Below are 72,089 nucleotides of genomic sequence, written 5' to 3' on the forward strand. Positions count from 1 at the left end.
ACTCAAAGGGCAAGTGGTTTGGGTGGCACTCCACCAATTGTTTGTGGGTATACCAATTCTTTTCTATTTATTTAATTAATCCTTCATAAATAATAATAATAATAATAATTACTGTCCAAAATATATAGCCCACCAATTGTTTGTGGGCTTATGATCTTCTAGAACCACCCCCCACACAAAAATAATACAATTATAAAAACAGGATGATCATAAGCCCCTGCCTGTTCTGATCAATTAATTCTCCCCATTGGATAACATTAATTTAAATTTAAAAAAAAAAAAAAAAAAAAGACAGTCCCGGCACTACTCATTACAATTAATTAATTAATTAATTAATTAAGGCCTAGGTTAGTCGCATTCGTAGAACTGCGCCGGTCCCTTTCAACTTTTTGGAACAGCATGAAAGTGAGAATATAGTTTGGTAACAAGGGATTATCAAGATTTGTCCGTAATGGAGTAATTCAAATCCGGAACAGAACGCTGTCCTTTCCATCTTTTAATTTAGATTTATGCCTTTATTTTTCCTAATCCATGTGATCAGAGTGAGTCCCAGCTAGCTAGCAGCTACCTAAATACTACCCTAGCTAGGGTTGAACGCATAACAAAAAAATAATTGAGACCAAATTGCATGGTGCAGCCCTGTTTGGTGGGGCAGAGCAGAGGCAGGGGGCCGCCAGAGGCAGGGGCAGAACAGAGCATCCCCTGTTTTTCATTCTATAATTGAAGAACATGCACGTATATTATATGCGTCTCTCCCGAGCCACCTACTCCCTCTGTTTTTAATTTTCGCAACTCTGATTCTAACTGGGTTGGAGCTGCAGCACTCTCTCAGTGCCCACAGATTTGGTTCCTACACTGCGCAGTGGTTTTAGGGTTTCCAAATTTTCCTGCAAAGTCAATTTAATATTTGGAACATGAAAGAAGAGTAGCAGAGGATGAGACCAGAAAAAAGTTGAAATGGGTAAAATGAACCTATAGCCCATTGCCCTTTCATGTGTTTGGTCCTGTTTTAATTTGTTTATATAAAAATTTTAATCAGTGCTCATTTTGAATGTAAGTTTTGTTTTTTTTTTTTAAATTTTTCAAAATAAAAATTATAAAAATGTTACATTGTTTTTTGGTTTTTCAAGATTTGCATATAAAAATTGAAAATGACTTTTTATTCTTTCTCAAATGTTTAATAGTAAGGTCAAAGTCACCTTCAAAAAATATTTGAAACAAATGAGGCTGTGGTCTATAGATATTGATTGAGGAGAGATTTTAGGGATTTGAGCTGATAATTTCATTTGAAATTGGGCTTTAGATGATTTGATGTGACCTAATTTTTTCACCAATTTTTGACACAAAGTTTAGACAAGTTGTCTACATAACTAGGCTGGTCCGTATTAAAATAAACTTTTAGACTTTGAGTCGGGGTATAATAATTCGGTTCCAGAACTTATAAATTTAAATAAAAATAAGCCCAAATTATTTTTTCTCGTTTAAAATCCAAAAATAAGATATTTTAAAAATACAAAAAAAGTATAATTTTTTTCCATATTCAGTTATAAATAAAAACATATATAAAAGTTATAGAGAATATGATCAATAAAATCACTAACAACTAATTTTCTATACTTTTAATCATATCAGAATAAATTTTTACTTTAAATAATATTCAATATAAATAAAAAAATTTTGAAAAAAAAAAAAAGAATTTATTGATCTTGAACTTGATATATTTGACAAGTCAAAATTCCCCACACTGTAACCAGAAATGGGGGCAGCCATGTTATGTATTTCTACAAGTATTTTTGAAAGTTGGGAATTGCAATTTGAAGGGAGTGAAGTGTCTATATCGCAGAAAACTATATGTGTATTCTAATCATTGTGAGGGTCAAATTGTTTGATATGTGATTTTGAGTGTGACTTCCACTCACTCTTAATGGACTTTGAAAATGAGGGCAAATATATTTTTAATAATGATGGGAAAATTTGTTAATAATTGTTATTAATAATTATTTTAATAATAATTAAGTCTATATCACTAAAATATTTTTTTATTTTTAATCTTATAAAAATATTTTAAAAATACTTTTTTTTTTAGCTTTCTAACATTTAAATTGAGTGTTGAAAAAAAAAAATATCAGTTTAACGTCGAGCAAAATTAAAAGATGAGACATTATAAAAATGAGACATTATTTTTATAATTATTTTGAATGTGCTCGAATAATTATTCGATATTATTTTTGTTTTGGAAAACTAAAACAAATATTTTATAAGCATATAACCACGAGACAAACTACTTATTGGCCTCATAATTTAATAATTATGAGTCACTAAAGTTACGTTTAAAATATTCTATATTGTATTTTTATTGAAAGTTAAATAACTTAAATTTAAACTTTAAATTTCAAAGTCTTAGATATAGAATAAAAATTGATATACGATTCTTTTTCAATTTTAATTCACCAACTGATAAATTTATAAATCAAATTTATGGGATCAAACTTCTACATCTACATATGTAAGAGTGAAGTTAATGAGAATACAATTTTGAACGTAATCTAGCTCCCCCATCCATTTGCGGACTCTCCTTTAAGGAATCAAATCTTGTTACGAGGGGAGTAGGTTAAATTATAATTTAACTACTTCCTTATTAATAGCCGAAACTCTAGTAAGGATACAATTCAAAAGAAGGATAATACGAACACCCTACATTTACTCTCTATAATCTTTTCCCACCAATACTTTTTATGTTTGTCGCTTAAGAAATATTTTAGTTCTTAGTTGTCAAATGATTATGTTAGAGGTCTTAGCCTTAGTTTCGCCCCTTTTGATTTAAAAGGACTTTTTACCTTTTATATATATAAAAAAAGGTTAGTAAAATAGAAATTACTTATGTTATTTAAAAATATTAGTCATTTTGTGAAAAGAATAATTGTTAGAAAGAAATAACTGACTTCTAAGTATTGGGTAAAAAAGTAATAAGATACCTAAAAATATCTAAAATGCCTAATATATATATATATATATATATATATGAATTTTTAGAAAATATAACAATGTATTGGTAGTTTTATAATATTATAAAAAATTTTAAAAAAAATAATAAAATTGAATAATTTGTTGTAAAAAAGTTGATTTTTAATTTTTTGAAATTTACCGAAAAAGTTTTAAAATAATTTTTTAAACGTTGAAAAATGATTTACTGAGCACGTTGCACTCAACTTTTTTTCTTTTTTAAAAGAAAAAGTATAGGTAAAAAAGAACCCTCCAACTTCCAATCCAGAGACGAAAAAGAAAAAAAAACAAAAGCAAGAGAGTGAAGGGACATAACTTTGGCATTAGAATGAGGAAAAATGAAAAGTTTAGAAGAGGGATTATATGTATTAGTTAACCGTAATCATAGGGAAGAGGTAGTGTATGTTTGATGAAACCATTATATGAGCTATTCTAATTTGTATTATATTAATTATAAAAGGAAAGAAAGGAGAAAAGCCAGCTTGAAACCGCATCTTGGACTTTCGATGACTTAGCTTTAGCTTATGGCTGCCTCACTCTCTCCCGCCCCTGTCCTCTGCAGAGGAGTTCGGCTGCAGCCGCTTTCCCAGACCCACCCCTGCCCTCCATGAACATGACCTCCAAATCTTTCTTTCCCAGTTCCCCCAAAGTCAAAATTTCCCCTTCACGCACCAAACTATTAATATAATTTATATTATATCCTTCCCCCAAAAAATATTCATAAACAAAGGATGACCCAAGTCAAAAAAGCGATGGCGAATTATTTCCACGTTCAACGCGCAGCGACCGAGGAATTAGCAGCCAGTGATCACATGGGCCTGTTGCTCGCCACTCTTTCCCTCTCTCTCTCTCGGATTTTGGTCGCCGGTCGGACATTGTTTACCACCCGCATTCCCCTGCGGTCTGTACTTCCACAGTGCATATTCCCTGTTTGTTTAATTTCCCAAGAGAGAGTGAGAGAGAGTTCCAGTTTTGCATGTGTACCATGCAACCTCTTTTATGCCACAAATGGGTCTACGCCTTTTGATTCTTTTATTCTAATCAGTGCGGGAAACCCCTCTTTTAGTCAGTTTGATTCATCATTGCCGTTTGCCTTTTCTTCTTTCTTAACCTCAAGCAGGATGTTAATGGCGCTAACCTAACCTGTCTCCCATTAAACTTCTCAAACCATTCCTCAGATTTGACCCACTAAAAAAAAAGGGGGCCAATTGGGGTCATGTGGCTAATGTCAAAACTCAGAAGGGATAAACTCAAACCATTAACAAGTGCTTTCTCAAACACCAGCCTGCCTAATTGCAATCTTCGAGCTTCCCAATGTGCCTAACTTTACCACTTTTACATATGTTCATTCATTGACTTAAATCAACTTCAGACCTAATGCCTCTCTTTGTTTTCTTTTTTGGTTAATAAACTACGCCATGGTATGACTTCTAGGAGGAACCCCAAGCCGCCCCTATATGTCAAGAGCATAAAATGAAAGAAACAAACTCTGCCTCGAGGCTGTAAATCTAATCCCCCCTTCTCCAAGTTTTGTACCAGCACGACTGTACTAACATCACTAAACTATTGGGGTGATCATCCCCCCCAAGCACACCAATTTTACCTAGGGAAAAAGGATGAGTTCGGGTATCTCCAATCCGGGCATGCTCCCATTTTTTTAACCTTCTATAATTCAACTTTATATTTAACTAAATACCCGTGACAAAATTGTCATCGTTAGGTGTTTAATTATAATCAAATTCTTTCGCTTTTGGCGTTAATGACCGATAATAATAATAATAATAATAATAATAATAATAATAATAATAGTTTATTTAAGTAGGACTAAATTGTCAAAGAGTGCAAAATTAAAAAAGGGAGCTAAGCTAAGGGGAGAGGCAGCTAGAATTATATATATAGTACGTACATGATCTCACTTTATACAAGCCAGACGGAGGCAGAGTCTGCTGAATGAACAGTGGGCGATGTTGGAAGGCGCTTGGCCTTGGGGGTTGCTGAGTGAGGCGGTGCTTCCCAGTCCTAATTTTTATTATTATTTATTTTAATTTAATTAATGTTTTGACGAGAATGCCCTTCCGATTGCCCCATGAAAGGTTAAATTGGAGATGCTTAGGGCAGGGTTAATTGTGTCAGGCGCCCCTGATTGGTGATGATGCGCCAGAGATATTTATGACGCTATCTGCTATCTGATGAAATATCTTGGGAAAGATATTCTCCTCCACATTAAGAATAGTGCAGGCTGCGGCGGGACCACGCCTCTGATCTCATCTTCCCCTGTGCTTCCCCGCACCCAACCCCAGCCCCGGACATCAAAAATTAAATTTTTTTTAAAAAAAGGATTTATAAATTTACATTAATTTTTTTTTATAAACTTTTTTGTTGAAAGATTAGTTCAGAAAATGAGTATAATAAGCTTTTTAATGTTCAAATATTAAATGTTATTTTTACAAACTTCATGAAAATTTTGCAACTCCTTGTTAAATTTTAAGAAATATCAATTTTTAAAATTTTAAAAAATATTAAAATAAATTATTTAAAATGCAATAAATAAAGGGGCTGGTTTGCTCGAGCAATAAATTCAATAGGGTAAAATGGAAAAAGTGAAAAATGAGAGCGAGTAAGGAGAAAAAGAAATTAGGTGACCAAAATTGTTTAGACTTTTTCTAAAGTTTAGTATAAAAATTTGAACTCTGTTAACAAATTTCTTATGTATGTGCCATGTGGTGTGTATACAAGAAATAAGATGACGAGGTGGTAGTGCGGATTGCGGGAGTATCTTTCACGAGATCAGGTGTTCAAATCCTCTCGGGTTCGTTTTCACCCCTAAATTCCTGAAATTTACCTCCCTTTAGAGTTATGACGTCGGCTTCAAGGGGTGCGAAATTAGTCACGTGGACTGTAAAAACGAACATGTGGATACTCGGTGCGTAATCCAAAAAAAAGAAAAAAAATAAGATGACAAAAAAAGGTATATATAGGCCCATTTAATTGTGGAAAATAGCTTTTATTTTATTCTTTCTAAAAAAACATAAATAATTAAATGATTTTTCATTTACACAACATTGGTATCAAATAAATAAATTACATTAAACAATTTTAGCATCATTTATTTGTGGAAATAATTTATATTTTATATCTAATTTTTAAATGATTATAACAATATCCCCTTATTTTTTAATTCTTCAAACTTGTATATAAAAAAAAGAAAATATTTTTTTTTTCTAAATTTATAATTTTTATTTTACCTATGAGAGCATCGAATTCAAATTTTAAACTTTAATTTGTATGGATTATGTATAAAGTTTATTTTAAATTGAAAATTTAAATCTCAAAATTCATAATCTCAAACAATACCTTGTTAACTTTTTTTTTTTTTTTAAAAGGTCATTTTTTATAATTATTTTTAAATCTAAAAATGCAAAATTAAAAATTGTTTGAATCATTTAAACAAATTCATTATTTTTTACCTTCTTATTACAAATTTAAAAAAATAGACAAAAACTAAATAATTCTTTAAAAAAATGAAAAAAAAAAAAAAAAGAATGTTTTTTTCAACAATAAACAGGCGCATGGTATTTTTAAAATGTTTTTGAAAAAAGTCTGTCATTTTTTTGTCAAATCTTAACCGAGCACTACAAAATATAGAAACTAGGGCTGGCTTAGCCAAGCCAAAAAGGAAGCCGCCAGTTTAAAAGGACAAAACCGTAAAAGTGAAAAATGATAGGGGCAGAAAGGAAAATAGAAAAAGGTGACGGAAGAAGAGTAACGGCGAGCGTTGTCTGTTAGCATGTGGGGCTGGCGTGGGACCCCTAGTTCTGACAAGGAATCTTTTTATGTACGATGGGGATGAGGAGAGCAGGAGACCCACGAGAGAGGAAACACGCACGCTTCATTATTACTCCCTCACCGCGCCCCGGCCCCACGGGGGAGCTGCCGTTCCTCGTGTCGCCGTACACGTGGCGAGATCAGACGGCTGTGCGGTGGGCGCCCAGCGCGAGGAACAGGTGGAGTTGCGGGGGTGCACTCTTGTCGGTTCGGCCGTGAAAGGTGGGGGTGCTGGCAGCCGTCGCGGTGGTCACGACGGCGCAAGTTGAATGAGAGGAGAGGGGAAGGGAAGGTGTGAAAAGAAATGGTAAACAGCTTTCAGCATTGGCCTTATTAGAGTCAGCTGCCTGTCTGGCTAGGTTAGCTGTCCAACTGATACAGCTATCTTCAAGCTCAATTTTTGGCTTTTCCATTTATTTATGTATTTATTGTAAAAAAAGTATGCAAATCTGTTGGGTTTAGGATCCCATTTCAATTTTTTTATATTTTAAAATAAAAAAGCAGTACTTTCAAATTTTAGATTTTTTTTTTTAAATAAAACAAAAATTTAAGTGTTATTTTGCATCGATATCAAAAATTATGAAAATAGAATTTATACATAAAAATTAAAATAATAATTACAAATTAAAAATTAAAATCATCAATTATTTGATTAATAATTGTAAAGCTAATACAAACTAAAAGTTTAACCAAATAAATGCTCATTTTTTTAAATAAAATAACAGTAAAAAAATTATTATTCAAAGTATAAAATATAAAAATTGAAAATTCAAAGCAGTACGATAAAAAAATATAAATTATTATTGTAGTGCCCCAAACCTGGTAGGCCCTGGAGTGCTATTTCCCATACATATATCTCTGATACTATAATTATCACGACCCGTACCCAAACATGGGGTCCCGGGTGCCCTTCATAAACTCAATTTAAACATGCAGCAAAAGATATTTAAACCTCAAACACATTACCAGAGTTCTAACCATCCCAAAAATTCATGTGTCTCCATGTTATATATTACATGTTAAAATAAACCAAAACATGATAAATAAGTGTCTCGCTTATACTTACAATAACTATAAAATCTAAACCTAGTCTCATAGCACGCTAAGCTCGATTCTCTGTAGATCCTGAAAAGTAAATTGGATATTGGGGTGAGACACTTCTCAATAAGACGGATTAGATTATCATTAGTGTGTGGCTAACATGAGTTTTTGTATGATCATAATGCATTCATATATTTAACTGTAGGTGAAATTGCATTTAAAAACTGTATTCACACCTATATCATTGAAAATACATAATTTCCCTAATAACAAATTTTTGGCTCATTATAACCCATTTTTCATTAATTACATATATAACTGGAGAATCTTCCTTATTGGGTCATCATATAACATCATGAATAACTCTATGATCGGGTTGTGTGATCTGAAAACTGGACTTAGTCATGACTTGTAAGGATCCAAACCCAAATGGGTTCCTAAATATAAATTTTCAGTGGAAGCAAATAAATTTAAAATTATTTTTATTACCTGAACACTAATTGATTCCATTACATCAATATCTTCAATATCAACAAAAAAAAAATATTTAAAACTTAACCATTTAATATTACACCAATATTTATTCTAACAACTCTTTCTAATCCCCGTTCATGCATTTTGTAACGACCCAAAAATAGGTATACTTAATTAGGGTTATGATCCTAAAAAAAATTATAATTATAATTAAATAATTAAATAATAATTATTATTAAATATATAATATAATATAATATAATATAATATATTAATATATTAATATAATATTATATATGTATAATAATATATATGTTAAAGGTTCTGGATACTTGAAGCATCCAAATTCAATTTCATTAGAAATTGGATTTAGGCACCCCCCCGGGTGAACGTCTCTCTCTGTCTCTGTCTCTCTCTCATCTCTCTCTCCTCAATTTCTTTAGTGAATCCTGCGCCAATTGAAGAATGAGAAATATCCTTAGGTTTCAAATTCGACCACTAATATTTTAACTAAAGTGGATTTGTCATTTAGGAATTTTAGGCACCACTCTAAGATTAAGGGAAGGAGAATAAATTAGGTCAACCCATTTTTGAAATTTAACCGATTAAATTTGAGTATATGATTTTGAAAATATTTTGGAATTAAGTTAAACTATAGGAATTTGATTAAATTCGACTTTTGAAAATATTTTGAAATTAAGTTAAACTGCAGGGTTTTAATTAAATTATACTTTTGGGAATATTTTAGAATTAAGTTAAACTGCAGAGATTTGATTAAATTAAATTTTTAGAAATATTTTAAAATTAAGTTAAACTGCAAGGATATGATTAAATTAGATTTTTGGGAATATTTTAAAATTACGTTAAACTGTAGAGAATTGATAAAATTAAACCTTTGGGAATATTTTGGAATTAAGTTAAACTGTCGAGAATTGAGAAAATTAAACCTTTGGGAATATTTTGGAATTAAGTTAAACTACGGGGATTTAATTAAATTAGACTTTTGGGAATATTTTGGAATTAAGTTAATCTGCAGGAAATTGATTATATCAGAATTTTTAAGATATAATGGAATTTAATTAATAGGTGAATAAAATATGTTCTTCTCAGGCAGAATATTATATCGTGAAGTACCCATATTATGTGGCAATGATATTAACACAGAATATAAAGATGATAGTGCATAAATTATAATATGAATAATCAACTATTTTTTGTGGCATGAGAAATAACTGTGTTACTACATAAGTAAACCTGTTAGGTCATTTTATGATGATATAAAACAAAATATGTTTTATATTGAACTCAGGGAACGTATGGAGTATGGTAGATATGGTAGCTTGATATGATATGACAGTGTTTAATGCAAAATAATGATATGATCGTATTTTTTTATACAGAGTTATAAAATGATAATGTTTAATATAGAATAATGATTTGACAATGTTTAATACAGTATAATGATGTGACAATGTTGGATGTAAAATAATGATTTGATAGTGTTTAATACAAAATAGTTGTATGACAGAGTTACGACATGATATTATTCTATACAAAACTATGGAATGGCAGTAGTTTACACAGAGTTAAAATATGATAGTATGTTGTATTCATGTGAATGATTGGACACTATATCATTACCACTTATGAATACATTTAGAAACCCTCACCTTTATACGCAAATTATATAACATAAATCAGACAAATTATAAAACATGAAACATATAATCTTAAACCATGAAACATATATTTAATAATAATGATAACACACAAATTATACTTAGGATAACCGAAACTTGCGAATAAAACCACATGACGAAAACATTCACGAAAACATATTGGTGTTTGTTAAAGTGATGGTATGAATGGGTGGTTTGAGGGACGGCGGTACGAAACGCCTCAAACTCAGCGAGGGTATAGTATGAATAGCTGATTGAGGGACGGCGGTACGAAACACCTTAATCATGGTAAATAAATGTATGAATAGTTGGTTGAGGGACGGCGACACGAAACGCCTCAATCATGCAGTAAATGTTAATATGTGTAGATTATGTAACTTGTGGTTTTACTACCTCAAACTCGAACTCTCGTCGGCGAATATCAACATAACTCTTTTGTCGACTTTGAGCTGTTTTAATTCTATCATTGATGAGTTTGATTTTATCAGAAGTCTACTGTATAATTTCTGGCCCCAAAATTTAGCGTTCACCAACCTCATCCCAATTCAATGGAGATCGGCACCTCCAACCATATAATGCCTCATACGGTGCCATCTCAATCCTGGCTTGATAGTTATTATTGTAGGAGAACTCAACTAGTGGCAAATGCTGAATACAACTACCTCCGAAATCTAGCACACAAGCTCACAACATATCCTCTAATATCTTAATCGTTCTCTCCAATTGTCCATCAGTTTACGAGTGAAACGTTGGGCTAAAGGTCAGTTGAGACCCCAAAGCTTTCTACAAACTCTTCCAAAACTGGAAGGTGAACCGTGGGTTCTGGTCTAAAATGATGGACACAAGTACGTCATGTAGTCTAACTATCTTCTGAACATACAACTTTTTCAGTCTATTCATGGAGTAGTTAACTTTAATCAGAACAAAATGGGAAGTCTTTGTCAATTGGTCAACAACTACCTAGATGGCGTTTTGTCCATGAAGTGTCAGTGGTAACCTCATGACGAAGTCCATGGAAATGTGCTCCCACTTCCACTCGGGAATGTGAAGTGGTTACAATGGTCCTGCTGGTCTCTAATGCTCAGCCTTTACTTGCTGACATGTTAGGCACTGTTCCATGAATCAGGCAATTTATCTCTTCATATTGTTCCACTAGAAAGATTCTCATAAATCCATGTACATCTTGGTGCTCCCTGGATGTACGAAATAAAGATAGCGATGTGCCTCTTCCAGAAGGGTTCTTTTAATCTCAGCATCATCGGGTACATATAGTTGGGTGTAAAACCTCAAAACCCCATCGTTTGAGATGTTAAAATCCGCCCTCAACCCACTCTATACTTTATCCACAATCTTCACCAGCTCTGCATCTTTCATCTGAGTGACTTTAGTCCTTTCCAGTAAGGTTAGTTGGACTTCTAGACTAGCAATGAATGTTTGGTGATTTCCTTCCATTATTTCAGCACCAAATCTTTCCAGGTCCATCCTGATTTGATGTTGAGTTATAATTGTTGATACTAATGCACTAACTGACTTCTGACTCAACGCATCAGCTACCACGTTAGCTTTTCCTGGGTGGTAACTGATGGTACAATCACATTCCCTTATATGCTCTAGTAATCTCCTCTGTCTCATATTCAGTTCCTTTTGCATGAAGAAGTACTTGAGACTTTTATGGTTCGTAAAGATCTCGCATCTTTCACCATACAAGTAGTGCCTCCAAATTTTCAATGCAAACACTATTGCCACCAATTCCATATCATGCGTGTGATAATTCTTCTCGTACTCCTTGAGTTGATGAGAAGCGTATGCGATGACCTTCCCATGTTGCATTAAAACACATCTAAACCCTTTTTGAGACGCATCACTATAAATCACGAAACCACCATCTCTTGAGGGAATGGTTAGAACTGTAGTAGTGACGAGTCGTTATTTTAATTCTTGGAAACTCTGGTCATAATCGTCAGTCCACTCATATTTCACATTCTTTCTTGTCAACCGTGTCAGAGGACCTGATAGTTTAGAAAACCCTTCCACGAACCGAAAATAATACCTTGCCAAACCCAATAAACTCCTAATCTTGTGAACATTCTTCGGTCTCGCCCAATCCACTATTGCCTCAACTTACTCGGGTCCACTGAAATACCACCCCTAGATATTACATGTCCAAAAAATGCAACTTGTTCCAACCAGAATTCGCATTTCTTGAATTTAGCATAAAGTTCCCTTTCTCAAAGCACCCGAAGCACCAGCTGCAAATTAGTCTCATGCTCCTCGAGACTCCTCGAATAAACCAAAATGTCATCAATGAACGTTGCCACAAACTGATCTAGATACTTATGGAAGACCCTGTTCATCAAGTCCATAAATACAGTAAGAATATTTGTCAGTCCAAATGGCATAACCAAGAACTCATAGTGGTCATACCTGGTTTGGAAAGCAGTCTTTGGTACATTCTTTGATTTGAATTTCACCTGATGATACATGGATCGGAGATCAATCTTAGAGAAGACCTATGTTCCCTAGATTTGGTAAATAGATCATCAATATGGGGTAGCGGGTACTTGTTCTTGGTCATTACTTTATTTATTTCCCACTAGTTGATACTGTAACGACCAAATTTAAAAATGAAATTTAAATAATAAGGAAAGGGAAATGGAAACTGGAAACAGAAGAAGGCCGTAGACTTAGCGTTTGTCGACGACATTACATTTCGAAAGAGAAAAACAAAAAGGGGGAGTTTCAAGGCTTTGTCAACGAATCCCCTGTATTCATCGACGAAGGCTTAAGATAATTCATCGATGAACACAGGGTTTCGTTGATGAGAAAATACCAAGAGAGATTCTAAGGCAGCCTAAATTTCATCGACGAATACAGGGTCTCGTCGACGAAATTTGTGAAGGACTCGTTGACGAAGGTCAGGCTCGTCGACAAAATCCTGTTTTATAAGAATGAAAAATCCAGGAGAAATATCAAAATATGAAGCCTCTCTCTCCTCTCTCTCTCTCTCTCTCTCTCTCTCTCTCTCTCTCTCTCTCTCTCTCCGGTTCTCTCTCCCTTCTCTCTACATTTTTCGGCCCCACCAGGCGTCAGATCGACGATCCGAAGTCACCACAACGCTTCTGGCGGAGTTCTCTCCAATTTGCTGGAGCAGATCGTGGAAAAGCTATTCGAATCATCCCAAATTTTAGGTAAGTCTTTTTTCAGCCATATTTGGTCTTGCGTTAGTTAGAAGAAATGTTGTGCGCATGAAAATACTGAAGTTTAATACTGGAGGTTTTCAGTTTCGGAGTATTGGTCAGGGAACCCCTTAGGTGTTAAACTTGAATGCTTTTGGGTGAAGCTTTCTACTCAATATGCGGGTTTTGACAGTTGAGGAAAATATTGTATGCTTAGAAATACTGAACTTTAATTCTGGGATTTTTCATTTTCAGGGTGTTGAGTTAGGAACCCTGCGGGTACGGGGCAGTTTTATTAAGGGCTTTCTAGGAATCAGGTAAGGGGATTAACTAAGCTAATACTGTTTTAGAAAATGCTTATATATATATATATATATATATATATATATATATATATATAGTTATCATTTGATTTATGGAAAATGTATATGATTATATATATATATATATATATATATGTCTTATATTTGCAAAATACTGTGAAAATGATCATATGTTGAATATGTGGAAAATTTACTGTATGGCATGAGTAAAAATGTTGTGAAATGCTATTTTCTGGGAATGTGGATGATATGGATTTTTATGATGGAAAATCGGCGTACAGGCTGAGATGTTTTACATATATATATATATGTAGATGTGATTTGTCGGCATATGGGTCATGCTATGTGATTTGCCAACGTACGGGCCGTGCTATGTGATTTGCCAGCGTACGGGCCGTGCTATGTGGTTTGCCAGTGTACGGGCTGTGCTATGTGATTTGCCGGCGTATAGGCCGTGCTATGTGGTTTGCCAGCGTACAGGCTGTGCTATGTGATTTGCCGGCGTACGGGACATGCTATGTTAAAATGTGTAATACCGGCGTACGGGCCGATGATTTTCACGGTACACATATATATATATATATGTAAATGATATGATCGATGTGAAAATGATTGATATGAGATATCTATGTATCACGATTTTAGTATATGTATATGATATCATAACCTGGTTGGCTTGGTTTAGGCTAGCACTTGCACAGTACAGTTGCTATGTGTCCATGGTCCTCGTGATCATGATATCTGTGTGAACGCCGTTGTACGGAGTGGTGTGAGATTGGATGGTCGACGTGGTTATGTTCGAGGAGTGTGCTGTTATCGCCCCTAGTGTACGGACCAGTCTAGGTAGACCCATCGGACCTACATACTAGACTATCGACTTGGCAGTAGTCGGCCAACCATTGTCAGGTCCCACCTTCGGGCCACACAATCCAGTCATGTGGGGGTAATACATGACACAGTTAGCTAACCTACCAGGATTGTTTTATGTTATTATTATTATTATGACATGAGTTGAGATATGTTATGAAAATGCAGTATGTTCTGCCATGTTGATTTATATATATATATATATATATATATATATGTTTTCCCAGATTTGATGAAACAGTACTAAATGTGTTATATATGATATATGTTGAACACGAATTACTCATGTTGCCACACACTAGTATTAGTTTATTTCCCTTACTAAGAGGTGTCTCACCCCTAAATCTTATATATTTTTCAGGACCCCCGAATAGAAGAGCGAGAAAAGCCCCGCAGGATTAGTGTTGTTTATCTGCCCTCTGCGAAAGGTAAGTTTTTTGTAGGGACAGTTAGGTTTTTGTGGGAATTGTCCCTAGATTCCATTTTTGGGATGTATATATATACTGAGAGTTAGTGTTTATAGTACTCTAGTATGTATTGGGCACATTATGATGAGATATATATAATTTTATACTTTCTACTGCGTAGGCTTTTACTGTATGTTTTGTTATATCCTTGGTACCCACGGGTCCAGGTGGATGGTGACCTACTGAGCTGGATTGTGGGATATGTATTATTGATTTTATGAAGTGGATAATAAAAAAAAATGTGAAAAATGAGCAGGTCGTGACAAATACACATTCTCATCAACTTGTATTTCTTTTTTACGAACAACATTGGTGCTCCCCAGGGTGACACACTAGGTCTGATAAATCCCTTTTTAATAATTCCTGTAACTGCTCCTTCAATTCCTTCAATTCAGCTAGAGCCATTATGAATGGTTAGAGACTGGTGTCTTACCTAAAAGTAAGTCAATAGCAAACTCCACTTCACGATCGGAAGGCAACCTAGGTAAGTCCTCTAAAAAAACATCTAAGAACTCCCTTACTACTGGGATATCCTCAAGCTTTAGCTTTTTCATTGGTGCTTCTTTGACACATGCTAAGTACCCCTAGCATCCCTCCAGGAGTAGCCTCTTTTTCGGAATAGCTAACAAAATCTGTGGTGAGGAGCGCACGCATGACTCGACAAACTTATACTCCTGCTTCCTAGGAGGTTTGAACACCACCTCTTTCCTGTGACAGTTTATACTAACATAATTGGAGGCTAGCCAGTCCATTCCTAGAATGACATCGAATCCATGCATGCCAAACACTATTAAGCTAGTAGGTAGCATTCTTCCTTGAATACCCACTAGATAATCTCTAATCACTTTTCTACATACCACTATTGTTCCTGTCTGTGTGACTATAGATGATTCGGCGTCTAATAGCTAAGTTTCTACGCCACACAATTTGATATACCCTCAAGATATGAAAGAGTGTGTTACTCCTGAATCAAATAACAAAACAACTTTATTTGAAAACAATAAGATATTACCTATCACCACGTCTCCTGCATTTTTTGTGTCTCCCAGGGTAAGAGAATAAACCCGTGCCTGGGTGGTTTTCCTCTGGTAGTTCCCTCGGGGTGCCTGATTCCCTCCATGGTATTGATTAGGTGGGGGTGCATTGTTCGACGGCCCACTACAGTCTCATGCAATGTAGCCGGGTCTACCGCACCAATAACTAGTACCTGATCCACTCTAGAATTCCCCTGGATGCCTTTTGTTACATTTAGGACAAGTAGGTTATGGTGGGTTACCCTGATACGCACAGTTTCCCATCTCCTATCTCTGACCTCCACTATTACCATGCCTCCTCCAAGGACCCTAACTTGTACCTGCGCAAAAACTAGGAGGCATGGGCCTCTTTCTCTAATTTAGAATCTCTGCACTTCTCAGCAAACTCGTCTCCACTACAGTGGCTTTATCCACCAACTTTGAGAAATTATGCACATGAAATGCCACCACCTGCTCATAGATCCCTTGTCTCAGGCCCTTCTCGAACCTCCACGCCTTCTTGGACTCATCTGGAACCATATATGGGGCGAAGAGAGACAACTCAACAAACTTGGCTGCATACTGATGAATTGCCAAGTGCCCCTAGGTCAAGTTCAAAAACTCTTCTGCCTTAGCATCTTTGGTGGAGGCAGGGAAGTAATGATCAAAGAAAATCTCTTTGAAATAGTTCCATGTCAAAGTTGCGGGTATTGGTCCTTGTTCCTATAGTAGCTTCACAACTATCCACCAACGCTTGGCCTCTCCCATCATTTAAAATATGGTGTAAATGACCTTTTTCTCATCAATGCAGCGCAGTACTACCAATATCTCCTTGATCTCCTAAACCCAAATTTTCGCAATGATTGGTTCGGCTCCTCCCGCAAAGGTTGGAAGATTCATGTGGGTAAACTGTTCAATGGTACAACCCAGGTCAGTGGTGGGACTGTTCTACCCCCTAGAACTCCGCATGATCTCAGTCATAACTTGCTGGGCTAAACCACGAAGCAATGATGTAGAATCAATGTCGTCCTCGTGGGAAGCCCCCTCGTTGCTACTTCCTCCGACATTCACATTGCTATCCTTGAGATCCATCCTAAAGATAGAACAGAAATGAATTTAGAATCCCAATATCGTAACATGACTGGTACAATTATTTTACTAAAAACCACTTCAAGTCAAAGTTCTCAATTTAAGGTTCAGTCCTAGTGTTCAGACACAAAATCGTCAATGGTTTTACTGAGACCTCTGAAACCGTCAACGGATAACCTGAGATCCCAAGAGCCTGTATTGATGAAATGCCACAGAAAATCATTAACGATTTGGTCCCATAAAACCTCACTAATCCCTTTCTTGTATACATCTAGTCATTTTAAGAAACAAGCCTCATATCACCATAAAAATTACGACATATCCAACCAACTTAATGTTCTAGTTCTAATTTTTCAAGTTCTAGTCTCTCTGCTCAGAAACAAAAATCGTCAATGGATTTACCATGGTTTTTCTGAAACTGACGTTCTAATGAAAACACAGAAGACTGTCAAGAGAATTATGCCTACAGGCTGCGAGATAAAACTCAAAATAACCTACCAGTATCGTAATTTACCTGTTCCTATCCTCATCCTAACTCGAAACTATACTCTAGTAAGATCATCTATCAAAGTCTACAGGACCTATCAACTTGGGCTCTAATACCACAACTGTAGAGCCCCAAACCCGGTGGGGCCCAAAGTGCTATTTCCCATACATATTTCTCTCATACCATAATTATCACGACCCGAACCCAAACAGGGGGTCCCAGGTGTCCTTGTCCATAAACTCAATTTAAACATGCAGCAAAAGATATTTAAACCTTAAACACATTACGAGAGTTCTAACCATCCCATATGTGTCTTCATGTTATATATTACATGCCAAAATAAACCAAAACATGATAAATAAGTGTCTTGCTTACACTTACAATAACTACAAAATCTAAACCCAGTCTCGTAGCATGCTAGGCTCGATCCCATGTAGGTCCTAAAAAATAAATTGGATATTGGGGTGAGACATTTCTCAGTAAGACGGATTAGATTATCATCAGTGTGTGGCTAACATGAGTTTTTGTGTGATCATAATACATTCATGTATTTAATTATAGGTAAAATGGCATTTGAAAACTATACTCACACCTATATCATTGAAAATACATAATTTCCCTAATAACATACTTTCGACTCATTATAGTCCATTTTTCATAAATTACATATATGAATAGAGAACCTTCCTTATTGGGTTATCATATAATATCACAAATAATCCCCATGATCGGGTTGTGCAGTCCGAAGGCTAGACTTAGCCATAGCTGACCTACCACCAGGTTAAGTCAAACATATTTGTCTATAAGTCCGATTTGCCTACCCTGCCTGGTCTGGACTCGGTATAAAACCGTCATATTATAACTCGGTATAAAACCGTTATATTCATAACTCAGTATAAAATCGTCATATCATATCTAGGTATAAAACCGTCATGTTCATAAATCTATATAAAACCCGTCATATCATAACTTAGTATAAAACCGTATCTTTCACTATATAATACCATAAAAACCATCAGGTTTAATTATGCAACAACCATAAACATTATCATGCCACAAGATTTGAGTGATATATCACAATATAATACACTGCCCGGGGAAAATACATTTTGCTAAAAATAAAGGTATAATCATCCCTAGGGTTTAATTTAACTCAAAATATATAATTTATAGAAAAAAAAAGGAGATGATTACCCTACTCACTTTAGTTTTCCTCAAATATGTATATAATACCAAACCCTCATTTTCATACGTCTGATTCATTCAAAAATCATACATAGTATTCATGTATCCATATACTTCAGTTTAATCGATTCATATTTTAAAAATAACTGACATAATCTAATCCCCTTACTTGTTCCTGAAAAACTGCCTACAGCTTTAGAGAACGAAATCCTATCCTCTTAATTGGTTGAGGAGCGAGGATCGAAAAGCCGGGAGGAGAGAGAGAGGACCAGAAAGCACGTGTGGAGTGCCCTTGGGCTAGAGAGAGAGAGAGAGAGAGACTCGGTTTAGGGAAAGAGTGAGAGAGCAAAACCCTAGGAGAGAGTGTGTGAGTTGAAATGAAATAAAATATAAGAGTTTCTACTTATAAGCATGCTGGCCCGCCGAAAACTTTCGATGGTTTCCTGAAACCAACGACAATTTGACCACTTACAAGACCAAATTTTCTTGTGTTCTTTCATAAAAACTCTCAGTTGTTTGAAAACGTCAACGATTTCCCTGAGATTTTTGAAACCGTCAACGATTTTTCCTGAGGTTCCTCAAACCATCGACGATTTGGTCTTGTCCCAAACCCTTTCCTTTCTTTTCTTTTCCTTTCACTTTTCTTTTTCTTTTTCTTTTTCTTTTTCTTTTCTTGGTTCGGATTCCTACAATTATAATTTTCATTGTTTATTATATTTCAAAAAATGACTACAAGAATAACTTTATTATACACATATATTAAAAAAATATATAAAATAATGAAACAAAAACGTAACAGAAACAACTGAAAATTATGAACATTAAGATTTAATTTTAATTGTTTTGAGAATAGTTGAAAACCCACAATCGAAACGAAAAATTGAGAATGTAAGGGCCTTTATGATCGTTTTTATTTTTGATTTTGTTGTTTTCACTTCTATATAACAAACAACAAATTATGAAAATACTTTTGTTTTTGCTGTTAATTTTTTTGTTTTAGTTGAGGATTTTCAACTAGTTGCAAAAACACTAAAAATTAGATTTTATGATTTTCAATTATCTTGACAACTTGTTGTCAAAATATTTTTTGTATCCAAAATTAACCCTTTTTTTAATTAAATCATTAATTTTAATTATATTTTTTTATTAAATATAAAATAAAATGTTCACGGGAATTTAAAAAATAGTTAAAATAAAAAATGCCCATAAAATTTCAAAATGTTTTAAAAAAATAATAATAAAATTCATCTAAAAAATATTTTTACTATGTTTCAATTTTTTTTCAACAAGATTGTTCTTGTAAAGTTAGTTTTGAAATATAATAATTAAATAAAATAATCAAAAAAATTATTTGTAATATTGCATTTTTAAATTACACTATTTTGTTCTTTAATTATTTTAATCATATTTTATAGTTTTTACTTGATTTAAGGACAAAAATTGAGCATTTGCTTCATCAAGTTTCTGCTCTGTTTTAATTTTAAAAATATTAACAAAATGGGTACTGATTTTTGATTTTTACTTTTTATTTATGACTTTTATTTTCATAACCTTTTTACAATGATTCCAAATGAGAAATTTGTCCCTTTGATTTTTATTTTATAAATAAAAGACAATAAAAAAGAATTGAAAGCGTGCAATTGTCATTTCATTGTGATAGTAAAAGGTAAAACTCTCGTTTCACATTAATATGTTCAAAATATTTTTAATTGTAAATTGTCTAAATTAAAAAAAAAATTTTGTTCGATACCAACTTTCTTATTCAAACCTGCAACATGGATTAATTTATTCGAGGATAACAATTTTCCAAGTCGAAATATAAATTTGCTAAGCTTTCTCATGCTACAATTACCTCAATTGATTTTGACTTTGTTCGAAAAAATTTCTTAATATTTCACACTGCAATTTGGCTTACGAACTTCAACTAGAAAAATTACCGCATAATTATTTTTCCTAAACAAGAATTATAGATTTTTTTTTTCAAAACTAAACTTCAAAATTAAGATTTGAGATGAAAAATATCTTTTCTACAACTCCAAAATTCTTTTGCTTTGCCACCAAAAAAAAAAGTCCAAATCACCATTTCAATAAATTTGATTGGGAACAATTAAACTTTAAGAGGGGTCAGACTCACAGTCATGCTTGAAACGTTTTTCATGGGAATGATTGCATTAGTTCGGCGGGCTGTTGAAAACGTGGATCGCGATTCATGGGTTTGGGCCCATGGTTTGGTCATATGGGCCCATCCCATCAAGGGGCCCATGGTAGGTTGTTCATGGGCCCTCTTGGTCAATTGCCATCAATTTTCTTCAGGAGTTAGGAACAGATGGAGTCAAAAATTTTGTTTGGAAATGAAAGAAAAATGAGTACAACATAATTTTATTATCTAAATTATTCGTGAAATTTTTTATAATATTTTTTTTGGTGATGAATAAAATTTTTGACTAGAAAATGAGAAAAATTGACCCTCTAGCAATATCATGTTTAAGATGCTCTAAAAATAAAAAAATATATCGAGGTTTCAAATTTAAAATTAGTTTTTTAATTTTTTGTTTTACAAAATAAGAGATGGGAAATGGTTGAAATATCTGAAAAATTGTTTTATGTGAAATAATGGAAGATAAATTCATGAAGTACATTTTACTTATTATTTTTATTTTAATGTGTTGATTACTATTCAAAAACTATACAGATTGAGAGATTTTTTATTATTAATAATTAAATAAAAAAACTACTGAAATTATTTTGCATTTGTTAATTAATAATGTGTGTATGTATAATTTCTAAAACTGAGGCACCCATCGAACTCAGCGGTGTAATTTTCATGTACTGTTGGAGTTTTTAGAACTCAACATTTAAATTTCTATTTTAATGTTTTATTTATTTATTTTCTTATTAATGGCCATGGAATTTCTTGGGCAGTTACATTTTATTTCTAAATTTTATATTTATTGGTGTGTAACTCAGGTACGTATATAAAGAAAAAACAAAAAAAGAAAAAAGAAGTCTCTTCTATGACCTAAGGACACGTCCCAATGTTAAAGCTTATGATTTTTAGGTTTGATGTGTTAAGTTCAAATCCTAGAGGGATGAGGAATGTGTTATCTTCCATTGTACTACTAGACCAGATATAGCCTTCAAGAAAGGGAGGGGGTGACTTTCTTTTTACAAGAATAAACAACCTTCTCCCTCTCATTATGTTTTGCGTATTTTCTTTTTCTTTTCTTTTTTTAATTTTATATAGTTGGAAATTAATACGAGTGGTTGTAACTTAGAGGCTTGGGGACATTTTCCCTCTCACAATATTAAGCCGCTAAGATTCGCACATAAAAGAGGCTCTTCTATCTTTCACACCACAGATATCTTTGTGTTTCTTAAATGAGCCGCATTAATCACAATTTTTATGCACTTGTTTTATTTTCGACAAAAACATAGGCATGCAATATATCGTGGTTGATGTTTATATCTTGTAAAATTATTGTACACTGTTGACTCTATAAGTTTTTCCCATTTTCATCATGACAAATCCAATAGTTCTTACCTGTACACTGAGCTTATGGATAGGAAATAGCCCTTAGCACGCACGGATGGTAAGGACGCACGGAAGCCATAAGGACCGCAATGTTCGCATCATATGATGTCATTTGAAGAAGCAAAGGAAATGAAGACCAAATAATTTCAATTGTATTTGTTGTTCATTTTATCTTGGGTCTGTAATATTAATCATGATCTGTAATAATTAATACATTGCATGCATGATAGGACAAATAACCTCAATGACCATAGATTGACTTTAGGTCCCTAAACGTCACATGAAAAGTCCCTTATAACTCAAAAGTTATACCTATGTGAACAGGGGTGACTTCTAATAAAAAATCAAGACCAAAAATGAATTTTAAAAGGGCCACTGTCGACCGAATCAGTCTATTTATACTAAGCTAGGTTGATCGAACCTCTGTCGGCTGAAATGGCTTAGCCATGGTCAACCGAACCTGTGGCAGTATAAATGTCACAGTCGACTGAACGGTAAACAAGTCAACATTTTGACTTCACACGGTCAACCGTTCTTAAATGAACGTGTCTTCTATGGTCGACCGAATCACCAAGTGTCTGACACTCCAACTGTTCAACCGACCAAATATGTAGTTCATTTTGGCCATAGTCAACCGAACTTGATGAGTAGTCGACTGTACTTTATTTTGGTCGACCGAAACTACAAAGGGGTTCAAAATCGTCTTGGGACGGTCAACCATATTGTTAGTTCAAAATCGCCATGGTAAACCAAACCTCTCAGGTTGCCAAAATTTTCACCGCAATAAAATGTGGTTAAATTGGATTATTTTTAACTAAACCTTTTTAATCATTTTCAAAAATACCCATTAAGTCCCGAATGGTTATATTTTTTGGAGTGTCTATATATACTCCCTCATTTGGTTTGATTAGCCCTGATTAGCAAACATCATTAGTAAAATATTCTCTGAAATTTCAAATACCTATTTCTCTCATACAAGCTTCAAAAACGTACTCTTTCTCATTCCTATTGCAAGATATCCTTTGTGAGAGTTTCTAAAGATTATTCATATAAGCTTACACTCTCTTATTCTCTAATTGATATTGATTTTTTATTGAGAGTAAGCTTGAGTTTTCCTTTGTGATTTTATTCATAGGTCTTCTTTGGGAAAACTCTCTAGGACTTGTGAGTCTTGCATTATTGTTGCAAAACTCAAGAGTTTGTATCGTGTTTATTTTGTGAAAAATATTTTTCACAAACTAAAATCCAAATATCTCTTTTGATTGATTTTTTGAGAAAAAACATTTTTGAGATATTTGCTTGTGTGCTTAAGATCTTTGATACTGCACTTTGTGATTAATATTGTTATCTTGATTCAAAGATCCCAACACATACACTTGATTACGCATTAAAGTTGCATAATTAGACATTTAAATTTATACATTACAGATTATAATTTTAATTAAATGTCTGATTATGTCCATTATTTCTGATTATGTCCATTATTTTAATCAGTGAGCCCATTCGATAATATTAAGATAATAATCTTATTTTTGTAAATTTACGGATATTTTTTTTTAATATCGCAGGATAATTTTCGGAAGGTTGAAGTCTTGCATGCAAATTCATATGAGCCATGCATGAGAATGAAGTGGGCGTGCGTGAGAGGACTAGAAGCCGTGTGCGTGTGTAGATGAGCTGGGTGTTGTGCATGCATTTAACGTGGGCTTCATCCATGCCAACCGTGAGCATCCGGGTACATGCAAGTTGGACCATGCAAGAATACTTGTGAATCAAGCCGCATGCACACACATTAAATGAGTGAGCCGCAATCCAAGTCCGAAATTCGCTAGGAGATAGTTTAGATGTATTTTGGTATTTTAATCATAATTCTCTCATCTAAGCTACGATTAAGATGATTTAAAGTGTTGTGGAAAGCCAATAAAACGCTCTACAACATTTGTGTTTTGAGTTTTGAGAGTTATGGGCTATAGGAAGGTCAAAATCATACTTGAAAGTGTAGAACCGACCATGTGTTAACAAAAAAAAAGAATAAAGGCCCATCAAGTGATGTGACCACGTGAGAGGGCCGCATGCTAGGCCTATGCACTGGAGCTCCTTGGGGCACTGAATTTCAAATGGGTTGCTGCAGCAATTGAAGGAAATTAAAGTATGGAAAAGTCAAAAAGTGCGGGCTCAAGGTTGCTTTTTTGAGTGAGCTTTTATTAGGGGTTTTTTTTTTTGGCTTTTTTTGGGGGGGGGGGGGGGGGGATTGGGCTTTGGGGGCCGTGCATAGCAACTATTGGAGGCTTCTCCAATCCCTCCTTTTCTCCAAACTACACGATCAGGGCCGACTTTTCACAATATGGGGCCATAGACGAATGATTTAATCAAGGACCCTTAATATTTTGTTTAATTTTTATTTTATTTAAGATTAATTTTTTTAACTTTTTGAGATGCAAAATCACTAATTAAAGTTTTATATTCAAGATTTTCAAGTATTTCTTTTTTTATTGATAACATAGTCAATCCATTTAATTTTTTTGTGACATAGTTGATCGCAAATAATTTTTTTATAAGTTTAAGTTTTGAAAAATTTTTTTCTGCAGAAGCTACTGTCACAAGTATCGTTAATAAAATTTTATAAGAAATAAATGCATTTGGAAAATAATCTATCTTTTTTATAAAGTTCAATGTTTCAATTGGTATACTCGTTTCTTCCAAACTTTCTTTTAAAATTCTCAATTTTGAAAATAAATCAAAACCATTAATATCTAAATCTGTTCCACATTTTAAAATATTCTCAAGTGTCAAACATTATTGTTTCAAATTATTCTCATCTAATGATTTTAATATGTTTAAATCATATAAAAAACTAAAAATATTCTCATATGTTTGAAATTGTTCAAATCTACTCTCAAGTGAAACAATAGCTTGATCTATTATGTATAAGAAAAAATTAATCCTAAAAGATTCTTCAGCTACGTGTGTTGTATCATCATTAGCATTCTCATCAAATTATTTTTTTCCTACCAATTACATGTTTTTTTACGAAATACAGGTTCAATATTCATTTCAAGTGCAATATCTTTTGTTCAAATCATAGAAGATATAAATCCATTCTCCCTATAATTTTTTAGAGAAGCAATAAAACCTTTTAATTGATTAATGGCGACATCAATACGCATATCTTTTGATTGTAAATTTTTATTAACACAATTAACAGCAAATAGTATGTCATACCAAATAATCATTCCTAGTAAGAATTCAAAATTTTCCATTTCATAAGTTACTATACAATAAGATTCCCTTTTTTGTTTATGGTTCATCGCTAGTTTTTTTTAATTGAAGTAAAACATCTCTAATTTGAGAAGCTTGAAACCTTATTGCCTTAACACTCCCTATTCAACTTTCTCAACGTGTTTGTGATAATGATTTTATAATTAAATTTGGTACATATTCAGTTAAAATTTTCCATCGTTTCAAAGAAGAAGAAAATAATGTATATATTCATTGTACTTGTAAGAACCTGTACCGTGATATATGAGTTTAAATAAATAAGAGAGGGGCAAATTAGGAATTTGGCAGATTTCGTTGACGAAGCCAGGATTTGTCGACGAAGTCCATGTAAGTCTCGTTGACAAAGTTCAGAGGCTCGTCGACGAGGAGAAGTTAAGAGATTTCAGGAAACCAGTGATATTAGGATTTGTCGACGAATCCATTGTCTTGTCGACAAGCTGTCTATATGACCTCGTCGACGAGGACACCATTTCGTCAACAAGGATGCTCGAGTCAAAAGGCTATAAATATCATTTCTCTTTACTTCCAAGCTAAGAAAACTAAAAATCTTCTCTCTCTCTCTCTCTAGAACTCTACCTACACTTCCTTTCTCTAGATTTCTTCGTCGTTCATCGCGAGAATCGTTAATCTGAAGTTACCACAAGGATCGTGGAAGGATTCTCTACAAAACCTACAGATTGGAATCCTATTTCAAAGATTTTTGGGTTTCAGCTTAAAATCGAGGTAAAGCTCGATTTTCATTTATGTTCCATTAGTTTTGTAGAGAATGGAGTCGTGAGTATATTATGTACTGTACGTTGTAGGTTTTGGAACTCGATTCGCTATTTAGGGACCTCATAGTTCGGGATTTACCATTTGGGGAAAAGGTAAGGGGAATTATGTTTATGTTGGTATTTTTGAAATTGGACTCGGTAGAACTTTGATTCATGGTCCTACTCATTTGGGGGTATCTAATGGGTAAAACTATGGGTTTTTCATGATTACAATTTTGGGAAAAAGGGGGTATTGGGTTGCATCCCTGGTTTTGTTGGAAAATTGTATGTATATGATGATTTATACTGTGTAATAGAGATAGTCGTGCCTTGACTTTATTTAAATTTATATGTTTGGAAAACCATGATTTTAGATTACCAAATGAGTGTGGTATGTTTGGTTATATGAGCATGCATGGTTGTATTTTTGTATGGAATGCAATTGGAACCGGGTTCTGAGTTGTTCCAGGTACTAAGAGTGTTCGACTCTATATTCGTGGGCGTATGAAATCGCTAGGCCATGTTTGGCAAGAGTGTCCGGCTCTAAATCCGAGGGCGTGAGCCTTATTGGCTAATCAGCAAAGGGTGTGGATCCACTAGTTTGCGCCGGTACGATGCCAAAGGAGTCTGGGACTAGCCATGTGCCGGTGGCGCTGTGTTTCGCAGGTTGGATATGGGCCAACGTCGTATGTCACGGGCTGGCTTCGGGCTGATGGATGTGACGACACCGGGATTGATGATCATGTCTGTGTGTGTGTGCGTTTATACGCTGTTGTGGAATTAGTACTGGAACTGCATTTAACTGCATGTATGTTACATCATGATAACACTCAAATGCCACACACCGATATAACTTGTGTTCTTCCTTACTGAGAGGTGTCTCACCCCTGCTGTACGTACATATTTTTACAGGTCTTTCGAGTAACCGAAACTAGCGTCCTTGTGTCAAGAGCAAAGTGGCCGATGTACTACGGGTAGCGCTTGGGTAAGTGCTAAGACTTGTGTTTTGTGGGTTGCCGTTTTGAGATATGTTGGGCACCCGTTTGTACGTTATTTGATGGAACCTTGATTTTGTCCTTTTATAGACTCTGGTATAGTACTGTATGTATATAGCATGACCTTTTTCTGCTGCGTGTATTCTGTTATGTATGGATGTGTATAGGGTGCCTGGGAACTCGACAGGGTCGTACCCTCATCTAGTGTCTTGTATCTTTGGATGTTTTGTATGATACAAGGACTGGTTGGTTTACATTTTCATCCCTGGGTCTCATTTTCGGGTTCGAGGCGTGACAACTTGGTATTAGAGCTAACCAGGTTGCTAGGTCTTGTAGACTTGGTTAGGCTTAGCTGTGAGTACATACTAGAGTATAGGATGTTGGATATGGGTAGAGTTGGTTGAGGGTTGTTTCGTTGTTAGGCCGGGACTTATTGGCGGTATTCCGTGTTTTTCCTAGAATGACGATTTCAGTAAAAGTAGGGCAGACCATTGATGACTTTCATGTCGGTGTGATAGGACAGACCTGGACCTGGCAGGGAGTAGTTAACACGATTAGTTGTAGATCATTGTGTTAACTGTATGTGTTGTAGGGATACTAATAGATTCGTAGTGTGTTGCAGAATGGAGCCCAAAGATAATGACCTGGGAAGTAGCTCCGAGGAGATTGCGAGTGATGAGTCTCCTTCTGTGCCTCAAGGTCTGACAAGGCAGGTGTTACGAGAGATTAGGCGGAGTGTGAGGAGACGCGAACGCTCTCCTACTACTACGGGGTGCACCATTGAGAAGTTCACGCGTATGCATCCTTCGACGTTCTCTGGAGGACCTAACCCAACGATAGCAGATGACTGGGTAGATAAGACTGAGAGGATCTTGGAGGTCCTGCACTGCACTGATAGGCAGTGAGTCCTCTATGCTACCTTCCAACTATCTAGGGAGGCAGGTCGATGATGGAATGTTATGAGTCTGCTGGAGAAGCAGAGAGCCGGTCCTGAGGAGATGTCATGGAGCCGTTTCAAGGAGGTGTTCTTCGATAGATACTTCCCGGCTTCTGTACGTGAGGCGAAGGCAGACGAGTTTTCTACTCTGACGCAGGGGAGTATGATGGTGCAGGGGTATGCTGCTTAGTACATAGGGCTGTCTCGGTTCGCGTCATGTTTGATCTCGAGTGAGTACGAGAAGACTCGGAGATTTGAGAAAGGCCTAAGGAAGGATATCCGCAAACTAGTGGGTATGCTTCAGATCTGTGAGTTCTCGGTGTTGGTGGATAAAACCACGGTGATTGAGACCGGTATCCGAGAAGATGAGGTGGATCAGAAGTTGAAGAAGAGGCCAGTACCTTCTGGTTCTCAGTCTGGGTCTCGTTAAGGATCGTGGAAGAAGAGTAATAGGGTATCGGGTTACTGTCTAAATACTGAGCGCTAGAGTTCCCAGGCAAGCCAGTTGGGTGATCTTTGTACCAGGTGCCACAGATGGCATAACGGTGAATGCTAGTTTTTGGGGGGTAACTGCTACAACTGTGGCCAATTAGGTCACATGGTTCAGGATTGTCACGTGCCAAAGAGGGGTACGCCTTCTTCAAGTCAGAATCGAGGAAGTAATCAGGTATTCCAGAGGACATATCAGGATAACACAGCTCTAGAACGAGTGTATTCGCTTACTCCAGTGAATGCTGAGCATGTGGGGAATGTGGTGACAGGTACTATGATGTTCCTTTTAAATAGAGTTGTGGTTTTATTTGATTCGGGTGCGACCCACTCCTTTATATCTGTTAATTTTGTGAAATTGTGTGGGGTGGAGACCCAAATTATGGAAGAGGAATTATTTGTAGCCACACCATCTGGGAGTATATCATTCTGTAAGAGGATGTTAGAAGACTGCCCAGTGGTAATCCAGGGGAAGTTGCTACCAGCAAACCTTGTAGTTTACGGCATGTTAGGGTTTGATGTTATATTGAGAATGGATTGGTTATTTTCTAGTTATGCTGTGATCGACTGTCGTAGGAAGGTGGTTGTGTTCAAACCTCCTGGGGAGTGGGAGTACGAGTTTGTGGGATCATGTGTGCGTTCGACACCACAAATTCTATCAGCATTACAGGCGAGAAGGTTACTCTTAGATGGATGTCAGGGGTACCTAGCTTTTATGAAGGAACCGCTATGGGATGAGTTGAGACTCCAGGATATTCGGGTAGTTAGCGAGTTCTCGGATGTGCTTCCAAATGATTTACCCGATTTACCTTCTGATCATGAGGTGAAGTTCGCGATAGAGTTGCTGACTGACAAGGTACCGAACTCTAAAGCTTTGTACCGAATGACTCCAACAGAACTTCGGGAGTTGAAGGAGCAGTTGCAGGAATTACTGGATAGGGGTTTCATTCAACTTAGTGTTTTGCCCTGGGGAGCTCTAGTACTGTTTGTGAAGAAGAAGGACGGGTCGATGCACATGTGCATTGATTACCGTGAGATTAACAAGATAATGGTAAATAATAGTTACCCTTTACCTTGTATAGATTATCTCTTTGACTAGTTGCAGGGGACACAGGTCTTTTCGAAGATCGAATTGCGGTCAAGGTATCATCAGGTGAGAGTTAGAACTAAGGATGTAGCGAAGACTGCTTTCTGAGGTTTACTTCCCGATTCTGGACGAGTTTGCAGGAGGCACTGGGGACGAAGCTTACTTTCAGTACAGCGTTCCACCCCCAAACTGATGGACAATCGGTGAGGACGATACAGATCTTGGAAGATATGTTGCGAGCCTATGTGTTAGACTTTGATGGTAGCTGGATACATTTTATGCCACTAGTAGAGTTCGCTTATAATAACATCTTCCAGGCTAGTATCGGGATGGCACCATTCTAGGCTTTGTATGGTCGGAGGTGTCGATCTCCTTTGTGTTGGGATGAGGTTGGTGAACGTCAAGTGTTAGGACCTGAACTTGTGCAGCAGGCGTCTAAAAAGGTGGGTTTGATCGAAGAGAGGATTAAATCAGCTCAGAGTCGACAGAAGAGTTATGCAGATGTTCGCCGCCTTGAGTTAGAGTTCGAGGTGGGGGTAAGATATTTTTTTGTATCGCTCCGATGAAAGGGGTGATGATATTTGAAAGGAATGGAAAGCTGAGCCCGAGGTATATCGGACCATTCGAGGTTCTTGAGCGAGTGGGTCTGGTAGCCTATAGGATTGCACTACCCCTAGCACTCTTGAGGGTCCACGATGTGTTTCACGTGTCCATGTTGAGAAGGTACATGTTGGATCCATCACATGTTATCAGTTATAATGAGTTGGAAATTGAGGATACTTTAGCATATGAGGAGATACCTGTTCAGGTTCTGGACTGTAAAGTTCAGATCTTCGTACTAAAGAGATACCGTTGGTGAAAGTATTGTGGTGGAACCACGAGGTTAAGGAAGCTTCTTGGGAACTAGAAACAGAAATACGCCGGAAGCATCCACAGTTGTTTTGAGTACATGTATGTCATCCTACTTTGGGTTGGGATAGGTGGTTAGTCGTCGGGAGTGTGTATATTGTGAACTCCTGAGACGAGTCTATATGTAACCACAGTATTCCTCCGCCATAAGTGAGGGTATGCATGTATGTGTTATGATGGGGCTACGTTGTAGTAGTCGCCAGTTTCTTTCTAGAGTTGTGTATATATGTTTGATTGTACGAATGAGTTTGCGAATGAGAGATGGCAAATTTCGAGGAAAAAATTTTTGTGAGAAGGGGAGACTGTAAGAACCCAAATCGTGATATATGGGTTTAAATAAATAAGACATGGGCAAATTGGGAATTTGACAGATTTCGTCAACGAAGCTAGGATTCTTCGACGAAGTCCATGTAAGTCTCGTCGACGAGGAGAAGCTAAGAGATTTCAGGAAACCAGTGATATCAGGATTCGTCGACGAATCCATCGTCTCGTCGACGAGCTGTCTATATGACCTCGTCGACGAGGACACCATTTCGTCGACGAGGATGTCTGATTCAAAGGGCTATAAATATCATTTCTCTTTACTTCCAAGCTAAGAAAACTAAACATCTTCTCTCTCTCTCTCTCTCTCTCTCTCTCTCTCTCTCTCTCTAGATTTCTTCGCCGTTCATTGCAAGAATCGTTAATCTGAAGTTACCACAAGGATCGTGGAAGGATTCTCTAAAAAACTTATGGATCCGAATCTTGTTTCAAAGATTTTTAGGTTTCAGCTTAAAATCAAGGTAAAGCTCGATTTTCATTTTTATTCCAGAAGTTTTGCAGAGAATGGAGTCGTGAGTATATTCTGTATTGTACGCTGTAGGTTTTGGAACTCGGTTCGCTGTTTAGGGACCTCAGAGTTCGGGATTTTCCATTTGGGGAAAAGGTAAGGGGAATTATGTTTATGTCAGTTATTTTTGAAATTGGACTCTGTAGAACTGTGGTTCACGGTCCTGTGTGCATTTTGGTTACTTATTTGAGGGGATCTAACGGAGTAAAACTATGAATTTTTCATGATTACAGTTTTAGGAAAAAGGGGGTATTGGGTTGCATCCCTAGTTTTGTTGGAAAACCGTATGTATATGATGATTTATACTGTGTAATAGGGATAACCGTGCCTTAACTTTATTTAAACTATATATGTTTGGAAAACCATGATTTTAGATTACCAAATGGGAGTGGTATGTTTGGTTATATGAGCATGCATGGTTGTGCTTTTGTGTGGAATGCAATCGGAACCGGGTTCTGAGTTGTTCCAGGTATTGAGAGTGTCCGACTCTATATCCGTGGGCATATGAAATCTCTAGGCCATGTTTGGCAAGAGTGTCCGGCTTTATATCTGAAGGCGTGAGCCTCTTACCAGATGATCACCGAAGGGTGTGGATCCACCAGTTTGCACCGGTACAATGCCATGGGAGTCTAGGACTAGCCATGTGTTGGTGGCGCCGTGTTTCGTGGGTTGGCTACGGGACAACGCCTTATGTCGCAGACCGGCTTCGAGCCGATGGGTGTGACGACACTGGGATTGCTGATTATTTGTGTGTGTGTGTGTATGCACTATTGTAAAATTAGTAATGGAACTACATTTAACTGCGTGTATGTTGCATCATGTAACACTCAAATGTCACACACCGATATAACATGTGTTCTTACTTACTGAGAGATGTCTCACCCCTACTGTACGTACATATTTTTACAGGTCCTTCAAGTAATCGGAACCAGCGTCCTTGTGTCAGGAGCGAAATGGCTGGTGTACTGGTTGGTTCCTTCGACGGGCAACAATTATTTTTCGTAGATAAAAAAAAATTTGGTGTCTTACTTGTTATAACTTGCTAGAAATTTTGGTGCTCAAGAAATAGATCTAGAGATCTTCCAAGATATCAAGTTGGATTTGCAAGGAAAAATTTATAATCATCAAAGATTATTTTTAGAATCTTTGGAGGTTTTCAATTTGGATTATTGCTCTTTTAGGCTCCATTTGGAACTTGGAAATTGTAAGGGAAAGGAAAAGAAAATATGGAGAAATCCACTTTTTCATGTTTGGTTATCAAGGAAATAAGAAAGAAAATAAAAAATATATCAAATTAAAGAATAAAATTTTAATTTTAGGCATCATTAAAATTTAATTTTTCTTAATTTTTAATTATATTGTAACAAATTCTCATTTTTAGTATTATTTGGTATAAAGGGAAAATATAATGAAAAATAAATTTTCAACCTATTTTCCTTTTCTTTCCTTTCCCCTATGACTTGATTCGAACATGCCCTAAGTGATCAAAAATTGGTCTTTATTCATTGGAATTTCCCTCTTAAAGGTGCAATTAAAGTAAATATAAACGAAAGCTCCACGGGTAACCTAGAGGAGTTAGGTGCGGGTGACTTCAATTACTTATTCATCGAATGCTATTGTGGTTCTTACATTGATTTAGTGGTTATTTTTTGTTTGTGCAATGCTTTTTCTTAGGAATGATATAGTTATAATAAAATAATTTGTATAAAAAATGATATTTTCATAAAGCAAATGACAAACTATTTTTCTTTTAATAAATCTATAAAATGGATTAGACATATAATAATTTTTTTAAAAATTTCACCATGAGAATATCTTTTCTTTCTTATTTCATATTATGTGGAATAATTAGGAATATATGAAAAAGGAATAATAAACACCTCTATTCTTAAATTTCTCATTTAATTCGTTTCATCTTATTCTTTAGAATAACTAGTTAGTATGCAAACTGAACATACCTTTACGGCCTTTTGAACCTTGGAAAAGGAAAAGAAATAAGAAGGATTCTACTTTTTCATGTTTGGTTATCAAGGAAAATGAGAAAGAGAAAAAAAATATACCAAATCAATAAACAAAATTTTAATTTTACACATCCTTAACATTTGATTTTTCTTAATTTTTTATATTATTAGAATATTTTTATTTTTATTTTAAATGATATTTGATATAGAGAGAAAATATAGTGAAAAATGAATTTCCTTCTTATTTTCCTTTTCTTTCCTTTTTTCAAGTAAATTCCTTGATCCAAACTAGTCATAGTGTATTTTCCTTTCTTTGGTCTTTGTTTCGCTTTTCATAAAAAAAAAAAAAAAGAGAAGGGAATTCTATAACAAAAACCTTAGACTCAATAGATACATAAAATATATATATATATATATATATATATATATATATATAAGAGAGAGAGAGAGAGAGAGAGAGAGAGAGAGAGAGAGAGAGAGAGAGAGAGAGAGAGAGAGAGAGAGAGAGAGTAAATCCATCTTGAAATGAGTTGATCCTACTTTTGATATTTATGTAATACATGCCAACATTGAAGCACAAATCTAACATCATTCATCTTCTCGTGATAGACTTGTAATAACCATATAAATCTAGAAAACATTTTATTACAAGATTTTTTGATAGTCAAGTTTTATAATCAAATTATTTAAGATGTTAACACATACATTATCTATCTTTCATTTAAAAAGAAGTGTTTGAGATCGAGAATTTTGAATTAACATCTTAAATAGTCTGATGATATATAGACTCCTTGTCACAAGCTATCAAGTCTAGCCAGCTTCCAATATAACATCGCTATTGAATTCCTGCAACATCAAAATTACATGTGATTGACATGAGCAGGCTCAGAGCAAAAGCTTTGTTGGACTTCAAGTACACCCTCAGAGCAAAAGCTTTGTTGGACTTCAAGTGCTAGCTCCTCCACACTTACTGGACATTCAAGACCAATCTATATATAACAACCAAATTAAAAACAAAAATAATATATTTAGATATCATGACTGGTGTGATGTATCATTGAGTAGCACTAGATAATTACACTATAATTGATTTTTTTCAAATAACTCAACCGATCCTTTTAAATGCCATTGAGTGACACACACGTCTAGTTAAATGTCATTCAAAGTGAGGAGCAAAATAATTGCATTAAAAGTATTAGAAAAGAGAATTATATATAATGTAACTATTGATTAGTTATCATATAAAAACACAATGAATAGATTTAGAAATGTACAAGGAGCGAAAGTCATGAATTTAGATTTATGTGAATTAATTAATTGAATATAGTATAATAAAAATTTATAACATTTTGTGGAACTTTCACAAACTTTTTAGATTTATTTATGTTTTCAAGCATCAATATCACAAATCACTTAAAACCATTTTTGTTATTCATTCAAAACACTACTCCCTTAATGTGAAATGTTGTCTCATTTCTTGGGAAAAAGGTTGATTATATATATAATTGATTGTGTATAATAACATATTAGTAAACCACAACGAAAAATTGGAGTTTTTTTTAGGCTATAGAACATCCATGTTGATGTTTCGCTCCAATAAATATGTTCCGCTTTTAATTTAATCATAATTAATCTTGTTTTTTAATGTTTGATTCATTTCATTTTGTTGTGAATCCATTATTTCATTTCTTAAGCCTAGGGAAATTAAAGTGAGCTGGGTATATACCTTGATGATAAAAGAGTATAGAACGGTATCATCCATGCTACTAATGTTGAGATGAAGGACCTCAAAGGAAAGCTTCTCCAGCACACTGATTATCTTCACAATTTGACCGGGGATTCTCCGGGAAATCGTTCGGAGGACAACGTTCGATCCCGAGATCTTTGCTTCGACATCAGCAACCGGAGAGTTGCAGCATGCCCCTAATTCTGTCACATTATTATTACTACCACCGCTACTATTGTTGTTGTTGTGATCACTATTATTTTCAAATAATCCAAAGGAGGGAGTGTGATCAATGAACATTGGATGAGGAATATGAGGAGAAGGAGGTGGTGGGGGAATTAGCTGCAAGGGCGGAGCCCTAGGGCTAGGAGAGGGGCTGGGGCTTATACTCTTATTCCTCCTTTGTTTCTTTGATTCCAAAGACTGCAGAACTTGGTGCAGCTCCTTTATGAATTCTACTACACCTCCTATTATCGATGCTTGGTCTCCCTGCAACATGCATATATATACATATATAGATAGATAGACAGATATGTCAAAACCAGGGAGAGAGAGAGAGAGAGAGAGATACCCTTTTGATGTAGAAAGAAGGGGTCAGAGAGCGTAGAACTTTGAGATGCTGGTTCATCTGCCTTCTCCTGTTTCTCTCGACTGCTATGTGAGACATTTTTTTTTTTTTTTTAATCTTTTTTGGCTTAGTTACAAATATGAAGTATTAAGCTGGGTCCGATTTGCTAGTTTGTGTATCCTTCCTTTGCAGCTTTTTATGAAAATGTGGGGGTCTCTCTCTCTCTCTCTCTCTCTCTCTCTCTCAGACACACACACACACACACACACACATTAACTGGTAGGATGAAGTAGTTGTCCAAGTGACGCGAAGAGAGAAGGAAAACAGTAGGGGGGGTACTTATAAGTAACAATATACGACAGGCGCCATTGGGATGGAACTACTTGTAGGTTCCTATTTAATGCGATGTGTTGCACTCCCGTGAGAGCTTTATATATAATATTACTTTTGCTTTACTCCTCTCTCTCTCTCTCTCTCTCTCTCTCTCTCTCTCTCTCTCTCTCTCTCTCTCTCTCCCTTCTCCTGGTATGTATAGGGGCAGTATAACAGCCCTCACGTTTATTAAGTTGGTTCAATTACATTCCCCGCGTGAGTTAAAAAAGAGAGGGCAAGAGAGTTAATTTCTTCAATTCCCATATATATATATATATATATCTTTCCTCATGCGTGCACGCATGCCCTGCCCATAATTACCAGACCCTCCTCTACTTCTCCATAACCTCATCTGCATGCCATGGCCATGCCATGCATCTGCACCCACGGCTTGCTCCCCCTTCATTACTGTATACATAAGCTCAGTTGTTTCATTCCTTTCAGTAAATTAAATTTTTTTACATAGTCAGCTTTAGTTTCTTAAAGCACAGCTGCTTAGCATTGATCCATCTTAGTTCGTATTTAAAATATTTATAATAATTATTTTTAACTAACCCTTTTATATAGGAAATTATTCCCGAGACCTTCCCTCCCATCTGCATATATTTTAGATATTAAATAAATGATAAATTTGTGCTACATTTATTAAGGGTACCCATATTCAATATGTTTAGAATTTAAGAAATAAGAACATGGATATGTGAAGGAGGAGGTCCCTATATAATTTCTCCTTCTATACCATCATACATATTCTCATATAACATTATGCACACCCTTTTAACCAATTGATTTAAAATTTTAACAATCTTAAATAAAGTGTATATATATGATGCACAGATACAATTTTCTTAAATGATTAAGCACTACTACTGAATCTTTTTTTTTTTTTTTTTCCCAATTAAAGGAGGGCGGCACCTCTATTTATTTATTGATATACCCTCACTTTTGGCACTACTACAGAATCGCTTCACAAGAAAAACAGAAAAAAGACTTACAGGAAGATCACTAATCACAAGGTTGTATTTTAATATTTAAAGTAATATGAGAGATGCATCATTCAAACTCACATCAAATCATACATCTCACTTGTACTCGTCCTAGTGCTAATTAACTTGACAACTTATAATTGATGAATTCTAAATTTTATCGTGAATCAAAAAATAATCCCTCAAAAGAAAAATCTAGTAGCTAAGCACGACTTTTAGAAAACACATTTTACTTAAATAATAATTAGTATGTACTTAGGTACTTTCAATATTCATACAAGAAATCAAATCCAGTACATGACTAATTAATTAACTTTTTACTAAAAAGTTTAGGTAATAAAGGGGCACATTTAATTTTCAATATTAATCACTCTTATTACTAAACTATCTGACATTTTTATGGGGGATTAATATTGTAGCTTGATCAAGTTTGTCAAAGAGAGAAAATTACAGAGTTATGAACTGTAGATGAACGTAGTTAAGGAAGACACGTCAAAAAGGGGAAATACTGAGGAGCTAATTGTGAGGATCAGAGGTACGGGCTGTCAAGGAGGTTGCAGGCTCTCAGACATAAGAAGCACTGTATATATATATAGATGGGCTCAGGCTGTATCGCTGAAGCTGCCCGCCACGTCGCTTTCCATGATGCTTATATATATATATATTTATATATATATATATATATATTTCCTCGTGACGTGAGCACGTTACTCCTCGTGCATTCATATATTATGAGCAATTAACAGCCGCAGGGTCAAATGAAATTCACAAACCAACCTCTAAAACTCAATTTGAGAATTAAGATATATATTTTTGAAGTTGCTTAGATTGTATCATAATGAAGAGGTTAAGGTAAAGGTTTTTATAGGCTGTTTTGTCATATCAGAAATTAGTTTTGAAAGAACTAGGATATCAATGGGTATGAAAGAATTATTGACTTGTTTAAAAGAATTTTCTTCCTAATTAAAATTAGATTTGGAGAAAACTACATGGAGTCAAATGGCTAAGTATGAATACAATCATTGGGCACTTGCTGCTTGTACTTATGTAATAAAGACTCGAGATTTAGTTCGAAATTCAATTGTAATAGCTATGATCATTTGAAGGTGTATAATTAATGACAAAACTCTTTAAGCAGTGAGATCTGTTTAAAAGAATATTGTTAGTAACTTTTCATGTGTATTGATGAAAAAAATAAAATACACACTTGAACATGGTCTAAGGTTAAGGTAATTTAGCATAAGACCATTAGTGTAACCCAAAACTAGAGTTATGGAGGGTGTAGTAAGGGTTTGTATCCTCGATATTAGGTTATAACCCCCAAATCAACTTGGGGGAGGGGGACATTTAATTATATGGACATTTAAAGTAGGAGATGTTCACCTTATAAATGAGGACTTTTTAGAAAAACTCTATGAAACATCCTTAGATATTATATATTAGAATTATATACTATCTAGATACTAACTTGAGAATATTAAAGAAGCAATTGATCTCAATGTGGAGGAATCAAGGATAGTCTTCGGAGTATCGATTGGCTACACTACAAAAAATAAGACTGTTAGTGACGGTTTAAAACTTCACTAATAGTTATGAATGACGGTTCAGTCGTTATTAATGACGGTTTCAAATTAGTCGCTAAAACGGCGGTGACTAATACTTATCAGTGACGAATTTTAAAAATCGTCTCTAATAATGGAGTATTAGTAACGGTTTTATTCCGCCACTAAAAGGCTAAGACCGTCGCTATAAATTCTACATTTTTTCGGCTCAAAATTGTCACTAAATTCTAATAGTTCCGGTGCAACTATTAGTGATGGTTTGAAAAATGTCACTAATAGGGGCAGAATTAGTGACGATTTTTTAAAACGTCACTAATACTTTGTAGTGGTGTTATTAGTGATGGTTTTCAAACCATCACTAATACTTCAAAATAAATATTTTTTTAAATTCAATCATTTATTCCTATAAAACCTGTAATTACATTTTAGCATACATAATATTAATATAGAATTACTAAAAAAATTCATGAATTATTCAAAATTAAAATACAATTTGTTAAAAATTCAAATACAAATAAAAATTTAAATTAAAATACAAAAATTCATTCTTTTCAGATAACAAAAAATACAAAAAAAAAAAAAAAGTCAAAAGTTGCATCCAACTGTATTGTCTAGCATCGTCCTGATTGTTTGACAGTCACAAATCCTACAAAGTAATAATTATATTAAAAAAATTAGTATACGATTTTTGAACATATATGTATACGTACTATAAGTAAAAATGATTTGACAGTAAAATGATCAGACATTCAGACTATTGACCTTATAAGTCACACCCGGTTTTGATTCTGACAAATACTCATTATATCTAATGGGTGTTTGAGGTTGTGCAGGAACTTAAATTGAAAGCTCTTAATGCACATGGAAGAAAGTGAAGATTGTAGACCCAATGTTTATGCTATAATATATTTCATTCATGTAAAGGGTATGTAATAGTAATTAGGGTCTATGGTTTGTAATAATCACACACACATCACATGCATGGTCTAATACATAAGCTTAAAATGAAAATGACCTTAGAAAGACCATAGGGATTATGATCGACCGACGCCGGATTTTTTCAGTGTCTTCAAAAAGACCTAAAAATGACCCTACGACACTCACCATTTCACTTGTGTATGTTAAGCACATGAATAGGGTGATTGTGAAATAAAATAGGACCGAAATGCACAAAATATGCACCTTCGGTCAACTGACCTGTGCAGTTTATTCTGCTCCCGGTCGACCGAACTCTTATAGTTCAAATGGCCCCGGTCGACCGAACCTCCCTGAAGTCAACATTTTGACTTCTTGGTTGACCGAGAGAAAATTGTACACCACCAACCTAGTCGACCGAGTTCCCATGTGTGGGAACCCAACAGTCTGGTTGAACGACTAGTTTAGTTCAAAATGACCCTAGTCGACCAAACAGCGCTATTTTGGAAAAATCGCCTCGGACATACCTGTCTAGTTGACTGATCCTAAAGTTCATTTTTGGCCTAGTCGATCGAGCCTCAAGAACTTCAGTCAACCGAACCCATCCTGGTCGACCGGTGCTCTAGGGTTGCCTTACATTTTTACCGCGGTTAACTATTTTTTAACAGGGTTAAAATTACTAAATGTCATTAAAACTTTTCTAATAATACCAACCTTGTCCCTAACGGTCATAATTTTAGGGGAGCCTATTTATACCCCTTCATTTGGGATGATTAGCCAAGAGATTAGCCAACTTGATTAATAAATTCTCTCTCAAGCTCTAAATTTCTACTATTCATTTTTACACTCCTTTCACTCATACTTACCTTCTACTATTGTCTAAATTCTCTATAAGTTGATTAAGTGATTGTTGTGATAGGTTTGCTCTCCTTGCTTGGCCTGATTGATTCTATTTTCTTAAGAGCTAAACTTAAGTTTTCTTAGGGGACTTTGTTAATAAGACTTGTATAAAACTTCTGAGTATTGCATATTCGTTGCAATATCTTGAGAAGTTTGTATTTATTTTTGGATTGCAAAAACTCTTTCAAAACATTTTCAAATATCTTAAGTAACTTATCTTGACATACCTTTGAAAAGATATTTGTTTATATCATATTGATCTTTGTTGCAATATTCATTGGCCTACATATCATTTGCTGAATACAAAGATTAAATATCTTTTGCAAACCTAACATATACATTATTTGATATTTGCATGATTGAGGTATTCTACTGATTGGAATATTTGAGACTTGATTGACATTTTTGTTTGAGCACGTTGATTGAATATCTTGTGATATAAAGATTATACTGGTTTGCACTCTTACGCACTAATTACATCAATAGAAAATATTTATTTGAGAGTTGACATATTGTAAACCACACTGAGCTTACTTATTATATCTTATTGGTGGTGTATGTGATTGCACGTAACTGGGTACACATCTGCTTTACTTGAAAGTTTCACTGTACCATTTCACTAATTGTGAACATACTGTTGTATTTCCAGGCACGAACTTGAAGAGGGAGACTAGCCCTTTGAAATAGTCCCGGATTGGCTTAGACTCGGTTAGGAAAGTTAGGTACGCTATCCTATTAAGGCGTGTAGGTTGAGGTCAACCCCGCTAATTGACCTGGTTGTAAAAGTTGATGTCAGTCCTATGCTAATTGACCTAATTGTAATCGATGTCGCTCTACCCATAAGTGAGCCTTTAGTGGAATCCTCGGGATTGCAAGCTAGAGGCGAGAACGTAAGCACAGTTGGCTGAACCCCGATAACATATTGTGTGCCTTGTTTATATTTCTGCACTTTATATTTACCGCACATGTATATTGTAGTGTAAATAATGCGCATGATTTAAATTTTCACATACTATATTTATTGGTGTATTTGGAACTGCATAGATAGACCCTACGTTGTATTATACGACTATCTTATTTAACCTAGAAGATAAAAATTTAAAATTCCAATACACCCACCCTCTTGGAAATACACTAATTCCAACACAAACATAGTTAAAAAAAAGAATACAATTTTAAATACTTAGTTTGATTAGTCCGAATTGACCCCACTCAGTTTTAACCTTATATGCCCGACTTGGACACCTAAGTGCTAAAATCCACTAAGTTTGTAAAATTTGTTTGTATTCTAACTTTACTTCTAAATGCACAAAAAGCTCCCAAGGAGGAGTTGCTAGGCACCATCAATTCCGGCACGTCCAGCTCAATGTGACAAACGTGTCAATACTGATCTCATTCAATGTGGACCTCGTATGCCCAAATTGGACACCCGAGTGCTTAAAATCAATTAAGTTTACTAAGTTTTCCTCTAAGCGCATAATTTTCAATCAGGGAGGATTTTTTTAGCACCGTCAGCTCCGACACATCAAGCTCAATGTTACAGACATGTCGGGACTAACCCCACTCGATTTGGACCTCGTATGCCTGAATTGGACACCTAAGTTCTAAAATCCTCTAAGTTTTCTAAGTTTGTTTGTATTCTAACTTTACTTCTAATTCTAAGTGTGTAAAAAGTTTCGGGGTATGAGTTTTTTGGCACCATCAACTCCAGCATGTCCACGTCGATGTGACAGACGTGTTAGTACTGACCCTATTCAATTTGAACCTCATATGCCCGAATTGGACACCTATGTGCTTAAAATCAACTAAGTTTACTAAGTTTGTCTCTAAGCACATAATTTTCAATAAAGGAAAAAATTTTAGACACCGTCAGCTTCGGCACGTTAAGCTCAATGTCACGAACGTGTCGGAACTGACCCATCTTGGTTTGGAGTTCGTATGCCCCACTTGGACACTTAAGTGCTAAAATCCACTAAGTTTTCTAAGTTTATTTGTATTCTAACTTTTCTTCTAAGTGAGCAAAAAGCTCCCAGGGAAGAGTTTTTGGGTACCGTCAGCATTGGCACATCCAACTCAATGTGACGGTTGTATTGGAACTAACCCCATTCAGTTTGGACCTTGTAGGCTTGAATTAGACACTTGAGTGCTTAAAATCAACTAAGTTTACTAAGTTCTCTTCTAAGTGCATAATTTTCAATCAGGGATGAATTTTTAGGCACCGCCAGCTTCGGCACATCAAGCTCAATGTCACAGACATATTAGGATTGACCCCACTCGATTTTGATTTCGTATGCCAAATTTGGACACTTGAGTGCTAAAATTTACTAAGTTTGTTAAGTTTGTTTGTATTCCAACTTTTCTTCTAAGTGCACAAAAATCTTTCGTAGAGGAGTTTTTGGGCACCGTTAGCTCCAGCATGTCCAAGTCAATGTGAAAAAAGTGTTGGGATTAACCCCATTTAGTTTGGATCTCGTATGCCTAAATTGGACACCTGAGTGCTTAAAATCAACTAAGTTTACTAAGTTCACCTCTAAGCGCACAATTTTTAATCGGGGAGGAATACTTGGGCATCATCAGTTCCGACACATCAAGCTCAATGTAACGGATGTGTCAGAACTGACCCCACTCGGTTTGTACCTTGTATACTCGACTTCAACACCTATAAGTACATAATTTTCAATCGGGGAGAACTTTTTGGGCACCGTTAGCTCCGACACGTCAAACTCAATGTCACGAACGTGTTGAGACTGACTCCACTCGGTTTGGACCTCCTATGCCTGACTTGGACACTTGAGTGCTAAAATCCACTGATTTTTTTAAGTTTGTTTATATTCTAACTTTGCTTCGAAGTGCGTAAAAAGCTTTCGAGAAAAAGTTTTTGGACACCGTCAGCTCCGGCATGTCCAGCTCAATGTGACAGATGTGTCGAGACTAACCTCATTCATTTTGGACCTCGTATTCTCAAATTGGACACTTGAGTGCTTAAAATCAATTAAGTTTACTAAGTTCGCCTCTAGGCGCATAATTTTCAATCGGGAAGGATTTTTTGGGCATTGTCAGCTCCGGAACGTCAAACTCAATGTCATAGACATGTCAAGACTGACCCCACTCAGTGTGGATCTCATATGCCCAACCTAGTCAAGGCAATTTAGAGATTCACTCCCTCTCCCTCCTTCCCATACTTCAGATCTATAATGTTGCAAAGATCCCTATTTTCCGATCCTTCAATATTTGTATATATCTAGAATACTAGCTAAGTACTTGGGTGAAGATCTATAATAATTTGTTAATTTATATTTATAGGTGGTTCTTTTTATTCATTCTAAAATTGAATCATATTTCATTAATAATTAATTTGCTATATATAATACATAATAAAATAATATACGAGTACTTTTACTATATTTTAAATTTAAAAATAATATTTTTTTTTATTCAAAAGTAATCTTACTCTTAATATATATTCATAACACATGATTATCATATTACAAGCTTATAGTGAGTCAAGAGGAATGTATATACAATAGAATGTATAAGTGAAGGAGGTAGAAACATCTCAATGAAAATAATGTCTACTACTGCCTTACAGATCACTTACAATACCCCTGCCAATCTTACCAAAAGATCAACCACATGCATGTTAATATGCCACCATGGAGCAAGTGGTCCACCTTAAGGCATAGGGTGTTAAGGGCTAGTTGTTCAAAACTACGCTGATGAATTCCTGTCCCTTATATTGTTTGTTCTTTATAAAACAATCTTATTTGGACAAGGACCAATTGATAGGAATGATCAAACAGTTTAGGAATTAGGGTGGATGATAAAAGAGTCTGTATATATTTATAGATGAAACCTATCCATAAGGTATTGACAAGCTATATGAATTTTGCAAGAACTTTAAAATACCAGAATTCTCACAACTCTGAGGAGAACATGATAAGGCTGCAATGGAACACAGATAGAATAACAATACAATATACGGTGTTAACAAGTAATTCTTTCATGAGGCTTCGGCTTCCTCACCTGTTTGACTACTAAAGTCTTTACATAGTATACAAACTTACCTACCAATTAACTCCATAAATTCACAACCAAAGATTGATCATAAGTTCTAGACCCATCTTATCAAAATAGTCCCAGCCAAGTGTCACTATGCTAGACCTAGTATAATTAAATTAGCATGTAGATAGAACCAACAAACAACTTATAATATAGAGATCCAAAAAGGTACATGCTATCAAGACCAAATTGTGCTACAATTGAAATGATCTAGGTTTGTGTGGTATTAACCCTTCATCTACAATGCATTAGTAAAAGGATAGACAATTTCATTATTCTAACAAACTAAACATCCCCACTTATAAATTATACATCTAATATTAAGAGGGGTAATCAAATGTTTGTGCACCCAAAAACCAAATAGGTACAATTAATTGGAAAACAAAAAAAATTCTCAATCTCAAGGAAATTAAAGGTGTTAATATTGTAAATGTTGCGACGTTCCTGGATGTGAACTTAGGATGGCTAAAAAGTGAAGTGAGGTGTGTGGATTTTGAAAATATGATTTTCATGGAAAACAAAGTGTATGGAGTCACCACTAACCTTTTGGAGTGTGGTTAGAATACTTGATTACTACCCTTTAAAGGGTAGAATCAGTCTGAACTACCAGAGTTGGGTTTGAGAGTTCAGTTACGCGAGGGGAAGGTATTAGCACCCCCTATGCGTCCGCTCTTACAAACGGTACCTAATTATTTGAAATTATCCCAAAATAAATTTAATAAGCCTTTGAAAATTACTTCCTTTTAAAAATCAAAGAAAATGTATAAAATAAAATACTATATAAGTATTTCCTCAAAATTGGGACATATCGTACTCTGAAGAGCTCATGCTTCCCTTTTAAATCATCAGGAAGGAAAATCGAGAAAATAGGGTACAAACTGCTCTCCCGGGTATTTTGAATTTTGTAGAGTTTTTGTAAGTATGAAAGTAATATTTCAAGAGGTTTGAAATTTACTTGGGGATGGAAAATTTGTAAAGATGAGTTTCCCAACTCAAAAATATTTTTTTTTTATATTTTTTGTGATTTTTTCTGAATTTTATGACAAAATTTTATATTTATCCTCTGTTAATTTAGGTATAATCCCAAAAGAGGGATGAATGGATATTTTAAAAAACTTTCAGATTATTTACCAATTAATCCCTATTACTATATTTAACAAACTAATTGTAGGGATTTGAGGCTGATTTAAATTACTATATCAATGAATTCTTTTTACCCACTTAAGTATGTGTGGAGTTATTCAACATACACGTGCAAATTAGATATTGAAATGAAATGCGGAAAATAAAAAAGAGTTAGGAAAGAGAGAAAAACAAACACAGATTTTACGAGGTTCAGCCAACCCGGCCTACGTCTTCGCCTTGAGCAACCCACTCAAGGATTCCACTAAAATCTTTGCTCCTTAGATCGACCCTAGGTCCCTACACATCACCTTGATAAATCTCCTCAATCTTATAGATTATAATTATGTAAATAGGGGAAAACCATACTTAAAAACATGACCCATTTCTTAAGCTTGAAAGGACTTCAGGTAACCGAACCTTGTGCATTGAAAACACCTTGGTCAACCGAATGGGTGAAAAGTCAAAATAGTTGACTTGGCTCGGGCAACCGAATTGAAATTGAACTAAACTTTCACGGTTGACCGAACCATGAATACTGACCTTTTCACCTTCCCCGGGTGCCTGAACCTTAAGTTTAAATATAACTCAACCAACCGAAATGAGAAGTTCGGCGGACCAAACTATGAACCAGGCGACCGAACCTCGACCGTTTGGAAAATCGCCTTGGTTCAGCCACCTAAAACTGTCCTTGGGCACCCGAAGTTGAAAATTCAACTTTTCCAGTTACAAGTGTTCGGGCAACCAACCTTGAGGTCCGGGTGACCGAAACTCTCGGGTTGCCATATTTTTAACTGTGGTAACTCAGGTTAATTAAGGTTAAAATGTTTTGAAACAATTTTAATTATCCCCTATGTATCTGAACAGTTACTTTTTAGGTGAAGGTTATATATATGCTCCCATTTGCAAAGATTAATAATGAATTAGAGTTTTGATTAAGAAAATTTCTCTCTGAAATTTCTAGTGCTTTTCCTTTACATACAAGCCCAAATACTCCTCCTTTGCTCATTCCCTTGAAAAATCATATTTAGTGAGAGTATTATGAGATATCCTACACTTCCCAAACAAGTTTATTCTCTCATTGTTGTGATTTCTTGTTGATTTTCTTGAGAGTTAAGCCCAAAAGTTTTTCCCCATAGATTTAATTCATGAATTCATTTTGTGGGGAAACTTTTATTAGCTTGTGAGTCTTTGCATTTTTATTGCAAGACTCTTGAGCTTGTCTTGTGTTTTCTTTGAAGAAAATAATTTTTGACAAGCTTGTGTTCTAATATCTCTTGTGCTTGATTTTCTGGAAATCTTTTTGAGATATTTGATTATACTTTTGAAATCTTTGAAACCCTATTTTTGGTTGATACATTTATATATATTATTTCAAAGATATTATCATAGCACACTCTCACACTTTGATTGTCACATTGACATTATCTTGAGAGCTATAATATTATCTTCACTGAGCTTATAGATCTTATCATTTTGAAATGCATTGGTTATATTGGTACAAATCTGCTTATTGGAGAAGCACGTATTTTTGTACACAAAATTTGTATTGATTATTTGCTATACTCTAGGCGTGGCCTGAAGGAGTGATAATCTAGCTCGAAAAGATTGTATATAAAGGTTGAGGTCAGCCCTAGTAATTTGACTTGGTTGTAACCGGTACCGCTCCACCCGTTAAGTGAGTCGTAGTGAAATTCTCAAGCTTTTGAGTCGAAGCAGGGACGTAGGCACATTTGCCGAACCTTGATAACATATATGGCGTTATCTCTACTTTACTCGCTTTACTATACTGTCCATGCTTGGTTGATTTACTTGTACAAATTTAATTCAATTGTATTTATTAGTTTATTTTATATATGCTCTAAATTGACCCTAGGTTTGTGAAATACTGCTGCTGGCTATTTGACCTAGGAGAGAAAAACTTTAAAAATCCAATTCACCTCCCCCCCCCCCTTCTTGAGATTACAGTAAAGTCAACAGAGCTTCAGTCAATCTTTACTAAGTTACCTAAAATTTCACTTGAAAGCACATTTAGAATACCTTAGTTTGTTATCATCAAAATGAGATTAAGTCTTATTAGGCCAACAATCTCTCCCTTTTTTATGATGGCAAATAAGGAGCAAAATAAGTTAGTCTTGATAAGGCTCCCCCTCACATTAAGCGTGAGACATAAAATATAATCAATATATGCATATTTGTTCAAGCTTGACCGTGATTTGGTTTTTCTCCTTTTCAGAAAGATTGTCCTAAAAAGGTCCTTTATAATAAAATTCTTCTCTTTTCAATTACATTAAAAAAAATATTCAAGAAATAATTTTGCAAGAATAACATGTATTCAGCAAATAACATGTATTCAACATGTAACATGTATAATGTCAACTTAGTATATCAACTTAGTTTATCAGCTGAGCACATGTATGATATCAACTAAGCTTACTCAGCATATGTATGATATCAATTAAGCTTATATATAATATCAACTTAAAGTAAGCTTTCCCCTTTAATATCATATTTCCTTAATATCAACACATTATTTCATTTTGCTTATTCTTCTCCCCCTTTTGACATCAACAAAAAGGAATGCAACATAAATATTCAGCATGCAATTCGCAATAGGACCATTAAGCAGCATATAGTTCACAATCAATAGGTCCAATATCAACGTGCAATTCTCAATCATTTATCAGCATGCATTTCACAATGTTCAGAATATTATGATCAGAAGAACATAGCAGTAGTATTAAGCATTCATAACAAGAAAATAAGTAAGAGTTCAAGGAAAAAGAAAAGATAAAGCATCTTTACAGTACAACCGGATACAACACAATAAATTTTCCCCATTAAGTGATATCAAATAAACATCTAATCCTCATCAATTCCATCACCACTAGATGAAGTCTCCTCCTCCTCATCTTTATCTTCTCCTCATTGCCTAAACTCGCGACCATGAGAGCTTTTCCTTCGAAAGAGGAAGCACTACCCATATTGCCCTCAATGCATGCGAGCCTGTGATCAAAAGAGCTCAAAGAGGATTGAAGTGCATTATATTTAGTATCTAAATCTCCATGAAAAGCACTCAACTAGGAGTCCATGTCCCAACGAAAATCCATAAACCAGGAAAGAGCATCATTAGAAAAAGAAGCTAGAGCAGGTGGTGCCGCATGAGATGGAGCATTTCTATGCGCACAGCCCTCCTCCATTCGTTTTCTTGGAGGTGGTTGGTGTTTGGAAATCCAACCAATTACACCAGCAAATTCATATCCCATGAGTTTCATAGTGGTTGACGAAAATTGATCATAGGATGTTCTTCTTATGAATAGGGTAAATGAATTAGCAACACTAAGATGCTCAAAGATGAGATCCAAGATCCCTCCATATGGAAGAATGACTCGCTTCATTTCTTCCTTTGAAATCATCCATTGAGTATTAGGGTGGGAAGATCAAGACGATTGTCCTTATACAAAGACCACATAAAAAAACAATCTAAGTATGAAATGTGGTCCCGAGACCCACTCCTAGGTAGAATATTGTATGTGATTAGCAAATGAATGATCTTCGCCTCAAGAGTCAACTGCCTATATAAAGGTGGGTGACCAAAGTAGATTGGTTGTTCAGTCATAACAAGAGGCAAAAACTCTTGGGGTGTAAATTCATGTTCCATCAACCAAGAATGTCCCAAGTTTGGACATTCAAACTCACCAAATTGGATTCGGAGTCTAGTCACTATAGATTGTGGGGTGAGTGCGAATGATTTATCCATGACTTTAGTAGTATGTATGTTTCCTTCCCTTCCTAAGTTCGCATAAAACAAGCGAACTAGATTTGGGTACACTCCTTTAGGTTGATATGAAATGAACATATCCCAATCTAGAACATTGAACATACGAAGAACATTCGGAAAGCTTTCTTGCATAAAGTGGATATCCAAGATCTTACCAAGAATCGATTTGGTAGATCAGATATGTTCATTGTACATTTTCTTAGCTTCCGGAGAGACGAGCCAGCATTGGATAATCTCAAAATTATCTTGTCTTGAAGATTGGCTCTTGTTTGCCCTAGCTTTCGTCTTTGGCATGGTTTTTGAAAAGATAGTGCAGAAAAATCTAAAAATCCAAGAGTATGAAGTAAGATTTGAAGCTTTGATGGAGGATTTGGAGCTAAATCTGAGTGGGAAAGCTTCAAAGAGTGATAGACAAAGGTCAAGAGGAGAAATGAACATGGTTCAAATGCATGAAAGTGCGTAAAGTTAGGGTTTTTTGCAAATAGCAATATATATGCACGGTTCAGGTGCCTGACCTGAACGTTCAGTTGCCTGAACTACTTAGGATTTAAAAAATCTAAACTAGTAGATGTTCGGTCAACTGAAGAAGGAAATTTAGTCACCTGCGGGTATGAAAATTTTGACTAACTTAAACTTTTGACCCAAACACTTAGATTAATGAATATCTTCTTCTCAAATCACTTCCCTATTGTGCAATAAGCCTAATTCTCGTCCTATTGAAATGAAACAATCCTCTTGAAGAGGTTTCATGAAAATATCAGTCCATTGTTCATCCTTGCTTACGAATTCAAGAGTGATATCCTCATTTTGTATGTGATCTCTAAGGAAATGATGTTTAATGTCAATATGCTTAGTCCTTGAATGAGATACTGGACTTTTGGATATATTTATGGCGCTGATATTATCACACTTAGGAGGCACAGCCACATATTCCAAATTAAAATCTTTGAGTTGTTGCTTCATGTACAATGCTTGTGCACAACAACTACCTATTGTTACATATTCAACCTCAGCAGTGGATAATGCCACAAAATTCTGTTTCTTGGAAAATCAAAATACCAGAGATCATCCTAAGAAGTGACATGTACCACTTATACTCTTACGGTCTATTTTGCACCCGGCATAATCCGAATTAGAGTAGCTAATCATTTCAAATGATGTATCTCTAGGATACCATAAACCTAAGTCCATAGTACCTATCAAACACCTTAAAATTCTTTTTACAGCAATTTGATGTGGTTCTTTAAGTGATGCTTGAAATCTACCACACATACAAATGTTGAACATTATGTCTGGTCTACTTGCTGTCAAGTAAAGCAAACTACCAATCATTCCTCGGTAGTATTTAACATCTACCGGTTTTCCTTACTCATCTTTATCAAGACTAATAGAAGTGCTCATCGGGGTTCCCAATGGCTTGCCACCTTCTGTATCAAATTTCTTGAGCAGGTCTTTTATGTATTTAGATTGGTTGATAAATGTTCCATTTTTAGCTTGTTTGATCTGAAGATCAATAAAATAAGTCAATTCGGCCATCAAGTTCATTTCAAACTCATCTTGCATGCATGTAGCGAATTCTTTGCATAAGTCCTCATTTGTAACACCGAATATGATATCACCAACATAGATTTGAATAATAAGCATATCATCGATTTTGGTTTTAATAAACAAGGTACTACCCATTTTTGCTCTCGTGAAACCATTATCTAATAGAAAGCTGCTCAATCTTTCATACCAAGCTCTAGGAGCTTGTTTCAATCCATATAGGGCTTTTGTTAATCTAAATACATGATTTGGAAAATGGAAGTCTTCAAAACTAGGGAATTGTGCTACATACACTTCTTCATTTATATAACTATTTAGGAATGCACTTTTCAGATCCATTTGATAGAATTTGACGTTTTTATGGGATGCGTAGGCTAATAGCATACAAATTGCTTCCATTCTAGCTACGAGAGCAAAGGTTTCACCAAAGTCAATACCTTCTTCTTAATTATAACTTTGTACTATCAATCTAGCCTTATTACTGACAATAATTCTATTTTCATCTTTTTTTAATTCCTATAAGCCCATTTAGTTTCAATCATAGAATGATCATTGGGTCTAGGAACTAACTTCCAAAATTTATTTCTCTCAAACTGATTCAATTCCTCTTGCATAAATACCACCCATGAATCATCATTGATTGCATCATTAATGTTCTTAGGTTCCTCTTGAGATAGGAACGCACAATGATTACATAGGTTCTTTGGTGAAGATCTAATGGTTACCCCTTGTGATGGTTCACCAATTATTTGATCCTTAGGGTGATTCTTCACAAATTTCCATTCCTTAGGCAATTTAGGTTGTTCTAGAGAGTCATCACTAGATGGTTCTTTGGATTCAATGCTCTCATCTTTGATTTCATGAATTGCTAGGTCTTCTAAACTCTTTCTTATGTCTAAATCATCAATATCAGTGGTTTTAGAAGAGAATGGATTAGCTTCATCAAATGCTACGTACATGGATTCTACAACAGATAGTGTTTGTTTGTTGTAGACTCTAAATGTTTTGCTATTTACAACATATCCTAGAAAGATTCCTTCATCTGATTTAACATCAAATTTTTCTACGTCCCCTTTATCATTTAAGACAAAAAAAAAAACTCATATCCAAATACATGGAAGTATGAAATGTTTGGTCTTTTTCCTTTCCAAAGTTCATATGAGGTTTTATCCAAACTAGCCCTAATGGACACTCTGTTCATCATGTAACAAGCGATGTTCGCCGCTTCAGCCCAAAAGTATTTAGACAGGCTATGCTCATTTATCATAGTCCTAGTCATTTCCTATAGAGATATATTCTTTCTTTCAACAACTCCATTTTATTGAGGTGTACATGGTGTTGAAAAGTTGTGAGAAATTCCATTTTCATCACAAAAGTTTTCATTATCTTTATTCTTAAACTCTTCGCCTCTATCACTTCTTATGTGTAAAACACCATACCCTTTTTCATTTTGAAGTTTCTTACACAGGTTGATGAGTATTTTACACATTTCATCCTTGGAGGATGAAAATAACACTCGGGTAAACTTGGAGTAGTCATCAACTATGATAAATGTGTCTTGCTTTCCTCCTAGGCTTTGTGTCTTAGTGGGGTGAAACAAATATAGATGAATTAATTCCAATGGCCTTCTAGTGTAGATTAGTTGCTTCTTTTTAAAGCTTGTCTTTATTTGCTTCCCAAGTTGGCAAGCATCACAGACTTTGTCTTTTTTGAACTTTGTGTTGGGTAAACCCTTAACTAAGTTCTTTCTAACTAACTTGGATAATAGGTCCATGCTAGCATGTCCTAGTCTCTTAAGCCATAGCCAACTGGATTCATTTAAGTCCGTGAAGCATTTTACATCTTGAGATACTAGGTTTTCAAAGTTTAAGTAGTATACGTTCTCAACCTGGTTTGCAATAAACAATATTTCATGTTTTTTGATATTTTCAACTATGCATTTGTCCTTTTTAGTTAACTAATGCTTAGTAAATTACGCTTTAACCCTTCAACCAACAATACATTTTCAATTATCAAGGAGAGTTCCTTACTGACTTTGTCGATGCAAATAATCTTACCTTTAGCATTGTCTCCAAAAGTGACATGTCCACCTTGCTTTAAAGTCAACGAGGTAAACTTGGATTTATCTCCCGTCATGTGCCTTTAGCATCCACTATCCAAGTACCACTTGTCTTTTCATGGGATGGACCTAAAACATACCTACAAAAAGGATTTAAGATGTTACTTTAGGTACCCAAACCTTCTTAGGTCCTTTTTAGTTTGTTTTAGAGGTATTTTTGACTCTCCACACCTTTTGGTTTTAACATATTTTCTTTTAAATGGACATTCAAATTTTATGCGTCCCTTCTCCTTACACAAGAAACATGTGGTGTGTGCATATGCATTGGTTGACGAGGTGTTGGCATAGTTTTTGGAAGCTTTAACAAAATACCCCATGTAGATGTTCTTTTTCTTCCTATTTTCAATTCCATTAAATCCTATGCCCTCTTTGTCTAAGGACAACTTTTGAGATTCAACCAATTTATCAAAATTTCCTTTCCTATTGTCAAATTATAAATGATTTTAGATTGGTCTTCTATTTTTATTTCTAGACTGGTTATTTCTGAATCTTTCACATTTTCAATTTTTGCTTGTAATTTCACATTTTCTAGTTCTTTGGACATCTTGTTGATTTTACTTTCCAGTTCAGCAATATACAAATCCTTTTCTTCTTCAACTGATCGAGTTGACTTTATTTTTTACATTAATATGTCATTCTCACTCTTTAGCATGTTGTTTCTTTTAGACACCTTGACAAAGCTTTTATGTAATTTAAATAGTTCAATTTGCATTTCAGTGTATGATGACATGCTTTCGCAGGATTGATCAAAAGATTCATCACTAGATTTAATAAATGAGTTTAAGTAGGAATTTACCTCATCATTTATCGCCATGAAGCAGATGTTTGTCGCTTCTTGATCACTCGAGTCGCTTTTCGAGTTACTTGAGCTGGAGTCATCCCAAGTTGTGGCTTTCATTGTTTTCTTCTTTTTCTTCTTAGCTTCTTTCTTGAGCTGTGGATAGTCAGGTTTTATGTGGCCTACCTTTTTGAAAGTATAACATGTTGGTGGTTTAGCCTTTGTTTATTTCTTGCTAGTTTCACCTTTGTCCATTTTTTATCCTCTAGATTTTCTAGAAAATCTCTTAATCTTTTTAAAGAATCTACCTAGTCGTCCAGTGATAAGGTTAGGTCATCACCATCCATCTCTTCATCTTCTTCGTCACTCAAGATTTCTTTGAAACCCTTGAGTCCTATCGATTTCTTATTTCTGCCAACTTCAGTTGATCTTTCATTTATGGTCATCTAATACGTGAGAAGTGACCCAATGAGTTCATCTAGGGTAGTGTTCTTTAGGTTTCTGCCTTTAGTTTTAGCAGTGGTCTTCGGTTTCCAAATAGATGGAAGTCCTCCAAGGATTTTCCCAATCATTTCATAAGTTGAATAGTTCTTCCCAAGTGCATTTAAGGAGTTTATTATGTGAGTGAACCTAGTATACATACTCGATACAGATTCCTCTCAGTTCATCCTAAAGGCCTTATACTCACTGGTGAGCATGTCTATTCTACTATCCCTAATATCTACTATTCCCTTATAGGTTACTTCTAATTTGTCCCAAATTTTCTTTGTAGTCTTACATCCCATTATCCTATTAAACTCATTTGCATCTAATGCAGAGTACAAGCCATTCATAGCACTAGAGTTTATCTGCAATTGTTTCATATCAGCCTCACTCGTTTTGTTTTTATCCTTAAGAACTATCTTGTTCTCAACAGTCTTAGAAAGAACATAGTTCCCTTGGAATACAACTTTCAAGACTTTCTAATCCATGGTTTGTAAAAATATCTTCATTCTTTGTTTTCAAAAAGTGTAATTTATGTAGAGACCTAAACCAGGAAAATGAGGAAATTAAATAAGAAAGGGAAAAATGAAATTTTAGCAGGTTTCGTCAATGAGGTCCATGTTCTCGTCGATGAAGGCCCTTATGTGATTCAACGCCGAAATTCAGAGCATTTTCGATGAAGAGATTCAGAACGACCGAAAATATCAAGCTTAGGGTTCATCGACAAAACCCCTCTTTCGTCGACTAACGGTCATCTGTAGTTTGTCAACGAAGGGGTCATTTCATTGATGAAGCTTACTGGGTCAAGGGCCTATAAATAGGATTTTTGTTTGCTTCTTCATTAAGAAATGGAAATCTCTCTCTCTCTCTCTCTCTCTCTCTCTCTCTCTCTAACCAGCACCCACACCCTCTCTCTCTCTTCAATCTTTCGTCGTTCGTTGCCTGTTTCAATGATCGAAAGTTACCACGAGGATCAGGGAGCAAATATCTACAAGTCTAGTGAAGTGGATTCTTGATTTCAGGAAAAAGTTAGGGTTTGATTTTCGAGCATCTCGGATGTTTTTCAGGAAATAGGTAAGAGGATTATATTATGTCAACTATGTTTATGAGTTCTAATGGAATGAAATGTTAAAACAGTTTTTAGATAAACAGTTACAACTTTTCTAAGGTTTCCGAGCCTAGGGTTCAATTTACCGACTTTATTCTCAAAACCAACTATTTAAATTTAAGTATGATATTTTTAAAGTATAGTATTGGTCTTTATGAACGTTTTCACCGGTAGGAAAGTTGTTATTTCAAACCATAGACTTATTTTAAAACCAAACAAAGACGATAGGGTTGATTATCTCCATTTTTCACGTATTTAGCTATATATCCATATTTAGTAAAATAACAACCTAGAGATATTCATACCCCAGTTTTAGCAGCAGTATTAATGTTCTCAAGAAAATGAGTCATGTATGAGTTACCAGATGAAAATTGTGTGGCATGAGTATAGTTTTTAATTAACATTAAATGAGCAGGTTTTGTATAATACTAAAATGTAACGGCTATAAGCCAAGATATGAGGATGGTTATATGCCAAGAGATGAGACGAGATGTGACGGTTGAATGCTGAGTTTATGAAATGCTGATTTTTACTGAGCCAGTTATGACAGATATGATATGCCAGTTTTTACCGAGTTAGTATCTAGCATATGTTCTCACAGAATTATCTACAAATTATGTTATATTACAGTTTTATGAAATGAATGATGATTACAGTTTTATATGATGTATATTGTCATATATGATAGTAGAGTCCTGTTATGATGATCTCATGGTTAGAGCACGGTATCGTAGCTATATGTATATAGGGGTGCAACCACACAACTCAGATAGAGTGTGGATGGGAAAGGCGACTAGTGACCTGAGTAAAGTACTCCCCGAAGGAGAGATTTCCAGGCGGCCTTCGGGTACAAATTAAGTAGGCACCATCGTACTACTTTATGTTTGACTTAACATTAGTCGGCCGACTATTTGCTAGGTCCAGCCTTCAGGTCGCACAACCCGTCATGGGGGGAAGCATGTCGCATGTGTATGTGATGGCATGACAATGCTAGTCCTAGAGACCTGGTTGTATCTTTTAGTCATATATGGGCATATTTACTATAAAAAGGGCTATATTGAGCCAGCAGTATGTATTTTCAGATTTACAGAGTAGTACATATTTTAAAATGTCAATTAAATGTATTTAAATGTTAGCAATATATGTACACATGAAATCTCATGCTAGCCACACACTGATAATAATATAATCTGTCTTACTGAGAGGTGTCTCACCCTAACATACAAATATTGTTTCGGGTCCTCCAAGGGATTAAGCCTAGCGTGTTGCCAGGCAGAGTTAGATAATAGATAGTTCTTGTCAAAGTTGGTGAGATTCTAGACAGTGTCTGTCTCTTTTGGGGATTGTATATATGGCAGATTATGTTTTCAGTTATGTATGGATGTATATAGAAAATAGTTAGAAACTCTGGTAAGTACTAGATGATGTATGTATTTTCTCTGTGTACTTTATGCAGATCAGTATGGAACATCCATTTTCCCTTGTTTGGGCGAATTGTATATGTATGGTATCAAAGAGATGTATGTATGTATGTTTAGTGGCACTACGGGCCCACCTAGAGGGTCGGGCCGCTATAGTTTACACCACAGAACATTGGGGGTCTAGTGGAGGATTGTCCTTCACCAAAAGGGGATACACCTACGTTTGCCATTACGATCTTAGTGTAACTACCTATTAGGATTCTCTACAACCTAAGCTCAGATACCAATTGAAAGTATGGTGTAGTCCCAAGAGAGAGGTGAATTGGGTACTTTAAATTTTATTACACGGAAACTTGATTTATTTTAAACCTTTTTAAACAATCTCAATCACCACAAATCAACTAATCAGCGAACGACTATACCAATAGATAATCCTAAGTATATATGTAATTTGAAACACAAGCTGTAATTTATTTTCAGCAAATTCAAATATCAACTCTGAATTTAAACGATGAACAAGTATATACATATAACAAGATTCAACAATATTAATCAAGCAAGTATCCTTCTTATACTTAAACAATCAATCAACTAAAGTAACGTAACCTCAGCCAATTTAATTTAATCCAAAATTTCAAAAATTGTCTAATTTTCAACCAGAAAATTAAATCATCCAAAGCATTCACCAATCGATTTAATTATTCAAAGTAATCCCAATCCAATCTCAACATTCAACAAATTTTCCCAATCAATTTAAATCATACACAGCAAATAATAAGTAGGTTATAAGTGCATAAATTTAAAGAGAGTTATAGAAAGAAGAAGAACACAAGGATTTTTTACAAGGTTTGGCGTCCAACCTACGTCCTTGCCCCAAGCAATTTGCTGTGAGGGTTTGTTGACTCTATGAGTTCAATCCAGTTTTGATAATGACAAATCACTTGGTATTTGATCTATGCATTAAGATTGTGAACGAGAACAATATTTAGCATACACGGAAGGATAACAAGTCATGGAAGCCATGAAGATTGAAGCATACTCAACTTGGAACAATCCATGGAACTGAAAGAGTAGAAGAATGAATATGCAAGTGACAAGTTCAAGAACGTCATGGAATGGGTACTTAGAACTTATGTATACACATATTATATATGATTTAATTTGAGACTCAACATATGCCCTAAACTGAACTTAGGATTCATGCATATCATGAACATCATTAGGAGATATCTATGGACTTAGATATATTTTCAAAACCTCGGAAAATATTTTTATAAAAGGGCAAAAAAAGAAAGCAAAACAGTTTTTTGAAATTAAAAATAAAAAATTCAGGAAAGGTTCACTTTAAAAGACTGAACTCAACGTTCAGTCGTCTGAAGTTGCAACTTCAGAAGACTGAAGTTAAGCTCAGTCGTCTGAAGAATTTTTTCAGAATACCAAAAATTAAGTACAGTCGTCTAAAGAATTAATGGCGAAACACAGAACCTAGCAAAAGCATCACAAAACACTAAACTCAGACTTCAGTCATCTGAATCTGACACTTTAGAAGACTGAACACCAACTTCAGTCGTCTAACCCTAAGTCCAAGTTAATTTTTCGAAGCTCTAAGGAACTTCAGTCGTTTGGGCTTTAACCCTCAGTCGTTTAAACCTGCGGGAAAGTTCAAAAATTTAATTTTTTAATGAAAGAACACGAGAGCTAATTTTTGATTCAACGGTTAAAAATGATTCTAAGGGCAAGATACCTCTATAATGAACATCTAAACCCTAGTTCCCCAACCAAGATCAACTAGAACAAGAAGAGAAGAGAAGGAAAAAATCTTTGGCATACGATTGAGCCGATTGCACGTTGAGCACAACTTTGAGCACACTACTAAAACCTTTGCCTGGGATTTCAAAGCTTGTACATTGAATCTGAGCTAAGGCTATCTCAATTTTCAAAAGGCCATCTAGCAATAATTGTGCTTTCATTTTGGTATTGAGGTTTGGTAAATCAATCTGCTCGTTAGTATCTATTCTCATAGAGTTTATTCATCTAAACTGATTTGCTGGTTGATATCTATTTTTTCAAAGAGCTTGTCATCGCTAAATCTATTTTTGAATATTTGTTAAGAGGTTGATCTTGAATGTGCATATATTAAATCATTTTGATAAGATTATCACTTGAGAAAAGTTTTTCTTATTGATTAAATATTTTTTATTCAAGTGAGTTTTTATTCAAAGACTTGATATTTTCAATATTACAAAACTACTTGCTTGAATATCCTTAGTGTTCATAACGATATATTATTGAGGGATATTTTCTGAAAATATAACATTAGGTTTTTGATCCTTAAAAATCTTACTAAATATATATATATATATATATATATATATATATATATATATTCACATATTACAAAGATCGCATTGTGGTTGAATATTTGAAAGTAAACTTCTTGATTTTGATTGTTACAATATTCAAAGATAAATCTTTTGATAAGATCGCGATTGATATCTGTGCATTAAAGAAGTTGAATTTGAATCATAATTTCTCCAAAACTTTTACTTATATCATGATTTTGGGAGATTTGATAAAAAGTGAAATTGTGTGTTGAAGCATTTCATTCATAAAACGATTATATCATTCCATACATACTGAGCTTCAAGTTTCATCATATGTATATGTGATAGGTGATAGGTTTCAATTGTACTCACTTAGCTTTGTTAGAAGCGATTCTTGAGTTGTTTTGCAGATTTTATACTATAATTGTAATCACGGTTCAGGTTGTGAACCGGGTGAGGAGAAAGTTGTGTCTCTTGTAAGCAGTAGATGTAAGGGAAGTTTCGTCCCAATTTAAGGAGTAGGGATTATAATAGAATCCTTGAGTAGGTTGATTAAGGCGAGGACATAGGCCGAGTTGGCTGAACCTCGTAAAATCGCATTTTCCTTCTCTCTTCCCTTATTTTTTATTTTTCATATCGCATTTCAATATCTAACTTGCATGTGTATGTTGAATAATTCCACACGCACTTAATTGGGTAAAAAAAATTCATTGATATAGTAATGTAAATCAGCCTCAAATCTCTGCCATTAATTAGTTAAATATAGAAATAGGGATTAATTGGTAAATAATATGAAAGTTTTTTACAATACCCAATTCACCGCCCCCCCTCTTGGTATTACCCTTAAATCAACAGGATTTTCCTTACTTTCTATGTTCAATAGGTGGAGTTCCCTCTCTCCGTTGGTAGGTAGAGACCCCTCTTTAACAAGAACAACCCTCTCCCTAGGCAACAACTCTAACCCCGAATTTTCATTTTGCAAAACAGCAATATAAACTTGTGTACAAGCAGATTACTCTCACAGTTGAGCGAATTTGTACAATGATAAAACCAATATAAACTCTTAACAACAAATTTGCAAAGAAGCTCAACAATAAATCAAGGGTTTTCTGATTTGAAGAATGAGAAATTCAGAAGAATGAATCATAAATCAATTTAGGGTGTAAGAATGCACAGAGTAGCTTTTCAAAGCGTGATTCAAAGTATAATCAATGTATTTCGGTGCCCTAGTGCGTATATAATAAGCCTTATACAGCTAGGATGAAAATCTTACCGTTTTCCCCAAGTTTGGAAACCATATCTTATAAAATAGGAAAGAAATTGCGCAGTTCGTAAGTTTAAAACACAGACTTCAGTTGCCTGAACCATGAGTACAGTCGCCTGAACCAATTAAAATATGCACTTTAGAGCTAGCAATAGCAATTCAGTCGCCTGAACTTGTAAGTTCAGTCGCCTGACTTTATTCGGGTGACTAGAATTTCATTCAGTCGCCTGAACTAATGTTGCTCTGATTTCTTTACACTGGAAGTAGCAATTTAGTTGACTGATCATATTCCTCAAGCATATGAACACTCTGTAACACAGTGTTTTCCATAATTTTTTATTCCAAATCTTATTTGTATTATAATGAAAAGAATTTTGGACTTTGTAAAAATATTTTCCAAGTTTTTAAACAAGTCTCTAAGTCCAATATTTATTCCTAAAAGTTTCATAAACAAATTTGAAGTTAAAGAGCACTTACAAGAGACTCTAAAAACATCGAAACAACAATAAATCCTAAGTCTTCATGTATTGAAGCTTTAACTTCGTCCAAGCTTTGTCAATACTTCAATGTGCTCGTTTTTTTCATGACTTATGAATTTAAGTTGAGCTTCAGCCAATCTTTACTGAGTTTAACCATTGTGCTTGTAAGAAATGTAAAACCTGAAATTTCACTTGGAAGCACAATTAGAATACCTTAGTTTGTTATCATCAAAACAAGATTAAGCCTTATTACGCCAATAGAAAAGTCTCTACCATTTTCTCTAGCGGAGACCCCACTCTTTCTATTTCTATCTTCTATCTCTCTTCTTTCTCTCTCTCTCTCGAAGCTTCACATGCCCCCCACTCAATCTCCACCCCTCTTGGCACCCCTTTCTTGTCACCCTCGCTTACTTGCTGCACTACCACTCCCTCTCTTTTTAAAAAAAAAAAATTAACTTTTTTTGTCCTTTCCCTCCTCTCTTCCCTCTTCCTCCCTCCTTCATTTCTCTATTTAAGCCCCAAAGGGAGCATAACTCTAGGAGGCTCAAGGGGGTTACTCTCTCTCTCTCTCTCTCTCTCTCTCTCTCTCTCTCTCTCTCTCTCTCTCTCTCTCTCGCCCCCTCCTCCTTTTCCACTATTTTTTCCTTTTACCCCGTGCATGTGTCTCCTCCTCCTTCTTCTCTATTTTTTCCTTTTACCCCGTGCTTGTGTGTTGTGCTACATGCAATGTGTGTGTATGTTGTGTGTGTGAATGTGTGATATGTGTGTAAGAGTCTACCTGTATGCATGTATGTTGTTGCTATATGTGTGTGTGATGCATGCAAGATATATGTAATCATGAATAGGGTGCATGATGTGCATGTATGTATGTATGTAGGTTCTATGTATGTATGAGATGCATACATGATACATAAGGTGTAGGATATGCATGTATGTATGTTTGTATAGAGGCAAGAATAGCATGTATGCATGATAATGCATATGCATGATGGATATATGTATGCATGCATGTATGTAGGTATATAAGGATGCATGTGCATGTAGGCATGTTAAAATCTAGGTGTGACTGTATAAGTGTGTGTGTGTGTGTGTGTGTGTGTGTGTGTGTGTGTGTATTCATGTATGTGTATAAATATATATATATATATATATATATATATTTGTGTATGTGTGTGTGTGTACACATATACTAATACATATAACATATATATATATATATATTTGTGCGTGTGTGTGTACACATATACTAATACATATAACATATATATATATATATGTGTGTGTGTGTGTGTGTGTGTGTGTGGGCACACGCACACACATGTGGGTATGTTTGATATATATATATATATATATATATATATATATATATACATATACATATGTGAGTATATGTATATACTCGTGTGCATATATGGTGTATATATGTATTTATGCATGTATGTATGTCAGTAGGTATGTATTTTTTTATATAAATATGTATATAGATATAAGGGTATGTATGTAAATATGCAAATATAGGTGTGTGCATATGTTGTAGTGTGTGACTCATATTGAGTGGAACACAAGTACAGGAGAGCATGCTGAGGAGAAACAAGGAAGTTGGTTTGAACAAAATCGTCAACAGTTTGCATATGGAGTCTACGGTTTCAGACTCAGGAAGAAACTGTCGACAAGTTTGCATAGACCATCGACGATTACATCAACAATTTCATACGGAAGAAGGAAACCGTTGATGGTTTTGTTCTTTTTGAATTTCGAATTGGGAAGATCAACATATTGGGGATTCAGAGGCAAATCCTCTTAGGATTGATACAGGGGTGTATAGGAAATTTTCTAATCCCTCTGTATGTGTAGGGTTAGCATATATACAATGTTGTAACCCTGGTTTTGATAGAAAATGAATTTCAGCTCCCACTTGTTCTCGTGAACATAGGCATTCTCCCAAACCACTTTAATTCTTGTGTCATTCTTGTTATTACCTTCCTTATTATCTGTCTAATTGTGTTTTCCGTATTGTTCATCATTAGTTACTACATTGCACGATCTGATTCTGCATGCATTAATTAGCACAACAAATTGGTATCAGAGTCAGGTTTGTTACAATGGCTGGGATTTCTTCTGCGAAGTTCAACATTGTCAAGTTCAATGGATCGAAAAATTTTGGACTATGGCAGAAGAGGGTTAAGGATTTGTTAGTGCAATAAGGTATGGTGAAGGCATTATACGAAAGGCAGCCAGAAGGCATAGACGACATGATTGGGAAGGAATTGGAAGCAAAGGTTGTGGCGACTATCAGGCTTTGTCTGGCTGATGACGTGATTATTCACGTCATGGATGAGTAATCGCCAGCGGCAGTTTGGCTGAAACTAGAAAAACGGTATATGTCCAAGTCGTTGACGAATAAGCTTTATCTTAAGCAGAAACTATATAGGCTTAAAATGTCAAAGGGTTCAGTTATGAACCAACACATCAACGTGTTCAATCAAATCATCAGTGATCTGAAATGAGTTGATGAAGTTTGAAGACGAAGAAAAGGCATTGATGCTGTTGAATTCCCTACATACGTCTCCTACGTGTGAGAATTTGGTTACAACTCTAATGTAGGGAAAGGAAACTTTTGAATTGAAGGAGATCACAAGTGCTCCTTTGGGTTTTCATCAGAGGAAGAAAGTCAGCGAAGAGAACTCACAAGAAGCTAACACAAGAAGGCCACTTGGTCTAAAGACTTGAGATGGTAACCTTAGAAAATGCCCTTAATGAAGAAAGCTTCACTACCACTATGGCTTAAAAGGATAATTTTGGGAAATAACCTTGAAAAAAGCTCCAAAGACCACCTTAGTCCAAGTGGCTCACTACCACTATGGCTTAGTCCAAGCATCCAAGATATAGAAAGACTGCCCAAAATTCACCTTGATCCATGCTTTCAAGAAACAAATAGTAAAGGCCCAAATATCACCTCTGTCCAAGCATTCAAGATACAAGAAAAAGCCACCTTGGTGCAAGCATTCAAAAAACCATATATATATATTGCAAAAATAACTTTTAAAGAAAAAAAATTCAACATTTTCCACAAGTTAACGAATGAAAAGCATAGTCCCAAACCTAAAGAATGCTTTTTAAGTCTCTAAGTGGAGGCATCTTATGAGAAAAATACACCCAAGCATTGTCCAAGGTTAAGGGTAATTTAATGGAAAGACTATTAGTTGCCCAAAAGTTAATATACAGGATAATAAGGAGTTGTAATCCCCAACTAAAGGATATAACTAACCCTTAAATCAATGGACAACATTTAACTATATGGCCATTAAAGGTAGGAGAGGCATGCTCACTTATGAAAGGGGAATCTTTAGGATTCTATGAGAAAAAGTATAAGATATTCTATCAAAGGATTGTAACTACATTACCCACTTGACATCCCATTATTGACTTGACGGTAGAGAAAACCCTAGAGGTCATTGGGGGTCTCCCAATTAAGCTCTTTCTTTCTCTTGGTTATAAGTTTCCACAATTTGTGAAGGCAGAGATTGAGATTTGACTTTTTTAGTGTCACACGTATCAAAATATAAAGGGTTTTAATGTTAGGTTCAATTATCAAAAAAATAAAATTCATTTTTCTCTCCTCCCTTATTTCCTTTATAGTCAAAGACACTAATTCTAAAAAAGCTCTACAGAGAAATCGTCAAGGATGCCTATAGATCTCTAATGGTTTTTTTGTATCTTGTAGGTGATGATTTGCATCATTTTTTTTTTCTTTTTTTTTTTTCTTTTTTTTTTTGCAATAAACTCATTATTGAGGAAAAACATCACCTTAAAAATAGTGAACTATATACACCTTAATGTTACAAAAAAATTCTAAATTTGTTTGTTAACACCTTGTTGTCCTAACATATATCACTGTTCAACCCTAATATATACAACCTTGCGGCCTTAATTATTTGGAAGGATACATATTTTCAACTTAAGACATATAGTTATTACTCTACAAAACTTACTGCATGGTTTTTATCTTGGTATGATGCATCTATTTATTTAGCCTCAAGTATGATTTTCAATTCTATGTATTTGACTGCTAAGCTCGATTTGTTTTATTTAATTATTTAGTTCAATGTGTGTTTTTCTGTCCAATGCATTCAACTGTACAAAGTACAACATGTAATAAATCCATGACATGTTGTTAAGCTCAACATATAATCTTGAAACACAATAGTAAAACCCCGACTCGAATTATCCTACTGTCATGGTCTTGCATTCTTGTACCTGCGACATGTGCCAAAGGGTCGTAAAGGGCAACCTTGAAGGGGCACTAGGAGCATATGAATGTGTCATGCAATCAACTCTTGCAAAATATGGATTTGATTATAAACATCATAAACACACTTTGGTTGTTACTATGAGATAGTAGAGTACTTGTACAGAAATATGAGTGGCATTCTTGGAAATAAAGGGAGTATGATTCCTCATAGTGAGAATGGTGCACCCAAAAAAAAAAACTTCTTATATAGAGAACACCTAGTTGTAAGCATTCTATCATCACCCTATGTCCCAACTCACAACCTAAATGAGCACCTCAAGGAAATCTTGTGCTGGACTCTTGAAATTCTAAAGGGTTGTCTCAGGCTTCTGTGTAGAATTAGGATCCTCATAGAGGACATTGTACGATATGATGTCCCGCGTCACTCTTGGCATTAAGGCTAGGATTTACCTTCGAGTGTGCCTTTTTATACAAATTGGGCTATCAAGGGATACTAAACCTTCATATGTCTATTTCGAGTAGTGTAGGATTCCACTACCACCAACTACAACTTATGGGTGTTTAGTGTGATGATAATCTAACACAATTGTGCTATGGAAGGGAGTTACTCTTAATACTTTAATACTTGTTGGATTTGAGCACAATGCCTTACCATTCAAGTCATGGACCCTCAAAGACAATCCCAATTGGGTCATAAATTGTCATGTTGACCATCCCAATGTGTACAAATGGAAGAGACGTTGTGTAGTGCTTTTTGTTATTGCACCAACATCCTTCCATTGGATATTTGGCAAACCAAGAAAAGGTGATTCTTTTGGCTATGGTTTTCTACCCCCTCATGACACCTAGCTTCAAGTCAACTCTACCCAATAAAAATCAACTGTCTTAGGCTAGGTACCTTTAAACTTTTGTTACAATTTAGCTCATTCCAATCAAAATAGCATGTAAGCCTATGACATACTACTAATTAATAAGTCTAGTATCTAGGCATAAAATAAGGATACACAACAAGAGTGGGTGAAGACCTATTCTCAATTGCAACTCTTGACATAAAAGTAAGAAGAGCTAATGAACTATTACTCCCACTTAAAGGTAAAAAAAGTTGGTGGAGACTCAATTATTCTCAGCTTCCATGTTGACTTTTTGAGTCCGATATCTATTTTGATGCTGACAAAGTATCAGTATCTTATGTGTGTTTAAGTATATGAACAGGTCTAAATTTCAGCACACATAAGATCAAAGGACTTTGAAGCCAAAAGAAACTCCAAGATCATATGTACCTAACGCATTTCATGAAGACACATGAGTAAGAAGATTAAAGACATTTGTTCTTATCATAAAATGCATTTTGTTTTATATTTTGGGTCTGTAATATTTGCATATCATGCATGATGAGAATTAAATGCTCAAGACCATAGTTTGACCTTAAGGATCACCTTTAGTCGACCGAAGGTTGACCGACGTCGGATTTTTGGAGTTAACTCTCAAGAGGCCTTAGAATGACCATAGGAATCATCACCCATATAGCCTAAAATGTCTTATGTATAAGTACTCTAGATTGATGAACCATTGAGACTAAAATGAGGCTTAAATTCACATCTTAAGTGGTCTCGATCAATCGAACCTCAAGCTACATAGAAGCTTCAGTCGACCAAACTGAAGTCAACATTTTGATTTTGGTTGGTCGATCATTTTCAAATGAACTGGGCACATACAGTCGACCGAATTGACATGTGGGGAATTCCCATTGCCCTGATCGACCGAAATCTTAGTTCAAATTTGACCTGATCGACCGAACCTCTGAATTTGGTCAACCAAATATGCTCTGGTCGACTGAACCTCGGAGAGTTCAAAATTGCCTTAATCTGGTCGACCAGAACCTTAGTTCAAAAATGTCACAGTTGACCAAACTTAGTGATCAAGTTGACCGAACCTCTCGGGTTGGCAAATTTTTACCGTAGTAAATCAGGGTTAATTTTCATTAAACTCAATTAAATATTTTCAAAAATACCCAGCGTGTCCCCAACGATTATATGTTTCCTCAACTCTAGATATACCTCCTTATTTGTCATAATTAAGAGAGGATTAGGGTTTTAGATTAGCCAAATTAATCTAAAAATTTTACTGGGAAAAATCATTCATACTCTCATATCTTTTCAAATATATTGTCAAAATCTACCTCACATGCTCATCTAGCCATTTATTTTGAGTGAGATTAGTTTTTCATATTTATCTTACAAGCTTAAACTCTCTCTCACTTGTATTTGATTGTGTATTGATTTTTGGAGTAGCTTAAAGTTTTTCCCATAATATTTCACTTATAAATATTGGATTGAGAAAAACTCTTACTTGACTTAAGATCTTGCATCCTTATTGCGAGGTTCATAAGCTTGCTTTGTGTTTTGATAAAATCATTTTTAGCAAGCTTAAACCCTAATATCCATTGCGATTGATATTTGAAAAATATTTCTTGGGATGTTTGCTTAGAGTTCTAGAGATGCTTTGAATATTCATATTGCAAATACATTATCTTGAAATCAAATGTCTTACTCTCACATACACTTATTGACACATATATTGTTGAGAGTTAACACATTGGTTAATGAAGTCTCACTTGAGCATTAATTCCTTATCATCTGTGGGTGCATTAGTTGTATTGTGCGTATTGGTACAAATCTACTTGTGTTTAGAAGCATTAGAATTGTAGACAAAATTTTGATACTCACTGTTGTATTCCAGGCATGACCTGAGGGGGTGTTAATCTAACCCGTAAGGATCGATAGAGCCTTCTCCGCCTCGTAAGGAGAGTTTGTAAAGGTTGAGGTCGGCCCTAGGAATTTGACCTGGTTGTAACTGATGTCACTCCACCCATTAAGTGAGCAATAGTGGTAATCTTCGAGCTTGCAAGCTGAGGCAATAACGTAAGCAAGTTTGGCCGAGCCACGATAACATTTCTGGTGTCGACTTTAATTTTCGCACTTAAATTTACGCACTTGAATGTTGTTATTTTAATTACTGTGAATGTTTCAGAAATACTGATATTGCTTCAATTGCTTTACGTTTTTGCTCAATTTGATTTCTGCTAAATTGATTTATGCTTAAAAAGACCTAAGGTTGGGAAATATTAACTATGATTTGTAATTGACCTAGGAAAGTTTTAAATATTCAATTCATCCCCCACCCCCCTCCCCCCCTCCCCTCCTCTTGGGAATACACCAACTCCAACATTCAATTCTCTTAATTGTGGAGTTATATTCCAACCTATAAGGTAAAAGGTATTGGTGAGGCATTGTTCTTAACTTCTACTTTTGATCTAAAGGTGAAGTGATATTTGCAAGTTCTACTCCAACATAGCTAAGGGTAAAATAAATTGAAGGAGCATCATGCCCAACTTCTGCTCACAATTTTAAAATAAAAAGAGCTAGTGAGGAACAAACCCTAATAAACATGTCTACATTGACTGCACAGATCTATCTCACCTCTCGCTCAAACATGGAAGTAGTGTCAATTGAAGTGGGATAATTTTAGCCACCACACTCTAAAATCCAATTGAAGAGCCTTTTATATTTAGAGAAGATAATCAAACCCCACCCCCCCCCCCCCCCTCCCCCCCCCCCCCCCCAAAAAAAATCAATGAGTTGACAAACATAATTAAGTCACCATTAGTGACCATCACATCCTTCATAACTACCTCAGTACCCCAAGCTTATAAAAGCTTAAGGTATGATCATCTAAAGGAGATCCCATGCTCACCCTCACATCTTAATACATCTTAATAATTTATTTGGTATGAAAAAAATAGGATAAAATGAGATGAAATTATTCTTTAATTTTATAAATTTGTTATGACTTTTCATTTCATTTTATTCTTAATAAACTACAATCTATTATAAACATTAAGTTAATTCGTTTAGCATAGGCATTATAAAGGTCCCCCCCCCCCCCAAAGGGGCTGCATACCCAAACCTTAAATAAGCACCACTTTTCCTTGATACGATTTTTTATTTTTACGAAAACCCCAAATTTATTGATAGTCCTCACTTATGGTAGAAGAAAATCGTGGTTACAAACATGCTACATGAGATTTACAAATAAACTATCAAAACCATCACGGGCAACAAAACCAATACAAGTCTATCAAAACTCATACCATTATCCAACTAAAACAAACTAAACATGTCAATATGTAATCAAAACAAACAAACACAAACAAAAACATATTTCCAGCAAACTAATGCCAATTACCTGCAAACAAAAACTAGAGGAAAACAAAGGAGAATCAAATGATGACAATTAAAGACAAAGGCTTTGAATACTCATCTTATCCATATGAATGAGACCTCTCATTTTACTCGGCAACACATTACCTACAAAATATCTCCTCGAGTTGCCTCCCTCGCCTTGACAAGCCAAGTAATTCGTAACCTGATTACCTTCTCTAAATTGGTGCTTTATAAAGAACTAAAAACCTTGTAACTCCTCCTCTAACAATTCCCAAAAGTCTCATAAGTACCAAGAGGAGCAACATCCAAATGAGAGTCATCCCACCACGAAATCTGACTCGCTTTTAATACAAATATTCGGATATCTCAACTCTTTACAGAGCCGAACACTACTAGTAAGAGCCTGCAACTTCGTTCCATTATTAGTACCTAACTCAATTTTTTTAGAGAAACCGGCCTTAATATTACCCGATGCGTCACGGATGATACCACCACCACCATAAGAACCTAAATTTCTTCTACAAGAGCCATCTATATTTAGCTTCAACCAACCTACAGGAGGCTTTTCCCAAACTACTTTTCGAGGAGTTCTGACCTTTGGTGTTATCGTTTTCACTTCGAATTCTTCCAATAAATTCGTATCTATAGAAGGCAAAGAACCTTTCACGCCTTCTGCAATTTTTGAGAGCCAAAACCTTACAGATAACCAAACTGTATTCTCCGACTCATACTTATCTTCCATGCGGGCTTTACAACATTTAAGTCATAGTCTCCAAGAAATAATAGTAGGTAACAAACCGATTATCGTACCTTTTTAGGTTGATTTTTTGGCACATGTGAACCATCTACTAATTTTCACCCTCCATGGTTCATCATTAAAATTTAGAATTCCCAAAACAGACACTGCTCTCTCTTCCATACCATACTTGCGATGGATCTCGTACTCAGAACATGATTGAAAGACTCCTCTTTTTTATCCATGCAATAGTTGCAACAAGGGACCATATCAACTCCCAATTTCCTCACTCTCTCATCTACAGGAAGACATTGGAACATGACTTTCCACATACACATCGATATTTTCTTAGGGAGTAGTTTATGATAGACCCACTCCATCCATGGGTACTGCTCCCCTTTAATTCTAATCACCTCCCAAGCCGAGACGGTTGAAAATTTTCCATTTATGAAAGGCTTCCAAATAAACACATCAGGCCCCGATTTATGTTTTATAGACGACAACAAAATCTCATCCGTTTTAAGGACTCTTACCAATTCTTTCAGCATATTAGTATCTCAATTCTCAGACTCCCAGCAGTCTTGAATCTTAAACTCAGGATGTTGGACCGTGTAAGAACACTCAGTAAAGGGACCACTACTCAACCACTTATCAAACCAAAAAGAAGTTTCTCCTTCTCTAACCTTCACATAAACATTCTCATAGACCTCTGGAAAGACCTTTAAGATTATCTTCCAAAATTGAGAGCCCACATGAGTATAATGGGTTGAAGTCATGTGACCTGATTTAACGTATTTAGCCTTAAAGAAACAGGTCCAAAGATTATCTAGCGTCATCAGTCTCCAAGCAAACTTCATGTAAAAAGATCTTTGAAAGTCATTAAGGTCTCTTACGCCAACACCCCCTTCATCTAAGGGTTTACAAACCTTTGACCAAGCACATCATTTCATTTTCGCCCTACCATTACTCTTCCCCTAAAAAAAAAAAAGATAATGGAATTAATATTTCTGATCACCACCAAAAGAATTGAGAGAACCGCTAGCGTATGTATCCCCATACATGATAAAACATGCCAAACAAGAATGAGACAACCTCCTTGAGACAGCAACCTCATCTTCCAACTCACCACCTCATTTTGAATTTTTTAAACCAACGGTTCAAACATTCTAGCAGTAAGGTGACCACAAATCAAAGGAGCCCCAAGGTACATCGTTGAAAAATTTCCTTCCGCAAAACCCATCAATCGTAATAGCCCCCTTCTTCTGGAAATGTTGATCTTATTGGACAAAAAGATAATTGATTTCTCCTTGTTGATTAATTGGTCAAACCAACTTTCATACAAATCCAACGTCTTCAAAAGCATCTTCAAGGATCTCCTTTCTCCATTAGTAAAAACAAACAAGTCATCCGCATATAATAAATGAGAGATTAAGGGAGCTCCCCTCGAAAGATAAAAATTTCCAATCCTACCTTCCTCAAAATCTTTTTTTTCATAATATAGAAAGAATTTCTTCCATCAAAATAAATAAATATGGAGAAAGTGGATCACCTTACCGAAGGCCTCGTTGAGACTTGAAAAAAACCCCTATACATACCATTCATCATTATCGAAAACCATGGGGTCTTAACACATTCGACTATTAAGTTACAAACATGACTAGAAAAGCCAAAACTTTTCAAAACCCAAATCAAAAATCTCCAGTCAACCCGATCATATGCCTTTGCTATATCCACTTTTAAAACTACATTTCCCCATTTACTCTTTCTGTTGATTAAGTGAACCATTTCTTGCGCCAGAATAAAATTTTCAAAAATACTTCTACCAGGGAGAATAGTCCCTTGCTCTGGAGAGATAATTCTATTTAAGCAACGCATCAATCAATCTATAATAATCTTTGAAAAAAATTTATAAGCAATAGAACACAAGCTAATTGGTCTAAACTTTTCAAAGCTTCTTGGATCCTTCA

At 35.2% G+C, this 72,089-nt stretch overlaps 1 protein-coding gene across 1 annotated transcript; it reads right to left on the bottom strand.

Annotated features, from left to right (window-relative positions):
• Positions 1-16,243: 16,243 nt before the first annotated feature.
• On the bottom strand, positions 16,244-35,792 carry LOC131151173 (transcription factor MUTE). Its single transcript, XM_058102423.1, has 5 exons — positions 35,697-35,792; positions 35,126-35,614; positions 34,264-34,388; positions 16,853-16,961; positions 16,244-16,450 (listed from the first exon to the last, which is right to left on the bottom strand). The coding sequence occupies exons 1-5, from the start codon at positions 35,790-35,792 to the stop codon at positions 16,244-16,246; spliced, it is 1,026 nt and encodes a 341-aa protein (XP_057958406.1).
• Positions 35,793-72,089: the final 36,297 nt, after the last annotated feature.

Source organism: Malania oleifera, chromosome 3 (assembly GCF_029873635.1).
Source record: "Malania oleifera isolate guangnan ecotype guangnan chromosome 3, ASM2987363v1, whole genome shotgun sequence".
NCBI lineage: Eukaryota > Viridiplantae > Streptophyta > Magnoliopsida > Santalales > Ximeniaceae > Malania > Malania oleifera.

Excerpts from the sequence above, each read along its gene's own strand:
- LOC131151173 (XM_058102423.1), bottom strand. The coding sequence starts at position 35,792 with ATGTCTCACATAGCAGTCGAGAGAAACAGGAGAAGGCAGATGAACCAG. Across the intron at positions 35,615-35,696 it reads CTTCTTTCTACATCAAAAGG|GGAGACCAAGCATCGATAAT; the intron begins GTATCTCTCTCT and ends TGCATGTTGCAG. Across the intron at positions 34,389-35,125 it reads TATACTCTTTTATCATCAAG|ATTGGTCTTGAATGTCCAGT; the intron begins GTATATACCCAG and ends TGTTATATATAG.